At 39.9% G+C, this 72,089-nt stretch overlaps 3 protein-coding genes across 22 annotated transcripts in view; all 3 read right to left on the minus strand.

Annotated features, from left to right (window-relative positions):
- Positions 1–10,639: 10,639 nt before the first annotated feature.
- On the minus strand, positions 10,640–35,649 carry LOC116539637 (zinc finger protein 227). Of its 13 annotated transcripts, none has more exons than XM_032262735.1 (7): positions 35,393–35,649; positions 33,926–34,107; positions 29,167–29,523; positions 22,988–23,049; positions 19,184–19,310; positions 18,258–18,380; positions 10,640–13,181 (listed from the first exon to the last, which is right to left on the minus strand). In XM_032262735.1, the coding sequence occupies exons 3-7, from the start codon at positions 29,255–29,257 to the stop codon at positions 11,053–11,055; spliced, it is 2,532 nt and encodes an 843-aa protein (XP_032118626.1). In that variant the 5' UTR covers positions 29,258–29,523; positions 33,926–34,107; positions 35,393–35,649; the 3' UTR covers positions 10,640–11,052. The 13 variants fall into 13 exon arrangements, with proteins under 13 accessions (XP_032118626.1, XP_032118632.1, XP_032118627.1 ...); XM_032262741.1 differs by lacking the exon at positions 35,393–35,649 and adding an exon at positions 28,659–28,701 and having other exon boundaries at positions 29,335–29,523; positions 33,926–34,596; XM_032262736.1 differs by lacking the exon at positions 33,926–34,107.
- A 15,125-nt stretch (positions 35,650–50,774) lies between these two features.
- On the minus strand, positions 50,775–65,628 carry ZNF226 (zinc finger protein 226). Of its 6 annotated transcripts, none has more exons than XM_032262760.1 (6): positions 64,915–65,624; positions 64,267–64,317; positions 58,642–58,697; positions 56,811–56,937; positions 55,825–55,917; positions 50,775–53,572 (listed from the first exon to the last, which is right to left on the minus strand). In XM_032262760.1, exons 3-6 carry the CDS (start codon positions 58,654–58,656, stop codon positions 51,402–51,404), a joined length of 2,406 nt encoding a protein of 801 aa, XP_032118651.1. In that variant the 5' UTR covers positions 58,657–58,697; positions 64,267–64,317; positions 64,915–65,624; the 3' UTR covers positions 50,775–51,401. The 6 variants fall into 6 exon arrangements, with proteins under 6 accessions (XP_032118651.1, XP_032118649.1, XP_032118652.1 ...); XM_032262758.1 differs by having other exon boundaries at positions 64,811–65,624; XM_032262759.1 differs by having other exon boundaries at positions 50,823–53,572; positions 58,642–58,702; positions 64,915–65,623.
- ZNF234 (zinc finger protein 234) overlaps positions 63,388–72,089 on the minus strand; it is a 21,772-nt gene continuing 13,070 nt past the window's right edge. The window contains exons 5-6 of one of the 3 annotated variants that reach the window (XM_032262778.1): positions 68,003–69,809; positions 63,388–63,426 (exon numbers count right to left, since the gene is read on the minus strand). In XM_032262778.1, coding sequence (XP_032118669.1) covers positions 63,399–63,426; positions 68,003–69,809 — 1,835 coding nt within the window. In that variant the 3' untranslated portion in view covers positions 63,388–63,398. Of the gene's footprint in view, positions 63,427–67,075; positions 69,813–72,089 lie in introns of those variants that run through there. The other 2 variants (XM_032262777.1, XM_032262776.1) reach the window with 2 other exon arrangements.

Raw genomic sequence — 72,089 nt, forward strand, 5'->3', positions numbered from 1 at the left:
TAGTAAGGTGAGTTTTGATTGGATGCAGTGGCTCACACCTGTAATCTCAGCACTTTGGGGGGCCAAGGCAGGTGGATCATGAGGTCAGGGTTTCAAGACCAGCCAGGCCAAGATGGTGACCCCGTCTCTACTAAAAATACAAAAATTAGCTGGACATGGTGGTGTGCATCTGTAATCCCAGCTACTCAGGAGGCTGAGGCAGAGAATTGCTTAAACCCGAGAGGCAGAGGTTGCAGTGAGCCAAGATCATGCCACTGCACTCCAGCCTGGGCAACAGAGTGAGACTCTGTCTCAAAAAAAATATTAAAAAGAAACAAGGGTTTCTAGGTGAATGAGTCTGTGGTATTTCCATGGTATTATCTGTATTTTTAAAATAAAAATAAAAACAATCACACCTAGACATGTCATATTCAAACTGCAGTAAATTCAAAATAAAGAGAAAATTCTGCAGCCAAAATTTTGGATGGGGAGACACAATGCATACAAAGAAAGACGTATGAGAATTACATGACACTTCTCATTGGAAACTATGCAAACCAGAATACAAAGTGTATAGAAAGAAAAAAAAGTCAACACATAATTCCATACCCAGCAAATATATCCCTCAAAAATGAAGACAGACATAATGAAAATTTTTTAAGACAAAAACTGAGAAGATTCAGTACTAGCCAACCAGCAGTAAAAGAAACATTAAAGGAAGTTCTTCAAACAGAAAGGATGCTATATAAAATTTGGTAATCATGCAAAGAAATGAAGATTTCCAGAAGCAGTTAATAACTTTAGTTTTAATTTCACTGAAAGACACTTGACTCCCTAAAGAAAAAAATAACAGCAATGTACTTGGCTTTATAGCATATGCAAAAGACAAGTGCTTGACAATGATTCAACAAAAGTTTGAAAAAAGAAATTGGAAGTGTACAGTTGTACAAATAAAGTAGTAAATATTCAAAATCTCAGGAATCGCCACTAAAAAACTTACTGATATAAATAAACACCACCTGTTTCCCAAAAACCTATTGAAATAAGTAAAATAGTACATATTATTTAAAGACAGGCTGTCATTTACTACAGATATATATTGTAAATTCTATGGTAAACACTAAAACAATTATGAAAAGATGTACAGGTTGAATACACCAATGTGAATATCCAAATGCTGCAAAATCTGAATATTTTTGAGTGCTGACATGACAACTCAAAGGAAATGTCCATGGGAGTGTTTTGGATTTCAGATGTTCAGATTGGGAATACTCAACTGATAACTACAATACAAATACTGCAAAACCTGAAACAATCTGAACACTTCTAATCCTAAACATTTTGGGTAAGGGATATTCAACCTGCATAAATAAGCTAAGTGTGGACACAATATGAAACCGTTTTTAAAAATTAGCAAAAATGTGTAACGAGAAAAAGGAACAAAGAAGATAACCAAAATTAGATTTATCTCTGACCATATCAATAACTAAATGATATATAAATGACATACCAATTATAACAAATTGTCAGATTGGAGACTAAGGCAACAATAATCAAAATAAAGCTGGAGTGGTTGTACTATTAGGCAAACACTAGTAAAAGGCTGGAGTGGTGATATTAAAAGCAAACGAAGTAGACATCAAAACAAGGATTATTACCAAAAATAAGAGGAACATTAAATAATAGTTTCACCAAAAATAGTTTTCTGTATACATATTTACTAAAATTAAATATGTATACAGAAAACAACAGAGCTTTAAAATATACTAAGCCAAAACTGATAAAGACTAAACAACCCACAATTACAGTTGGAGACTTCACTGTCATTAACCAGTAAAACAAATGGGAAGAAAACCAGTAAGTCATGATGAAATCTTGCCACGATGGGCGGGGAGGGGGGAGTAAGGATACAGATACAGAAAACCTCAACCACACTATTAACACCACTTCACTGACATTTATAGAATACATGTTCTTTTCAAGGGCTCATAAAACATATACCAAGGTGGATCATACTCTGGGCCATGTAATTCACCACATCAATTTAAAAGAATTGAAAAAAATAAAAAGAAACCACATAAGGTATATTCTCACATCACAACAAAATTAAATGAGAATCAATAACAAAACAATCTCAGGAAAATCCCCCAATACCCATGGAAATTAAATAACCCATTGGTCAAAAAAAAAAAAAAAAAAAGTGAGTTACAAGGGAAAAGGGAAAATAATTTAAATCAAATAAAAAGTTACATATCAGAACTTATAGAATGCCGCTACGGCAGCATTTAGGGAAAAATTTAGAGCATTAAATGCTTATATTGGAAGACAAGGAGCTTACATCAATTATCTAAGCTTTTTTAAGCTTAATAAACTTTAAAAGAAAAGCTGAGTGCAGTGGCTCACACCTGTAATCCCAGCCTTTGAAGAAGGCCAAGGCAGGAGAATTGCTTGAGCCCAGGAGTTTGAGACCAGCCTGGGTGACAGAGCAAGCCCCTGTCTCTGAAAAAAAAAGAGAAAGAAAAACCCCTAAGCAAGAAGGAAGAAAACAACAAAAATGAAAGCAGAAATCAATGAAACTAAAAGGAGAACACTAGTGAAAAAAAAATCAGTAAAATGTGAACAAGAAAACAAGACAAAGCAGAAATTCCCAATTGTAGGACTGAAAGGATATAATTACAAATCCTAATGACAGGCCAGGCACGTTGATTCATGCCTGTAAACCCAGCACTTAGGGAGGCTGAGGCAGGTAGATCACTTGAGGTCAGGAGTTCAAGAACGGCCTGGCCAACATGGCAAAACCCCATCTCTACCAAAAATACAAAAATTAGCTGGGTGTTGTGGTAGGTGCCGGTAATCTCGCCTAGCCAGGAGGCTGAGGCAGGAGAATCACTTGAACCTGGGAGACAGAGGTTACAGTGAGTACAAGATCTTGCCACTCCACTCCAGCCTGGTAGACAAAAAGAAAAAAAAAAAACATATCCTAATGAAATTAAAATAACAAGGGAATATTATGAACAACTTTATGCCATACATGACAACTTAGATGAAATAGACAACTTCTTTAAAGGAGAAAAACTACCAAAACTCATTCAAGAAGAAATAGACATCCTGAATACTCCTCTACCTATTGATGACACTGAATTCAAGTTAAAACACCTCCAGAACGCCACCACCAGGCCTAGGCCTCTTATTATGTACCAAACATTTAAAGGGAAAAAAACTACCAATTCTACACAAACATTTTATGGAAAAGAAGAAAAAGAGAGCAACACTTCCCAACTCATTTTATAAGGCTAGTGTTATCTTGTTACCAAAATTAGAAAAATACATTACATGAAGACAACAGATTAATATTCCTCATAAACATAGACACAAACTTTCTCAACAAATACCAGCAAGTAGAATATATGAAAAGAATACTACATCATGATTAAGTAGGTTTATCCCAGGAATGCAATGTTGTTCAAACATTTTAAAATGGATGTAATTCATTATATTAATAGATTAAAGACGGAAAATTATTCAGTCACCTTAGTAGATGCCCAAAAAGCTCTTAGAAAAACAAGCAAAGAAACAAAAATCATATTGGAAAAGAAGAAATAACTGTCTTCATTTGCATACAACATGATTATGTATAAGGAATCTATGAAAAAGCTACCAGAACTTATAAGTCAGTTTCAAAAGGTCCTGGGATGCAATGTTAATATACAATGTTAATATAAATAAGTTGCATTTCTATATACTAGTATGAATAGAAACTTACAATAAAACAAAATTTTCAGGAAATTTTAAGTACAGGTCTAACAAAACATAGGCAATATCTGTGTACTGAAAAATAAAAATCACTGATAAAAGACCTAAATAAGCAAAGAGATATGCAGTGTTCATTGGAAGACTCAAGAAGTCAAATTGTCCAACACACTTCCCATCAAAAGCCCTGCAGATATTCTTTAAAAGAATCAACAAGATGATTCAACTTACATGATAAAGCAAAAGAACTAGAATAGCTAAAGCAATTTTGAAAAAGCAAAGCTAGCAGACTCATGCTACCTGATTTAGAGACTTACTATAAAGCTATGTTAGTAATCAAGAACAACTGGCTATGTATGGTGAAAAGACATAACGATCAACAAGCTAGAATAAAGAATTCAGAAATAAGCCCACTCATATATAGTCAATTGACTTTTGACAGAAAGTCAATTCAATGGAGAAAAGATCATCTTTTTAAACAAATGGTGTTGGCATAAGTGGACGTCCATCGTTTTAAGATGAATAAACACATTTTGTATCACATACAAGTATTAATTAAAAATGGATCATCTATATGTAAAACCTAAACTTACAAAATTAAAAGAAAACATAGGAGAAAGTCTTTGAGACTATGGATTAGGCAAAGGTTTCTTAGATATGATATCAAAAGCATGAAACATCAAATTATGATAAACTAGACTTAATAGAAATTTTAAACTTCTGCTTAAGCACAGACTCAGTGAAAAAATCTTTGCAAATCACATACCTGATAAAGGACTCATATCAATAATATGCAAAGAACCCACAAAACTCAAAACAAGTAACCCAATAAAATAAAACGGGCAAAGTATTTAGCCTTTACCAAAGATATTATAATGGAAAATAAGCACATCAAAAACATGTTTAGAAAAATGCAAATAAAAAACAAAATGAGATATTACTACACCAGAATAGCTAAAATTAAAAGAGACCAACCATTACACATTTTGATGAAAATGTGAAGAAAATGTATAAACTGCTGGTGAAAACGTAAAACAGCACAACCACTTTGGAAAAGAGTAGAAGTTCCTTAAAAAGTTAAACACATTGTTTGGGGTGGTGGACATCCCAGCTACACCAATTTGATCATTACACGTTATACATGTATATTGAAATACATGTACCTCTCCAAATTTGTATAACTGTGATAAATAAAAATACTAAATTACAATAAAAGATATATATATACTTACCATATGATCCAATTATTCAATTCCTAGCTATTTATCCAAGATAAAATAATTATATGTGGAATACATATATATTTCTAGACTATACATATGTATCTCCAAATACTTGTATACAAACAAGTGTTCATAGCATGTCGTAACATTTATAATAGCTAAAAGCTTGAAAACTCAAATCCCCATCAGTAGATGGATTTTTTTAAAATTGTGGTATGTCTACACAATTGCAGTAATGCTTAGTAATGAAGAATTAATTTTATACAGGCAACAAGGATGAATCTCTTCTGCAAGAAAAAAAATATATATACTGTATAGTTTTCAATTGTTAGAACTGTAGAAAATGCAAGCTACTGTACAATGAGTAACAGCAGATCAGTGGTTGCTTGGGGACTGGGAAGGAGCAGGATGGAGATTAAAAGGGAGATATGAGGTGACTTTGAAGAATGATGGATATGTTTGCTATCATGATTGTGGTGACAGTTTCAAAGATACATATTAAAACTTTAAAAATCAAACACTTTATGTATAGCTTATTGTATGTTAATTATACCTCAAAACTTAAAAGGGGGAGGGGACAAAAAGAAGAGAAACATGGGTTTAAATTGCTGAAAGGCTCACCAACTTAAGAGTTTTCAAGTGAATGGCTATCCTAAAACCTGCATTTTAAAAAAGTTATTATTTCTGAGTCAGGGCCCCAGGATAGAGTGCAGTGCAACATTACAACTCACTGCAGCCTCAGCCTTCTGGGCTCTAGCAATCCTCCCACTTCAGCCACTCAGCCTGTAGCTGGGACTACAGGTCCACAACACCATGCCCAGCTAATTTTTTAAAAAATTTTTTTGTAGAGATGGGGTCTCACTATGTTGCCCAGGCTGGTTTTGAACTCCGAGACCCAAGCCATTCTCCCACCTCACCCTCCAAAAGTGCTAGAATTACAGGCATAAGCCACCATGCCTAGAAAAAGCTGCATATTTTTAAAGAAGCATGATTTTTGTGGGGGAACTACCAAGTAAATAGTTTCAGATAAGACCTAAAAGGGATTCCTTCCTCAAGTGGACTGCAAAATTACAGTTGGAAGAGGTACATTAGTTAGGTTACAACTGCTAGGTTAAAGCTTCAAACATGGCTGTTCTTTTTCAACATTTAAATTTTCAGAATAGGCTTTTCAATCATCAAACAAAAAGAAACATTTAAAAATTAGTGGCATCGAGGTCAGAAATGTAATCAAGGAAATAGGAAATACAAAACATACCTCTTAGATCGGAGTGTCCAATCTTTTGGCTTCCCTGGGCCACACTCGAAGAAGAATTGTCTTGGGCCACACGTAAAATAGCTGATGAGCTTTAAAATTTTGCAAAAAGTCCCATAATGTTTTTAAAATTTTATGAATTTGTGTTGGGCCACTTCAAAGCTGTCCCGGGCTGCAGGTCAGACAAGCTTGCCTTAGATTACTGACTTATTACAAGAAAAGCCTGAATAGAAATGTAGCAAAAGACTTCCTAGGCAAATTTGGTACTTTTTGAAGGATTTTCCATTCTTACATTTGTACTTCACGTGAAATGGGATGCATGCTCTACAGAATGTGAACTTAGGAATTCTGACATTGCAATGCAATTCACACAGATACCATTTAAGAGTAGCTTTAAAGTCAGCAAGATAAACCTGAGTTCAAACTGTAGTTGTGGCATTTACTACTGACTGACTTTGGGAAGTTACTTAAGCCTGTAAAACCCAAGTTTGCTTACATCAAAAAAAAAAAAAAAAGAGAGATTAACATTCCCAGAATTGCAGATTAACTACACATTGGACATATACCGCATTGCTTCATATGTGGTCCTAATTTTCTATAAAAAATGTTCTTGTGTCATCTTATGTCAATTCAAACATTTGTTTTTAAATCTAAAAGATGTGAGAGGTGCTGAATTGAGATAATTCGTATCTGTAGTAAGTATGCATCTCAGAAGCAAGGTTTCCGAGAAACTAAAATTTGCTTAGACCAGGGAATGGCAAACTTCCTAAAAAGGGCCAGACAGTAATGTTTTCGGTCTTATGGGCCACAGATGTTCTCTGTAGCATATTCTTTTTCTTATAACTTTTTAAAATTTAAAATCTCAGCTCTCGTGTTGTACAAAAATAGGGCACAGTCTAGATTTGGCCAGGAGGCTATAGTTACTGATCTCTTTCTTAGAAATTTCTAATAAAAATTAGCAGAAATCTAGTAATAGTGACATCTATGTTGAAAATAAGTTAACACCATACAGCTCTTCTATATGCCAGGCATATAGTTTTAACCCTTACAACAGAAATAAAAGATATCATCAAACATGGAAGACACAAGGCAAACTGAGGAATAAAGAGGTCAAGCATTTTGTCTGCAGTGATGCAACTAGCAAATGGCCGCACTGAACAAGAAAGTAATTCTACAGTTGGCTTTTTTTTTTTTTTTTTTTTTTTTGAGATGGAATTTCACTCGTTGCCCAGGCTGGACTAGATAAGACTGCAATGGTGCAATTTCAGCTCACCACAACCTCCACCTCCTGGGTTCAAGCAATTCTACTGCCTCATCCAAGTAGCTGGGATTACAGGCACCCACCACCACACCTAACTTTATGTATTTTTAGTAGAGACAGGGTTTCACCATGTTGGCCAGACTGGTCTCGAACTCCTAACCACAGGTAATCCACCCACCTTGGCCTCCCAAAGTGCTGGGATTACAGGTGTGAGCAACTATACCCAGCCGGCTTTTTCAAGATGGGGTCTCACTGTCACCCAGGCTGGAATGCAGTGGTGCAGGTATAACTTCAAACTTCTGGGTTCAAGTAATTCTCTCACCTCAGCCTCCTGAGTAGTTGAGACTATAGATGTGAGTCCCTGTGCCTGGCTGAGAGTCTGCTTTCTATTATACTCTACTGCTTTGTTACCAATATCCTGATTTGGTCTCTAACACAAGTTTGTCCTCAAATGCCTTGGTCTTCTCAAGAAGCAGTAGAGGAATATGGTTTGAGAACTCTGTCAAACTACCTCTGAGAATGTTAAGAAGAGAATGAGAGGTAAATAAAGTAAAGCAATACTAATCAATGGCCTCAGTGACACAGGCTAGGAGAGCTCCACAATACTTCACAAGAAACCATTCCTTCACATTAACTGTACTAGTATCTGCAAGAAACACTGACTGGAAGGGTCTCATCTGAATGTATCTATCTCTGGATATTTCTATCAGATATTTTTCATGGTCCTACTGGAACATTTTATTTAAAGGGTCAATACCCTGAGAATGGGAAAAATTATAATGTTTGGGATACTATGCCATTCAAAAACAATCTCTGGCATCAGTCATCCAATACTCCCATTCACTCCTTCCTAGAAAGACAGAACCCCCAAGTTCTAGATGGTGTGCATCCACCTTCCCCAGTAAATATATGAATGATACTGGGAGACAAATTTCTGATTCTTGGAGAAGATGCAACACAGAATGCGGGTAAGGCTAGAAAGAAAAACACTATGATGTTAAGAACTGGAAATAAAAGTAGGAACTCATTAATTCTACACTTCTACTTCTCTTCCTATCTATATACTTCTATACATCTTTTCACTCCTTCATCCCCCAGTGTTTAAAAAAAAAAAAAAAAGCACAGGTATTACAGCTATTACCCACATCTTGATGTCTAACTACCATCCCTCAAGCCGAGGAATCCGAGTTCCCAAAGAAATGGCAAATTCCATGGATGGGGCAGGACGAGTACAAGATGAGCCTGGAACATTATATTGTGTTAGAGTAAAGATGTGCTTAAATTTATTTAAAAATACATGATGGGCAAACGGGACAGAAGAGAAACTTCCTTAGAGCAGAAGCACAATCTAACAAGTGTTGACAGAATGATGGTTAAATATACGACCCTTTTGGCCGGGCGCGGTGGCTCACGCCTGTAATCCCAGCACTTTGGGAGGCCGAGGCGGGTGGATCACGAGGTCAAGAGATCGAGACCATCCTGGTCAACACGGTGAAACCCCGTCTCTACTAAAACTACAAAAAATTAGACGGGCATGGTGGCGCGTGCCTGTAATCCCAGCTACTCAGGTGGGTGAGGCAGGAGAATTGCCTGAACCCAGGAGGCGGAGGTTGCGGTGAGCCGAGATCACGCCATTGCACTCCAGCCTGGGTAACAAGAGCGAAACTCGGTCTCAAAAAAAAAAAAAAAAAAAAAATAAAATATATATATATATATATATATATATATGACCCTTTTGCACCATCAGAGTGATCACTGATACAGGCCAGACTTTTAGAGAATGCTTAAACTAGTGGAGGAAAATTGACTGAAAAACATGCTATTTGCAGAGTCAGGAAGTATCTCCCCACAAATTGCCTTTGTTATTATCAATCACAAAGAAAAAATAGTAATTTTACAATGGAAAAACCCAACATCACCGTCCCCAATAGTGTTCCAATTTGTTACCTTTATAGGTACAAATATTACATGTTGCACATCACTTACCAAATCCTCATGGAAAAATGTGTAGTTAAATCCAATTATAAGGGAACCTCAGTCAAATCCAAATTAAGAGACATTCTACAAAATAATCTCAAAAATATCAAGGTCATTAAAAACAATGAAAGAGGTAGCAATTTTGATTAAAGGAGTCTAAATGCAATGTGTAGTCTTTGGACTCAAGCAGAAAAAAATCAACATATTATTGGGATAACTGTAAGATTTAAATAAAGTCTGTAGGTTACATACTGTTATGTATCAATAATAAATTTTCCTTCTGGGTGCCGTGGCTCACACCTGTAATCCTAGCATTTTGGAAGGCTGAGGTGGGAGGCTCACTTAAGCCCGGGAATTCGACACTAGCTTATGCAACATAGCAAGAACTCATCTCTATAAAAGTTTTAAAAATTAGGTGGGCATGGTGCTCTGTGCCTGCAGGCCCAGCTACTTGGGAGGCTGAGGCAGGAGGATCGCCTGCCCCCAGGAGTTAGAGGCTGCAGTGAGCTATAATCACCCCTCTGTACTCAGCCTAGGCAACAGAATGAGGCCCAGTCTCTAAATAAATAAATAAATAACTGGAATGTTATATTGTAGCTAAGACATCCTTGTTCTTAGGAAAGCACACTTAAGTATTTAGTGTAAGGAGAAAGATGTCTGTAGCATATTCATATGGCAAAACTCTATGTATAAATACATATTGAGAATAATTCAAAGATGTTAATGGTTAATCTGGGTAAAGAGTATATGGGAGATTTTATATAACTTCTACAATTTTTCTGAAAGTTTTAAGTTATTTCAAAATAAGTTTAAAGAAACATTAAAATATACATAAAATCCCATTATTTAGAGAGAACTATAGTAAAGACCTATTCATCTACACGTTTTAACAAAATAGGATCACATAAAATATCTTATTTTTTCAAGTTAATATATTCTGAACATCTTCCAACATCCACAGCTAAAAATTTACCTTTCTCCATTTGATGTTTGCATAGTGTGCCACTGGATTGATAAACCACAAAATACTTTGGTAATCTATTTCTGTTTGCTATTAAAACGATGATGCACTGACCATCCTTTAATATACCTCCATGGCAGACAAATTTACTTCTGAAGACGAAAGATTCATCTCTGGGGATATATTCCTTAATTTTAAACCTACATACCATAAAAAATAATCTATGAGTCCTTAGCTACAGTAAATTTTTAATAATTTTATTCATTTTTCAAAGCTTTACAGCTTTTAGTGAAAATAATGATCACTGTAAGTATAAAATGGCAATTACAGGAATAATAACCCAAAACTCTCCCTGGCCAAAAAACCAGTTAGCATATGGCAAATATCCTTCCACACATTATCTTCAGGCATATATTCACACTGAAAGATGATCATTTATAATAACTAGATCTTACCAAGAGAGCCACAGCTCTATTTCTCCCCTAAATACGAATTCTATTCCTGTTCATGATTCTATGTCATCTTGATGGATTTGTTAGAAAGATCCCCTTCCACTCCCAGTACTTTTATAGGGTTTACCACTAGCATGGACTCTCCAAAAACTTGAATATGTGCATTCAGACGGAAGTTGGTAACACACTTCTCATTTCTAAAGCTTTTTGCCAATATGGACTTTCTGATGATATGTAAGACGTGACCGGTGACGGAAGTCCTTATCACATATGTCACATTTGTATGGTTTTTCTCCAGTGTGGACTCTCTGATGGGCTTGAAGACGTGCACTCTGACTGAAGCCTTTACCACACTCTTCACATTTAAAGAGCTTTTCCCTGGTGTGAACACCCAGATGGACTCGAAGATTTGAGGGGAGACTGAAGGCCTTACCACACTCCTCACATATGTGGGGTTTCTCTCCTGTGTGGACCCTCTGATGATGGCGAAGATTCAAGCTCCTACCAAAACCTTTTCCACACTCTCCACATTTGTAAGGTTTTTCTCCAGTATGGCCTCTCTGATGGTATATAAACTGGGAACTGTATCTAAAGCCCTTTCCACACACATCACATTTGTATGGCTTTTCCCCCGTGTGGACTCTCTGATGGGACTGAAGACCAGAGGACTGACTGAAGCCCTTACCACAGACACCACATTTGTATGGCTTCTCTCCAGTATGGACTCTCTGATGTACCCGAAAATCTATGGCCTGACTGAAGCTTTTATCGCATTGCTCACATTTATAGGGTTTCTCTCCTGAGTGAACTCTTTGATGCGCATGAAGATTTGATCTCCAACTAAATCCCTTTCCGCATTCCTCACATTTATATGGTTTTTCTCCCGTGTGAATTACTTGGTGTAGTTTAAGATTTGAACTGTAACTGAAGTCCTTACCACACACATCACATCTGTATGGTTTCTCTCCAGTGTGGACTCTCTGATGGGTTTGAAGCTTTGAGGACTGACTGAAGCCCTTCCCACATGTTTCACATTTGAATCGTTTTTCCCCAGTGTGGACATTCTGATGGACTTGAAGATTTGAAGCCTGACTGAAGCCCTTACCACACTCCTTACATTTATAGGGTTTCTCTCCCGTGTGAACTCTGAAATGAATATGCAGATCTGTATTACGTGTAAAGCCTTTCCCACACGCCTCACATTTGTATGGCTTCTCTCCAGTGTGGACTCTCCGATGGCATATTAATGGTGAATTGTGGCTGAAGCCCTTACCACACACATCACATTTGTAGGGTTTCTCCCCAGTGTGGACTCTCTGATGGATGTGAAAATGTGCAGCCTGAGTGAAGCCCTTACCACACTCCTCACATTTATAGGGTTTCTCACCCCTGTGGACCCTCTGGTGAACACGGAGATTAACACTCCAGCCGAAGCCCTTACCACACTCTTCACATTTGTATGGTTTTTCTTCAGTATGGACTCTCTGATGGCACTGAAAATTTGAACTTTGACTAAAGCATTTACCACATTCCTCGCATTTATAGGGTTTCTCTCCAGTATGAGTTCTGTAATGAATGATAAGACCCGTGCTGCTACTGAATCCTTTGCCACAGCTGTCGCATCTATAGGACTTCTCTCCTGTATGATTAGATTGATAAAAATGGAAAGAGCTCTTACTGAAGCAATCACCAGATCCATAATATCTATTGAGTTTCTCTCCCGGGTGAATTCTCTGATGAGTTTGCAGATGTGAGATTTGACTGAGGTATTTTTCTCCTGTGTGAACATTCTGATGAAGGGGAAGCCCTGGGCTATAACTGAAGCCCATTCCACACTCACCACATGGATGGGGTTTCTCTCCTAAGGGTAATTTCTGATTGGAGCCATCACTAATGATTTTGCCACATTCATTACCTTTGCAGGGTTTCGGTTCTGTGTCAGTTTTAATATGCTCATGACATGATGATTTCTTCATTAAGTCTTCATGTATATGCAGGTTATTTTTCACATCAATTTGTTTACTTCTACTCTGAATCTGTGACTCACTCAGATACGGATTCCTACAAGAATGCTGGGTTCTCCAAAATAGAAACTCCTGATTTTCAATATAAATAGAGCTATCTCCTTTAGGGTTCATTATATTGTTCTCATTTTCAGAAACCTGAATAGAGTCACCTTGTACTAACTGGGAACTCTTTCCCTGTAGACACCTGGTTAATTCATTTGCAACCTGTTTCCAGATTTGCCAGCAGGACAGTTCTTGATTTGAAAGGTATTTTAATGCAAATTTTTGGAGAGTCTCCATCTTATTTTGATGCTTGCTGCCTATTTAAAAAAAAAAGTAATATTTAGATATGAAGGCAAGTAAACACTTTCTTCAGAAATAGAATTTCACACATAGGCCACAGTAGAAAGCCTTAATAAACCAGGGGAAAGGTGACCTTGTCCTTACAGTATCATGTATTCTGTCATGTTTTTCATACAGGTATAAGCAAAGAGTGGGGTCAACAGGTTCCGATTCACTAAGTATAAATATGATCCATTTAGAATAGTAAGTCTAACAGTTTAATATGAGAGCTAAAAGCTGAAATCAGGTGGCTGCACGGCAACAAAAAGACAATCCACATTCTAACCTACATAACATCAATTAACAACCTACGTAACTCTTGCTCAGTAGGCTTATGACAAGTGGGATTCTAATAACTAGTTATGTTAGGAAAGTTCAGACTGTGGGCATAAAATAGTATTTTAGATCCTGATAGAAATTATTTTCCAACAGGAAATTTGGGAAAGCAGTTGAACTAATAAAATGATTATTCTAAAGCCTGGTAAATAGTATTTTAGATCCTGATAGAAATTATTTTCCAACAGGAAATTTGGGAAAGCAGTTGAACTAATAAAATGATTACTCTAAAGCCTGGTAGAAATCCAAGTCTCTGGACAAGAAGTGGAAAAGGGAAAGCTAATCTTGTATAACTAGGAGAGAAGTTCAGAGAGGAAAGAAGTAGAGCATAGTGCAAACTCTCAAAGTCAACACAGAAGACTAAGAGAGGGAGAGGTATGTTCAGCTTGGAAAGCTTCCTCCCAGGAAGCAGGGAGCCTTGCTTGTTCTCTTACTCCCTTCAGGTCTCTGCTTAAATGTTACTTTATCTGTGATGCCTTCTATAACATATGATGGAAAAGTAAATCCACGGTACCACCCTATACCTTTTTTTTTCTGAAATGGAGTCTCGCTCTGTCACCCAGGCTGGAGTGCAGTGGTGCAGTCTCAGCTCACTGCAACCTCCACCTCCCCGGTTCAAGAGATTTTCCTCCTAGCTTCCCGAGTAGTGGGGATTACTGGCTCATGCCACTACACCCAGCTAATTTTTGTATTTTTAGCAGAGATGGGGTTTTATCATGTTGGCCAGGCTGGTCTTGAACTCCTGACCTCAAGTGATCCACCCACCTCGGCCTCCCAAAGTGCTGGGATTACAGGCATGAGCCACCACACCCAGCCCACCATATACCTTTGACTCTTCCCAGTTCCCTTACTCTGCTTGACTTTTCCCCACATTACTTATTATTTGATTTACTATATACTTTCCTTTTTTTTCTCTCTGTCTCTTAGACCCACTAGAATGTAATGGTCAAGAAGAAAATATGCGCTTTGTTTTCTTCATTGCTTTATCCCCACTGTAACAAGGGTTTTCAAATTGTTTCGATGCATTAGTGCACCATGAAACCCAGTATGTAACTTGTGACAACAACAACAACAAAAAAAACAGAATAAGAGAACATGCTTAGAATATTACAAGCAATAAGCGCACCATTATAGGAAATACTTGTTTGAGTTTGTAAACATACACATAAATATGAGCATACTTATGCTCAGTCAAGATGTAAAATTATACTTAAGTTGAGGGTGGTGGTTAGAAGTGTATGAAAGACCTTGGCTTAAAATGTTTAGGGGGTGATTTACCAAGTCCTTAATCAAATAATTTGCTTAAATACAATGTTACATTCTAATAATACAAACTGAAAAAAATATACATCAATAGGTATCTACATATTTCTGGATATGGCAGGCTGAGTAATAATCCCCACCCTGAAGAGATGTCTACATCCTGAACTCACAAACCTGTGAGTATGTTAACGTATATGGCAAAAAGGAATTTACAGGCCAGGCCCGGTGGCTCACGCCTATAATCCCAGCACTTTGGGAGGCCGAGGATCACTTGACATCAGGAGTTTGAGACCAGTCTGGCCAACATGGTGAAACCGTCTCCACTAACAAAAAATATTAAAAATTAGCCTGGCATGATGGTGGGCACCTGTAATCCTAGCTACTAGGGAAGCTGAGACATGAGAATCATTTGAACCCAGGAGGTGGAAGTTGCAATGAGCCAAGATCACGCCACTGCACTTCAGCCTAGATGACAGAGGAAGACACTGTCTAAAAAAAAAGGAATTTACAGATATGATTAAATGAAAGCTCTCAAGATAAAAAGATTATCCTGGATTAACCAGTGAGCCCAAAGTAATCACAAGTCCTTTTAAAAAGGGAAGCAAGAAGGAACTCTCCCAGATTTTGCCCCACGTATCTCTTCCTTTTGCTCATTCCAATGTGTATCTTTTTTGCTCTAATAAAACTCTAAGTCTAGTACCTTCCTGAGTTCTGACGTTCATTCTAACAAATTATCATGGGAACCCCCAAATTTTGTAGCTACTTGGTCAGAAGTGACCAAAATTATCTGGGAAACCCTAAACTTAGAGCTGATATAGACAGTAGTCTTGTGGAAGACTATGCCCTTAATCTGAAAGTCTGGCCTAACTTCAGGTGTTTGCTGTCGTAAGTCACTGCAACCAAAAAGTGCTTCTCACATTGCCTGTGCTAGCAGCTAAGATTAATACATGTGGATGCAAATTACACTGGAAAACTGAATTCAAAATGCTGGGATTTTCTTTTCCTAATAGGACTCACTTCAACTCCACAGGTATGTCAGTGCCTTTGGACTTCTGGAAATGTCCAATTCAAAACTCTAAAGAACTACTCTATGAAGGCTATATAACTGTTTCGGTATTGGAGGGAAGGGAACATGAGAAAGTGGGAAGTCACCTGTATGGATGAGGCAGTTTTCACCAATGAGTATAGCCAACTTGAAACTGATACAAGGAAAATGATGAACTGTACTACCTGCCATATAGGCATTGATAATTTTTGATAGTTATATATTCCAACAACTGTGAATAGCTTTTGTTTTCTATGATTAGGTTTGAATCTTTACATATCCAAAAATGTCTTAGAAATTAAGAGTTATTTTAAAGATTCACTGGAAGACAATTCCCAAGTAATTAATTAATCACACTAGTGTGCTCTCAACCAATGAGCTAACTCCAAGTAAAAGGAATATAAGGTCTACTTGTCTCCATTCTCTGTAAGCTTTTTGTTAAGAACTCTTAGAAAAACAAACAGTTTGGCGTGGCACAGTGGCTCATGCCAGTAATCCCAGCACTTTGGGAGACCAAGACGGGTGAATCACAAGGTCAGGAGTTTGAGACCAGCCTGGCCAACATGGTGAAACCCCATCTCTACTAAAAATACAAAAATTAGCCAGGCATGGTGGCAGGTGCCTGTAAACCCAGCTACCCAGGAGGCTGAAGCAGGAAAATTGCTTGAACCCAGGAGGCAAAGGTTGCAGTGAACCAAAATCATGCACTCCAGCCTTGGCGACACAGTGAGACTTCCAGCCTGGGCAACACAGTGAGACTCTATCTCGGGGAGGAGCTCTTTAATATGTGTTCCTCTGATTTATGAAGAAAATTTTAGAATATTACTTATACATGAAGCATGGTTGCAAAATCCTGAAACATGTTGAAGGCATTAAAGAAAAACCTTTGAGATAGGGTGGCAGAAAATGCTACAAGATTTGCTAAAAGGACTTTGTCTATTATGCAAAAATGAAAAGTGACAATACTTAGGATAATTCCCGAGGTAAAGTAAAGCAAGTATCTAACATTTCTGAACACATCAAAGGAATTTACGGATATGATTAAATGTAGACCTAAAAAGAGAGATGAACCAAAAAAGATGAATTATATCCATCAACTACTCACAGAATTCAGGGCGTTGTCTATCATGTTAATAGATAAGCTTTCCTGTTTTGTTTTTGGGGTAGGGAGAGCATATAAATTTACATCATCTCGGAATACCTGATTTTTAATTTTGTGTGTGTGAGAGACAAGGTCTCACTGTTGTTCAGGTTGGTCTCAAATTCCTGGGCTCACTTGATCCTCCTGCCTCAGCCTCCCAAGTAGCTGGAACTACAAGTACATGCTAATATACCTAGCTAATTTTTAAAAATTTTTTAATAGAGATGGAGTCTCACTATGTTGTCCAGGTTGGTCTGGAACTCTTCAGCTCAAGTGATCCTCCCACTTCAGTCTCCCATGTAGCCAGGATTACAGGTGTGCACCATTATGCCCAGCTTACTTTTAATTTTTAAGTCAGTAGACCTGAAAAATATGCAAATTAAAGAGAAAGCAGAGAAGGAGAGAAAGGAAGGATAAGGGGATGGAAAATGGAAGGAAGATGGTATTTCAAATTAAAATGGTATTTAAACACAGGAGGCCTCTCTAATGATATAACATTTAAACAATGACTTGAGTGCAGTAAGTAAGGTGCTGGGGACTCTCCACCAAAGCAAGGAGGAGAGCTAGTCAGAGGCCATGGAACAGAAGGGAACTCAGTATGTTTAACAAATACTCCAAGGGCTGCCAACATGGCTGGGATGATCTAAGCAAAGGGAAAGGAATGGGAGATCAAAGAGAAACTTGGTGAGATCAGACCAGTTAGGGTCTTACAGTTCAGTACAAGGCCTCTGAGTGAAATGGGAAGGTTGTGAAGGCTTCTGAGTAGAGGAATGACATAATCTAATGTGTTCCTTAAAGAACCAGTCTGGGCTGGGTACAGCAGCTCACATCTGTAGTCCCAGGGCTTTGGGAGACTTAGGTGGGAAGACTGCTTGAGCCTAGGAGTTTCAGACCAGCCTGGGCAACATAGCAAGACCTCATCTCTTCAAAAAATAAAAAATTAGCCAGTTGTTGTGATATACACCTGTAGTCCTAGCTACTTGGAAGGCTGAGGCAGGAGGATCACTTGAAATCAGGAGGATGAGGCTGCAGTAAGCTACAATCACACTGCTGCACTCTAGCTTGGAGAAAAGGTGAGACCCTATCTCAAAAAATAAAAAGATATTTTAAAAAGAACCACTCTGGCTACCATTTAGAAAGTAAACTATAGGAGCACAAGGGAGGAGGTAGGGAGACCAGCATGGAAGCTGCTGTTATAATCCAGGTGAAAGATGACAGCATTCGGACCAGGGAGGTCATGGACATGGTAAGACGCAGACTAATCAGTACCTGAAAGAATAGCCGCAGGGTTCTCGCCAGAATACCTACTTCTTTGGGTTTCTGCTTCCATCATCCAAAGCTTTTCTTCTGCTTCCAGTTGGGATACCATATCTGGTTGGAAGGGAAGATGCCCTATGAAAATGCAGATTTATATGTATTTAAGATGAACACACAACTAAAATACATTTTTGTCAGAACCTATAAGCCTCACAACCTCTAGAGTGATATGTTATTACTTATTTTATTTATTTATTTAGTTTTTGAGACAGAGTTTCACTCTGTTGCCCAGGCTAAAGTGCAATAGCACAATCTCGGCTCACTGCAACCTCTGCCTCACCTCCGGGGTTCAAGTGATCCTCCTCCCTCCCTAGTAATTGGGATTACAGGTACCTGCCACCATACCCGGCTAATTTCTGCATTTTTAGTAGAGATGGGATTTCACCGTGTTGGCCAGGCTGGTCTCGAACTCCTGACCTCAAGTGATCCACCCACCCTGGCCTCCCAAAGTGCTGCGATTACAAGCATAAGCCACCACGTCTGGCCTCTAGAGTGATTTATTTTAAGATGTTTTTAGATCATGAACTATAATAAGAAATTTAGGTTGTGACCTAGTTCATATATATATAGGAGATTTAGCAGAATTCCTGGCTACTACCCACAAGATGCCAACAGCACCCCCCCATCAGGTGTGACAACCATTTCCAGACAATGCCAAATATCTTCTAGGGGCAAAACCACCAGCAATTTAAAAGGACAGAATTTTGCCTGAGCAGAAAGACTAGAAAAACCTATGCTATTGTCCCAGGGATTAGAAAACCTTTTGTCTTCAAGAACAAGGAACCATTTTTAAAAGGTCCAAACCCTTGAACACCTCTTCAAGCACAAAGATTCTCAAAGGGAGCTCAGGTTCAGGGTCAGAGAGCGCCTGTCCTCACCCACGGCAACCAAGTTCTTGAAGTTCTCCACCATGACATCTCGGTACAACGTCCTCTGTGTAAGATCCAACAGTCGTAGTTCCTCACTGGAGAAGACCACAGCCACATCCTTGAATGTCACAGCCTTCTACAACATCAAACACAGGTAACCTCAATCTTATAACCAACCTCCACTGGAAGAAGGGTGGCATCAAGAAGGAAAAAGAGCACCACAAAAAAATTGTTAGAGATTCCAAGAGATCCCAGTCAATTTTCAGTTCTGACAGTTTCTCTCACTATCTCCTACCCCTCCCCCTACAAAGCCTGGACTTTATCACTGTTTTTTTGTTTTTTTCTTTTTTGAGATGGAGTCTTACTCTGTCACCCATGCTGGAGTGCAGTGGCACAATGTCTGCTGACTGCAGCCTCCATCTCCTGGGTTCAGAGATTCTCCTGCATTAGCCTCCCAAGTAGCTAGGATTACAGGTGCCCATGACTAAACCCAGGTAACTTTTGTATTTTTTTAGTAGAGACGGGATTTTACCATGTTGGCCAGGCTGGTCTCAAACACCTGACCTCCGGTGATCCACTGGCCACGGAGTCCCAAAGTGCTGGGAACAAGCCTGAGCCACCACACCTGGCCCTATCAACGTTTTTAATGTTTGCAAAGGTCACAGGCCTTCAGCAACCCTCAAAGATAGGTATGTAGCTCTTCCTGTGCTTTCAAGGCACATGTCCTTTTATCCACCTACTACAGGATGCACAGCTGCTTAAAGAGCACTGGCTCTGGAGTCTGGCCAGGTTCAAATTTCAACGTTTTGCCTTTTACTAATTATAGGACCTTGGGCAAATTCCTTAATCTCTCACTATCTCAATTTCTTCTTTATCATGGTATCTAAATCATAAGTTGTATGAGCCTGACACAGAAGAACTGCTTCAGCCCAGGAGTTTGAGGCTACAGTGAGCCATGATTGTGCCACTGCATTTCAGCCTGGGCAACAGAGTGAGACCCTGTCTCAATTTTTAAAAATAAATAAATTTTCAGGCTAGGTACAGTGGCTCACACCTGTAATGCCAGGACTTTTGGAGGCCTCACTTGAGGCTAGGAGTTTGAGACCAACCTGGCCAACATGCTGAAACCCCATCTCCACTAAAAATACAAAAAAATTAGCCAGGCATGGTGATGTGTGTCTGTAATCCCTGCTACTCAGGAGGCTGAGGCAGGAGAATCACTTAAACCCGGGAAGTGGAGGTTGCAGTGAGCCGAGATGGCACCACCACACTCCAGACAGGGTGAGACACTGTTTTAAATAAATTTTTAAAATTAAAATAAATAAATCATAAAGTGTTTGAAAGGATTAGATGAGTGAAGATATGTAAAGCACTCAAATGCGTGGCACACCATATGTGCTCAATAAATGGGAAAAACTAATACCTTTGTGACCTGTTTCATCCCATTTTGTGATTACCTACGATAGTATTCCTTGGAACTGATGATTTATCTTTAACCAATCCAAATAATGTACAATTAATTACAGATTTTTACTTATAACCAACACTGCAAAGATTCTTTTACAGAGATCATGGCCAAGAAGCAGCAACTGCAAAGTCACAGAATATTTACTTTTAAAATTTTTGAGCCGGGCGCAGTGGCTCATGCCTGTAATCCCAGCACTTTGGGAGGCCAAGGCAGGCAGATCACCTAAGGTCAGGAGTTCAAAACCAGCCTGGCCAACATGGCGAAACCCCGTCTCTACTAAAAATACAAAAATTAGCTAGGTGCAGTGATGGGCACCTATAATCCCAGCTACTCGGGAGGCTGAGGCAGGAGAATCGCTTGAACCCAGGAAGTGGCGGTTGCAGTGAGCTGAGATCGTGCCATCGCACTACAGCCTGGGCAACAGAGTGAGACACCATCTCAAAAGAAAAAAAAAAAAAATTTGAAAGTGTAATTGCAGATTTTTCTCTCCAAAGGTTTTCCCAGTTCACTTTTTATGCAACAGTACAAGCATCCCTGAACCTCTAGACCCTGGCTAAACAGGACTCAGTTCCTTTTTCTAAAAAAGTCATTGACAACATAAGTAAAACCAAATACATAAATAGAAAGCTCTTTTATTAACATTTTCACACATTAAAATTATTAGTGAAGATCATTCTTTTCATAAATTTGTTTCTTCTCTTAATGACACTGCTATTCATTTCTTTTGCTCATATTCCAGTTGGGATTTTCTCTATATTACTAATCTTAACAGGAATTTAACCTATTAGACCTTTACCTAATGTTTAAGTATATCCCACCAGTTTGCTACTGTCTTTTACCATCATGCCTGATAGCTTTTGCTGTAGAGAAATTTAAAACACTTATATAAAAACTGTGCTTGAGCATCTACCTTCATGGAATGACTAAGAGACAAAACTAGAGAAGAGATAGGCACTGAGATGGAAACTGAATGAGAGGCATTGTTGAGGTCTATCCTCCAAAAGGTAACATCAGGGCCAGGTGCAGTGGCTCACGCCTGTAATCCCAGCACTTTGAGAGGCTGAGGTGGGTGAATCACCTGAGGTCAGGAGTTCAAGACCAGCCTGGCCAACGTGGTGGAACCCCATCTCTAACAAAAATACAAAATTAGCCAGGCATGGTGGTGCATGCCTGTAATCACAGCTACTCGAGAAGCTGAGGCAGGACAATCGCTTGAACCTGGGAGGCAGAGGTTGCAGTAAGCTGAGATTGTGCCATTGCCCTCTGGCTCTGGCCTGGGAGATAAGAATGAAACTCTGTCTCAAAAAAAAAAAAAAAAAGTAACAGCAGGTACTTGTATGATATGCGCTCATGTCTCTGAATGGAAAACTCTTTTGTTCTGTCTACCTTTACATGAATACAGAATGTCAGATATTCCTAATGGTTGGAAGCTTCAGTGTCCAATGAATCAGCTACCTGGGAAATTTGGGGCAGTTATTCCCATAACCTGTTTCCTCATATTTAAAATACAGACAAATCATCTCCATCCTCACATCTGAAAAATTGCAATGACAGATGGAAAGGGCTGACAAGACATCTAAGTACTACTAGACCTTAAACTATGTACATGTTACTTTGATGAAATAAATTCATCCAAGAAATAAAATAGATGAGTGATAAAAACATAAACAGAAAAAATATATAGCTCTTCTTCTGTGAAAACATCTAATAATATTACACCATGTCATTCTTTAGATGCTCTGTTTACAAAACATCTGAGGGAACCAACATGAAACTGAGACATGAACCTCTTCAATGCAGAGCTCCTAAAACTTTTGGGACAAATAATATTGAATTCCTTCAAAATTGCTTTTAAAGAAATTGTTTTTATATGTAGGAAAAAAGTCACTGCATTTAAAGTAGTAAAATTCTTAAAATTTCTGAAAGGCTGAATAATGAATACTTTTTGTTGTTTTTTAAGGGCACTGCAATTCAATGGCATATGATGTAATCACTTACAATGCAGGTGATGCAATTAAGTGGAAAATGCACAACTGAAAATTTCATCTACTTAAGTACTGCAAAATGGATATGAAAAAGAGTATGGGAAAGTGAAAAAAGCTAGTTTATGAGCAGGAAAGTAGCATAGATTATTTTTTATTAAAGCTTCTCTTATTTTTTTCAAAGACTGTTTTGTAAAATACTAAAGGTGATAAACTAAAACAAACAAAACACACACATCTCAGCATACAGCATGCTCTGAAGATCTGTTTTTCACTAACCTTTCCAAGGAAGAGAAAAAATAAATCTCTAATCTGCGAGAAATAAATCACATCTTAAAAGACAGTAAGGAATACTTTACTTACCTGAAACTTGGTCATTTCCTCCTGCTCCTTCTGGGGAATGTCATAGTCCTGAGATAGCATAACTGGGGAAGACCAAAGAAGCCATGAGACACAAGCCTGCTGTTAGCCCACGTGGACGTATGAGGAAATTACAGAAATAGACAGAAATAGCCCTACATTCAGACAGGTATAGCCATACAAGCTTGGTAAGCAGAACATGGACTGTATTCTAGCTTCTAAAAAGCCTGACAACTCAGTGCCATTGGGCAGTGAACAATTTGCACAAATGCAGCATCCCTGCTACAAGAATTTCTGATGGCAGAGATGATAAGAAACAAGAGGCAGTGTAATAACAGATGAGGCCTCTAAAGTCAAATATCTGGGTTTAATTCCTAGAAACGATATTTACCATCTGTGTAACCTTGGGGGTACTAAAAACCCTCTCTATGCCTCACTTGTCATGTGTAAAATGAGGACATGGTAAGAATCATAAATTGTACCTCCCTCATAGGGTTTTTCCAAGGATTAAATAAGTAGATGGAGAGTTCTAAGAACCAGGAGTCCCTTTCTCTTATAGTTACTAAAAAGCATAAGAGGCCGGGCACAGCGGCTCAGACTTGTAATCCCAGCAGTTTGGGAGGCCAAGGAGGGCAGATCACATGAGGTCAGAAGTTTGAGACCAGCCTGGCCAACACGACAAAACCTCATCTTTACTAAAAATAATAAAAATTAGCCAGTCGTGGTGTTGCGTGTCTGTAATCCAGCTACTTGGGAGGCTGAGGCATGAGAACTGCATGAACCTGGGGAGGTGGGGGTTGCAGTGAACCGAGATTGTGCCAATACACTCCAACGTGGACAACAGAGTGACTGTTTCCAAAAAAAAAAAAAAAAAAAAAAAAAGGCAGATGATATTTTGCATCGTACACTTCCCTTGCAAATACTGCTCTCCTATGAAAGTAACCTTTAATTTCTGAAAAGCCAAATTCTGTCTTAAAGTTTCTTCTTAGTAATTTGTTGCCTAGCTAGTAATATTTTACTGACAATGGTATCAGGTTTCTAAAACATATCATTTCAGGTCAATTTACTTCATAAAGCCTAGAAAGAATCATTTTAGCCCTTTTATGTGCACAAAGATAAAGAAAAACATATGGCAAGAAGAAAGATAAAGACACAAATGAAAAATCAAGAAACATGAAAGATAATTGAGAGGCTTCTATATTTGTCTAACAGGAATGTGAGAAGAGAATGCAGGATGGAGGGAATGACTGAGAGGTCTTAATTTCAAGATACAATTGCTGAGAATTTCACACAATTAATAAAAGATACAAGTTCACATAGAGAAATTCTTAACAGTATAAATAAACGTATTCCAAAATAAATCACAGTGAAACTCAGGAATGCAAAAGACTAAGCAAACATAAAAAACTCAAAACAACAACAACCTTAAAGCTCCTAGAAAGAAAACATATTTGACCTAAAAGAAATAACAATTATATTGAGAGAAATAGAGTAACAGAATGAAAATTTAAAACAAATGACTATTACCTCCAAAATAAAGAAACTGTCAACCATGAAGTGTATGTTCAACTAAATGATTTACATGAGAAAGAAACAGTATTTTAGCTGAATGAAAATGAAGAAGATTTATAATCATGTGAACCCTAAAAGATGGACTGACAGAAGCAATGGTAAGAAAACATTTGTAACTATATTGGTAAGATAATAATCTTTAAGAAAAGCCAAAGAACTATAATGACAAATTTTGAGGGTGGTTATAATAAAAAGCAGACCTATAACAACCTAGTCTACATTAAAAAAAAAAAAAAAAAAAAAAAGATAGTTCTTTTTTTCTTTTTTGAGAGAGTTTCATTCCTGTCGACTAGGCTGGAGTGCAATGGTGCAATCTAGCTCAATGCAACCTCCACCTCCCACATTCAAGCGATTCTCCTGCCTCAGCCTCCCGAGTAGTCCAGACTACCGGATTACAGCTGTGCGTGGCCATGCCCAGCTAATTTTTGTATTTTTAGTAGATACAGGGTTTCACCATTCTGGCCAGTCTGGTCTCAAAGTCTTGACCTCAGGTGATCCACCCGTCTCAGCCTCCCAAAGTGCTGGGATTACAGGTGTGAGCTATTACACTTGGCCCCATCTTCTTTTAAATCTTTTTTAGTCTCATTATTCTTCAGAATAAGAACACATGCTGATTAGATTTAGTACTTGCCAAGGGATATTTTGTAAAGTTTAAAAAATGAGAAAATTTTTTTGCAAGCTACCCATCTAACAAAGGGCTAATATCCAGAATCTACTAATAACTTAAATTTACAAGAAAAAAACAACTCCATCAAAAAGTGGGCAAAGGATATAAACAGACACTTTTCAAAAGACATTCATGCAGCCAACAAACATGAAAAAATGCTCATCATCACTGTTCATTAGAGAAATGCAAATTAAAACCACATGAGATACCACATCATGCCAGCTAGAATGGCAATCATTAAAAAAATCTGGAGACAACAGATGCTGGAGAGGATGTGAAGAAATAGGAATGTTTTTACACTGTTAGTGGGAGTGTAAATTAGTTCAACCATTGTAGAAGACAGTATGGCAATTCCTCAAGGATGTAGAAATAGAAATACCATTTGACCCAGCAATCCCATTACTAGGTCAAATGGTATATACCCAAAGGATTATAAATCATTCTATTATAAAGACACATGCACACGTATGTTCACTGCAGCACTGTATATAATAGCAAAGACTTGGAACCAATCCAAATGCCCATCAATGACAGACTGGATAACGAAAATATGGCAAATATACAGCATGGAATACTATGCAGCCATAAAAAAGGGTAAGTTTATGTCCTTTACAAGAACATGGATCCATCTGGAAACCATCATTCTCAGCAAACTGACACAAGAATAGAAAATCAAACACCTCAGTTCTCACTCATAAGTGGGTGTTGTACAATGAGAAAACATGGACACAGGGAGGGGAACATCACATACTGGGGCTTGTTGGCGGGGGGCACTAGGGGAGGGATAGCAGGAGTAGGGGTATTGGAGAGTGATAACAGGAGAAATACCTAATGTAGGTAATGGGGGGATGGAGGCAGCAAACCACCATGGCATGTGAATACCTATGTAACAGTCCTGCATGATCTGCACATGTACCTCAGAACTTATAGTAATAAAAAATACACAAAACCATATAAACTCCAGATCAGTTGAGCACAAATAAAAGGAAATAAACTGAACAAAACTTAAAAACAAGAAAGGAGAGCAAAATATACACACAGATAGAACAAGCAAATTATCCCAGACTGCACTAAAAATGTATGTATGTATGTATGTTTGTGGGTGTGTGTGTGTGTGTATTCTAAAAGACACTACGAAAACATAATGACAAAAAGGTTTGAAAGAAAAGAAACAAAAAAAGATATACTGTACTGAGCAAATGGCAAAATAAAGCTTCAGTTTCAGAGGTCATGGTAGAATATTTTTAAAAACTGACCTGATGTCTGGTATATGCTTTAAGACAACAGTCAGCAGCCTTTTTGGCACCAACAACCAGTTTCATGGAAGACAATTTTTCCATGGATCGGGGCAAGGGAGATGGTTTGGGAATGAAACAGTTCCACCTCAGATTACAAGCCATTAGTTACATTTTCATAAGGAGCACACAACCTAGATCCCTTGCATGTGCAGTCCCTCCTATGAGAATCTAATGCCCTTGCTGATCTGACAGGAGGAGAGCTCAGGCGGTACCACTCCAATCACCTCCTTCTGTGCTGCCAGGTTACTAAAGGGCCACAGATTCGTACCATATCTGCTGCCCAGGGGTTGGAGACCCCTGCTTTAAAGACACTCTAGTTTAAAAAACAAAAGGCCATGCAAAGTGGCTCACGCCTGTAATCCAAGCACTTTGGGAGGCCAAGGTGGGCAGATCACAAGGTCAGGAATTCGAGACCTGCCTGGCCAACATGGTGAAACCCCATCTCTACCAAAATACAAAAAATTAGCTGAGCATGGTGGTGCATGCCTGTAATCCCAGCTACTCCGGAGGCTGAGAGAGGAGAATTGCTTGAACCCAGGAGGTGGAGGTTGCAGTGAGCCAAGATCACACCACTGCACTCCAGCCTGGGCAACAGAGCTAGACTCTGTCTCAAATAGTAATAATAATAATAAAATTTTTTAAAAAGGTAGGGGTGGGAGGAAGAGATCATCTGGAGCAAATGTTGAATCTAAGTGTTGGTTACATGGGATTCACCGCACCACCCTTTTGATAGTTGAACATACTTGAAATTTTTCATAATATATTAAGAAAAAAACTACACAGAATACCAAGCCTATTTTGAGAAACATCCATAGCAAATACTAAAGAGAAACACATTAAAGTGTTAGCACTTTTATTATATGTAATTTTTTTCTTTTTTATCTGAACATCACTGTCCAACATATGTAATTTTAAATTTTCCAGTGCCATATAAAAAAGGGAAAAACCAAAAATAAGTGAAATTAATTTTTTTTTTTTTTTTTTCCGACACGGAGTTTCACTCTTGTTACCCAGGCTGGAGTGCAATGGCGCGATCTCGGCTCACCGCAACCTCCGCCTCCTGGGTTCAGGCAATTCTCCTGCCTCAGCCTCCTGAGTAGCTGGGATTACAGGCACGCACCACCGTGCCCAGCTAATTTTTTTTTGTATTTTTAGTAGAGACGGGGTTTCACCATGTTGACCAGGATGGTCTCGATCTCTTGACCTCGTGATCCACCCGCCTCGGCCTCCCAAAGTGCTGGGATTACAGGCTTGAGCCACCGCGCCTGGCCGTGAAATTAATTTTAACAATTTAAGCCGGTGTATCCAAAATATTAACATTTTGACATACAATGCAAAAAATTATCGAGCCATCTTACATTTTTTGTACAAAGTCTTTGAAACTCAGGGTGTATTTAACACTTATAGCATATCTTAATTTAGACTAACCACATTTCAAGTGCTCCTAGGGCACACGTGGCTTACAGCTACTGGTTTGGATAGTGCGCCTCTATAATAAGCATTCATTACTTCTATAACCAGAATATGACATATTTTGACATGGAATGAAATTGAGATGTTGTAGGATTTTTCTAAAAAATTCAAAATTCATCACTGCAGTTTTTGAGATCTTCCACAATAAAATCCACACCTACATTCCCAAGGCTGATTTCCAATGACTCACCTGTAGCTAAATGGATTACTATTTAAGATAACTGAAGGTAACTATATCATTGAGATTAAGATCACAGACTTTGAACAAAGAACAGAAAACAACAGAACTAAACAAAAACAAACAAAACAAACCAACAAAAAAGATCACACACTCTGAAAAGAACTGCTTAGGTTCAATCCCAACCCACTTCTTACAATCAGCTGAATAACTTTGGGAAAGTATTTCATAAAATAAGCTCTGCTTAATTTACTCATAATAACATGACCTACTTCATCAATATCTATGGTCCACAGATAAATGCCTTAAAATCAAAGTGGTAAGATGTTATTTATAATACTCATTTCCAAGTATCTTTCCTACCCACTTTCACATTTATTCAACAAATATTTTATCATTTTTCAGTAGTAACTTACTGAGTGAAGTAAACTTGATTAGTTCAAAGGACAGACAATGGAACAACAAAGTGTGTTCAAGAGCAGGTACCTGGGCTATGCTGGAAGAAGGAACGAAGTCCCTCCCTCCTCCTCTTTGCGAATTCGGAGGCGGTGAAAAAAAAAAAAAAGGATGCCGTGAGTTAGCACGATGGAGTCTCTATCCCTTATAAACGACACAGTAAACATTCCCATGCACTGGAGCCTGATGACTCAATCCTTCGTAAAAAAAAATCGGTAAAAGTTCCGGAAGACCTCGGTCTCCTGAAGGATGAGAAAGAAGGGCCATGGCATAAAGCCCTGACCTTTCCTGTCTCTTCACTGGAGCTTCCAGTAAAAAGGGTGCTTGTTAGGGAATCAGTTGATTATCAACAGCAGAAGTCAACCAGGTATCAGGTGCCACTACCGTTCTAAGGTTTGACCCGTATTATCTCCTTTAAGTCTAATTACAACCCTACCCAGTAACAGTAGGGTTTACCCAGTAACTACCTTTATTGTTATTTTACAGATGATGAAACACAAGACCGGATAATAGGTAACCCGCTGTTTATTATACCTACAGAAGTAGCGGCGCAGCTCGCCAAGTGCGGGATGAGAGCAAACTTCCGCCCTTGGCCTCTCGGCCTCCGCCCGCGGCCGCAACCTCTCCATCCTGACTGACGGCTGGGGAGCGCCACGCGCAGGCTGGAAAGCTTCAGAAGGGCCCTGGGGGTGTAACGTTAACTCACCTCCCGGACCCAAAAGATGGTGGCGGCCTCGCTTTCCGGGGCGGAAGTGGCTCTGCCTGTCCGGAGCTACTTAACTACCCTTCCCAGAAGCCTCGCGCGCCTGCGGCCCAACTGTTTCCGGACAGAGTTCTGGAATACGTTTCCCAGAACTCCCAGGAGGAAGAACTTCCAGGTGGCGCCCTCTTCGCGCTAAAAAATAAAAATAAATAAAAAAAAGAGAGCGAGCGAGCGAGCGAGCAAGGGTTACCGAGAGTATAACAAAAGAATCTCCAAATTCTTGGAGCTCCCGGACTACAACATCCAGAATCCCCTTCATGGCTTCTTGCCGTTTTGCCTGGCTGAAGCAGTTCTCTGATGTCAGTGGAATTTAGGTTTTTCTCATTAACAACAACAACAACAACAAACCAGCAAATTTGTGAAGAATTGGAGCCCTAAAGGAAAAAAAGATTATCAGAAACATCTACCACTTCCAAAAAAAAAAAAAAGGCAGGGGAAAGCCTTTTACATTTAACAAGATCAATAGGAAAAATACCCTTTAGATACAAAAAGAACGAAAGACCAACCAAAAAATGCAATGAAGGCAGAATATATTGTGGACTTCCACTTTTGTTAATAGCACAGTTATGTAATTCAGAACAACTTGCTTGCTGAGGATAGCTAGACATAGAAAACTCAAGCTTTGAAGCATATTGTATGATCAACTCCTCAAAGTAACTAGGGCCACTGTAATCATTCCTCAAGGAGTTTCTGAATTTGAAAGATGAACAAGTTTACTACTTGTGTTTAAACCATGATTTTTATTTGCTTAAATGTATGATGATGGAATTGATGTTTCAGAGAACTGAGGGTTGAAAGAAGACAGCAATACCTAAAAATGTCCACATATCCACGACAGTACATGTTTGCAGTTCTCAGTTACTAAATATGTATTCTTTATTCTGTTACATACAACTACCACATACAAAGCACCAAGTATGTGCCAGGAACTAGTCCCAACTCTTCAGACTCTGGGACCCTCACTACATTTTCACAACTTTTGTTAAGAGTTGTAAGATGGAGTTTGGCTCTTCTGCCCAGGCTGGAGTGAAGTACCGCCATCTCGGCTCACTGCAACCTTTGTCCCCTGCCCTGGGTTCAAGTGATTCTCCTGCCTCAGCCTCCTGAGTAGTTGGGATTATAAGCACCCCCCCACCACACCCAGCTAGTTTTCTGTATTTTTAGTAGAGACAGGGTTTCACCATGTTGGCCAGCCTAGTCTTGAATTCCTGATCTCAGGTGAACCACTCTTCCTCACCTCCCAAAGAGCTAGGATTACAGGCGTGAGCCACCGTGCCCAGCTCGTTTTCACAACTTTTTTAAGACAAATAATGTAATGTCCTCTAGTTTACTGTTTGGGATCCAGAGCCAGAGAGAGGTTAAGTATATCTCCTAAGATGGAAATTTGATTATTTTCACCTGCATGTCTATCCAATGCCCTTAAGAGAAGGTTCAAATGCTTTAACAAGTCACACAAACAGGAATCTTCCAGATGGTGTTTCTCTCTTCAAATCCACTTTCCACTCTACATGTCCAGTCATAATGGATTCCTTGTACTCCTACACAAAGCCTCTAATTCTTTGTATCTGCTGTCCCTTCTGTCATAACCTGCTACTCTTTTCACTCCTAGGTGATAGTCTTCATCCATAGCTTAAATATTCTCTGCTCTAGTAAGACTTACAATGGGTTCTTGCCTTGCAGACTAATAAAAGTAGTGTGTAGTAGCCAAGATTACAGAGGTAGTATAAAGCTGCCTAGATTAAAATACTAGTGCTTCCATTTATTCTGTCCCTTTTTTCTTCATTTGTTAAGTGGAGACTATAATAGGGCTGATATGAGGTATAAATGAATACACGTAAAGCACTGGAAATTCTGACTGATTCATGACCACCCTATAAAAAGTTATCAAATGTTAACCTCATATTATAAACACAGGACACAATTTACGGATGAAAGGTTTCTTTTTTTTTTTTTTTTTTTTGAGACGGGGTCTTCCTCTGTCACCAGGCTGGAGTGCAGTGGCGCAATCTCGGCTCACTGCAACCTCCGCCTCAGCCTCCCGAATAGCTGGGACCACAGGTGTGTGCCACCACACCTGGCTAATTTTTTTGTATTTTTAGTAGAGATGGGGTTTCACCGTGTAGGCCAGGATGGTCTCGATCTCTTGACCTCGTGATCCGCGCCCCACCCCCCCGGCCTCCCAAAGTGCTGGGATTACAGATGTGAGCCACCACGCCCAGCTGGATGGAAGGTTTCTACAAAAATTTGCTTTGGACAATAACCACACATCAACTTTTGATTACTGTGAAAAAAAACTAGAAGAATATGCAAATGCATCCCACCAAAAGCAAGATAAAGGATCACTAATATTGACATTATTTCCTTTTATTTTTTCCTAAATCTACTTCGGGAATTCTGAATACAATCTAACTGAGCTGCAGGTTTCTGTTTCAGGATACTGGGCAGTTCCACAAACCACAAGCACTGAACCCCTCCTTGTCAGTCTTGTGCTGGATACTAAGCACATTGTAAAGAATGGGACATAGTGCCTGCAACAACATAAGATGCAGCCTAAGGGAGAAACAGATCAGATCTAAAAGACCCTAAGTAAAAAATTCCAAATAAAGAAGCCACATTCATAACTATTCCTTTTCAAATCTCAGTGTTTCCCTCTCCCTTTGATTTCTCACATAACTACCTTCTTCCTAGTTGCCAAGAAAAAAAACTCTGGTAACTTGCTTTCCTTTGCTCTTCATTCACAATTATTTTATGTTAACTACTTTTAATTTCTACTGACTGTCTGCTAGGATTTGGTTTTGATTTTTGTCAGATTCTTCCTCTTCCCACGAAAAACATATGTGGGAGAAGAGTAATAGATGCAATAAGACAGGCAAATGTTTACAAGAGTTAGAGACAAACATAAACATAAAGAAAATAGTGTAACGACCCTCTACACTATTTCATTACACTATTTTCTCTACGTCTATGTTTGGGAATTTCTATGAGAAAAATTAGAGAAATACCATGTGTGGCATGCCACCAATGCATGAATGCATTAAAAACGTTAGCAGTGTTTATCTCTAAATCCTGAGATTATGGGTTATTTTAAGGAACGAAGTCTCATTGTCATCCAGGCTGTAGTGCAGTGCCATGGTTACAGCTCACCGCCAACTTCAAACTCCTAAGCTCAACCAATCCTCCCACTTCAGCCTCCCAAGTAGCTGGGACTACTGGTATGCACCACCACATGCAGCTAATTGTTTAAATATTCAGCAGTGAATACTGGTAACTTTCATTTCCTTTTATATACTTCTGTCTTTTCCAATCTCTCTATAATGGTCATGCATTACTTCTAATAAGGAGAACGTAGACTCTAAAGCCCCAAATCACCTTCCAAACCAAATAGAAAAAGGCTTCCACAAACCATATACATGATTATTTCCTACGATTGTAAGAAAAATTTACAGGATGGAGATTATGTACACAGACTTGAGGCTCTAATTCCTTGGGTTCTAATGGCAGTTCTGCCTCTTACTAATTTTAAGTCTTAGGGTTCGTCTTCCCTCTTCTTTTTCTGACAGCATTTCCATAAGAAAATGCTTCTGAATCCTTTTCTAAACTTTTGATATGCATATAAACCTCATTAGATGCTATGTAAGCCTCTAGCCAGGCTTACAAGCTAGAAGTATGTTTGAAATTTCTGAGATTTGTCCCTTTTGAATGTAAACATCTGAGAAGATAATCGCACTGTCCCTCTATCACTGTAAGAGGCGCGGTGGCTCAAGCCTGTAATCCCAGCACTTTGGGAGGCCGAGGCGGGTGGATCACGAGGTCAAGAGATCAAGACCATCCTGGTCAACATGGTGAAACCCCGTCTCTACCACAAATACAAAAATTCAGCTGGGCATGGTGGCGTGTGCCTGTAATCCCAGCTACTCAGGGGCTGAGGCAGGAGAATTGCCTGAACCCAGGAGGCGGAGGTTGCGGTGAGCCGAGATCGCGCCATTGCACTCCAGCCTGGGTAACAAAAGTAAAACCCCGTCTCAAAAAAAAAAAAAAAAAAAAAAGAGTTTAACCAAGGTGCCTTTCTTTGAGCTGTAAATCGGCTGGCAGATGAGGTAAGAGAAGTTTTATTATTACTTTGGATAAAGTTAGTTAACTTAGACTGGATTCTTGAGTAAATTTAGAATAAATTTATGAAAGAATTTGCAGTAAATGATGAGGCGAAGTCTTCTTATTGAAAGATGATTAATCTTGAGAACTGATGTACATAGTGGTCAAAAGTAGAACTGAAGAGGAGGTGAGGAAGGAGACCACTTCCCCTCAGCCTTCTACATTGCATTTCAAAAGGAGAAGTAAATGTTGCAGAAGGCACAAGGCCAGTGGAGGAGACAAAACCGGTGCCACTAGCTGAACCTGAAGGTTAAAGATCAAACCCTCACCCTAGTTCCTATCTATAGATCACAGGCATGGTATGGAGGAATCTTCCCCAAAAGGCATTGTTCTTGCTTAATCACGATTAGACCCCCACCTAAGTCACATATCCCTTGCTTACCTCATTGATCACGACCCTCTCACATGTAGCCTCTAAGATTGTGAGCCTTTCAAAGAGGCCAGGATTTTCTAGCCAGGGAGCCCAGTTCTTGAGATGCAAGTCTGCTGAGACTCCCAGCTGAATAAAAAGCCACTTCCTTCACAAACCTGGTGTCCAAGAGGTTTTGTCTGTGGCGTGTCCTGCTACAGAAAAACAAATAAAAATGCAGGAATGAAAGGCAGAAATTAAAGTTTTCTTTTATAAGCAAACTTCCCTGACTCCTTCCCCCTCTTGTGGGATTGTATCCTGCTTTGTAAGAAGTTTATAAATTATTGTATTCTTCTTCTCTATAGCTAATAACTGTAAGTTTCTGTAACACAATGAAGGTCGTGAGAAATTCCCAATCAGGCAGGATTCCAGCCTTCTGCGCACTGTAGCAGAAGGCAATAGATAAGGCCTGTGCTAAAATCCTTGAGCTCTGCAGACAGCAAACATCTGGGTCGAACAGCAACAGTCATATGTTAACCTAAGTTAGTTGCCTATCATTATGTAATGAATTGCCTTTGTTCTACACCTGCAAACTTGTTTTAGTGCCACTGCGTACTTCACGTATAAGAAATCAAACTGGCCAGGCGCGGTGGCTCACGCCTGTAATCCCAGCACTTTGGGAGGCTGAGGCAGGTGGATCACGAGGTCAGTAGTTCAAGACCAGCCTGGCCAAGATGGTGAAACCCTGTCTCTACTAAAAATACAAAAAACTTAGCTGGGCTTGGTGGCGGGAGCCTGTAATCTCAGCTACTCGGTAGGCTGAGGCAGAGAACTGCTTGAACCTGGGAGGCAGAGGTTGCAGTGAGCCGAGATTGCACCACTGCACTCCAGCCTTGGGGACAGAGTGAGACTATGTCTCAAAAAAAAAAAAAAAAAAAAAAAAGTCAAGCCCTGCCTTTGTTAAGGGCTCAGCCATTTTGTTCCCGTCAGGGAACCAGCTGGGCCAGTGTATACCTAAAATAAACTCCTTCCATATCCTCAACGGTCTCTCCAGTCTCTGAAATCCCACAAGAGAATGGTATAAAAAGTTTAAAATTGCTTGACTATACATGGGGTGGAACTTCTCAATATTTTTCTTCAGATTATCTATAATACTATAAAGTAGTTGTCCTCATTCAGCAATAAGACAGCTTTCTTTTCTACGTTGTATAGAGAGGACTATTACCTTCGTTTCTTTCTCTGTTAAAATAGAATATAGGGGTGCCTACCGCATATGGCTATTCTGGTCATTTAATGAATAATTCGTATAAAAGTATAAGAGACTCCTACTGACTCTCTACTTCAGAAATGAGAACGGGACAAAGATTAATTCTCAAAACATTGTAACACTAGTGAGTGGCAGAGCTGGCAAGCAGGTGGGAGAGGCTGGCTGCGGAACGCCAGATCCTCTAGCCAGGCGACAAACGGCCCAGGACACTCCCAACCCCGGGACGCACGAACCGCTTCAAACCGGAGGTTCAGCCGGGAGGAAAGAACACAAACTGCTCCCAACTCCATCCTCTCAACTGGCAACAGCTTCTCGGGCCCTCCTCGAGACGAGGACCAGGGTCCCGCTTGCTCCCCGACGAGGCTGAGAAAACCTGGAGGGTCTCCGTGGATCCAAACACTATCTCCTTGAGCCCTCCAGCGAAAGAACCTTCCAGCGACTAAAGAGAAATCACGGACCACTTCCCACAATTCCCTAGCACCGCGTTCCAAAAGCGGAAGTGCCCCAGGCTATGCGGATCCCTGACTACACTTCCCAGAATGCCGGAGAACGGGGGCGGGGGAACGACCATCGTTCCGCCCCTTGCAGCGGGTATACTTCCGAGCAACCTGAGCTTCCGGGTATCCTAGAAAGCTAGAGGGAATCTTAGACAAGTTTTGCAATTTTAGAGTGTTAGTGATTTTCTTAGTGGTACCTACCGATTCTGTTATTCAAGGGCCTCGGGGAAGAAATTGGAGTTCGGGAGGAGAAGGGTACCTAGTAAAACCCGAATAGCTGCACTACAGGAGTAAAGATAAAAGGCAAATAGATCGTCTTCAGTAGGGGTCCGAAGCCAAACTTGAAATCACATTCTTACCTGAAAATAGTAAACCTTTTTTCTTAGTGTTTGCAGGTACCTGACAAAAACAAATAAAAATATTCTACTCGAGAAAGAGACTGTCATCCTAGGCCTCATATTCTTTCTCTAATTTTAAAATAATATTGGACAATGTACAATAATCCTTGAAGAAAATAACACTTTAAGATATACAAAGAAAGGCTGGGGCAGTGGCTCAAGCCTGTAATCCCAGACCTTTGGAAGCCAAAGCGGGCGGGTCACGAAGTCAGGAGTTCGAGACCAGCCTGGCCAGCATTTTTAGTAGAAACCCCCGTTTCTACTAAAAATACAAAAATTAGCTGGGCATGGTGGTAGGCACCTGTAATCCCAGCTACTTGGGAGGCTGAGGCAGGATAATCGCTTGAACCTGGGAGGCAGAGTTTGCAGGGAGCCGAGACCAGGCCATTGCACTCCAGCCTGGGAGACAGAGCAAGACTCCGTCTCAAAAAAATAAATAAATAAATGAGTAAAATAAAAAGATATACAAAGAAACACTTCATAATAATGAAAATTTTCTATCAACAATAATAGCCTTACATAATATAAAGCAAATTTATAAAGAAAAATTGGTTGCCGGGCACGGTGGCTCAAGCCTGTAATCCCAGCACTTTGGGAGGCCGAGGCGGGTGGATCACGAGGTCAAGAGATCGAGACCATCCTGGTCAACATGGTGAAACCCCGTCTCTACTAAAACTACAAAAAATTAGCTGGGCATGGTGGCGCGTGCCTGTAATCCCAGCTACTCAGGAGGCTGAGGCAGGAGAATTGCCTGAACCCAGGAGGCGGAGGTTGCGGTGAGCCAAGATTGCGCCATTGCACTCCAGCCTGGGTAACATGAGTGAAACTCCGTCTCAAAAAAAAAAAAGAAAAAAAAAAAAAAAAAAAAATTGGTTGACGGACTCATAAGAAAAAAAACACTGATAAAGAGGGGAGCTTTTAATACATAATTAGAAGGAAACAGAAAGCCTTGGAGTCATATACAGAAGGTCCTAGGATTAACAATGTTTCACTTAAGATTTTTTGACTTCAGGATGGTGCCAAAGCAATACACACTGAGTACAATACCCATACGACCCTTGTTTTTCCTTTTCAACATTTATTCAATAAATTGTATGAGATATTCAACACTTTATTATGAAATAGGCTTCTTTTTGTCAGATAACTTTGCCCTTGGATCACCTGAGGTCAGGAGTTTGAGATCAGCCTGGCCAACATAACGAAACTCTGTCTCTACTAAAAATACAAAAATTAGCTGGGCATGATGGCAGGCACCTGCAGTCCCGGCTACTCTGGGGGCTGAGGCAGGAGAATCGCCTGAACCTGCAAGGCAGCAGGTGCAGTGAGCCAAGATCGCACCATTGGACTCGAGCCTCAGCAACAGAGTGAGACTCCCTTTCAAAAAACAAAAAAACCTCGCCCAGCTGGGGGCTAATGTAAATATGGTGAGCACCTTTAAGGTAGGCTAGCCTAAGCTGTGATGTTTGGTAGATTAGGTGTATTAAATGCATTTTTGACTTGGGGCACTTTCAACTTACAGTGAGTAAGCTCCTCAGAATGTAAACCCATTGTAAGCTGAAGAGCATCTGTTCTAAAACACAAGGTAAGCTGAACAAAAAAATAAAAATAAAAACATTCATCTCAGGAATTTAATAAACAAATACCAAACCAGACAGAAAGAAAAGATAAAGAGGAAATTCGTGAAACAGAAAACGAAATTGAATGGATCTTAAAAAGCAAAAAAAATCATTCTATAAATACAATAAAATTGACAAAGTTCAGAGACAGTAAACAAAAAAGACAGAAATTACATATTACCAATTTCAGAAGTAAAAGGGAACATCACTAAAAATATTTAGAAAACATTATGAGGAACATTATAATGAAACATTTAAAAAATATAAATTCCTACTTTAAAATAAACATAGACAACAATTAACAAAATGTTAACTTTCATGTCCTCCACCAGCCCCATATTTTGTTTGTTGTGTTCCACTTTGTGTGTGTTTTGTGCAAAATGCATGTGATGTGGTTGTGTATGCACATTTTTGGTTTATGTAAACCATGTTAGGTCATAAAACTAAATTTTATTTTTTTTGAGATGGAGTCTTGCTCTGTCACCAGGCTGGAGTGCAGTGGTGCAATGTCGGCTCACTGCAATCTCCGTCTCCTGGGTTCAAGCAATTCTCCTGCCTCAGTCTCCCGAGTTGCTGGGACCACAGGCGCGTGCCACCACGCCCGGCTAATTTTTTTGTATTTTTAGTAGAGATGGGTTTCACCGTGTTGGCCAGGATGGTCTCGATCTCTTGACCCCATGATCAGCCTGCCTCGGCCCCCAAAGGGCTGGGATTACAGGTGTGAGCCACCATGCCCTGCCAGAACTAAATTTTTAAGACTTTTAAAACTCAGCAGTATGTTCATCCATGTTTCCAGCATATGCTAACCTATTTTATAGAACTAATCGTCTACACCCAAAATATTTTATCTGTTTATTATTCCATGACAGACACCTAGATTGCCATTGGCAATAACAATGCTAGGAACATCACTATACATCTTCATAGAAATTTATGAAAATTTATTTAGGACACATATTGGTAAGTGTAGTTGCTGGTTCATAGCAGAGTCATATACTTACACATTTACAAATAATATTGATAGCTATATTGCTCTCCTGAATGGTTGAACCATTCCATATTCTCAAAAGCACGGAATAAAGTTTGTTGTGTAACCACTCATTTCCATACCATCATTTGCCATGATCAATCATTCTAAGTCTTGCCATTCCATTAAACACATACCGATATTTCACTGTCATAATTAAATTTCTCTGATTTCTAATAGGTTTGAGCATTTCTTCAAAATGCTTGATAGCCTCTTCTGTAAACTATGCCATTTTCTTCTCTTACAGGTGCTATATTTTCCTTGTTCACTTGGATTATATACAACGAATATTAATGCCTTATGAATTTGAGACATAGAAATACCTTCTACTTGATACTTTTGTATATGGTGTAAAGTAGGGGGTCAACTTCACTCTTTTTCATGTGCACATCCAGTTTTCTTAGCACCATTCATCATTTGTTAAACAGACAGTTCTTTTTTCATTGAATTGTCTTGGCATCTGTACTTGATTTTAATATTCATATCTGTGTCTCACATTGAATAAACATCCTTAAATTGAATTTGGCATAAGCAAAGTTTTTAGGGTGATGTGCTAATGCAGGTCCTCTTAGAAAAAAATGCAAATTCAGAATTACTTGTTTATTAGGAGAAATGACTGTGAGAGAAAACAGGAGAGGAGCTGGAAGAACTAATTGCCAGACCACAATGTAAATCTAACACTGGGTAAAGAACAAAAGGAAGACTTGGCAACAAAGTGAGACTCTATCTCTAAAAAAAAATTACAAAACTAACGGGTGTGGTGGCATGTGCCTATAGGCCCTGCTGCTTGGGAGGCAGAGGCCGAAGGATCACTTGAGCAGGGAAGGCAGAGGTTGCAGTGAGCCAAGATTGCACCAGTGGGTGACAGAGTAAGACCTTGCCTCAAAAAAAAAAAAAAAAAGGAAGGAAGATTGGATAAAATCATCTGGACTTCCATGCAGCCTAAGAAAAGTAGTTACATTTGGCCAGGTACAGTGACTTAACACCTGTAACCCCAGCACTTAGGGAGACTGAGGCAGGTGGATCAAATGAGGACAGGGGTTCGAGACAAACCCGGCCAACATAGTGAAACCCCGTCTCTACTAAAAATACAAAGATTAGCTGGGTGTGGTGACACACACCTGTAATCCCAGCTACTCAGGAGGCTGAGGCAGGAGAATCCTTTGAACTCAGGAGGCGGAGGTTGCAGTAAGCCGAGATCATGCCACTGCACTCCAGCCTGTGTGACAGAGTGAGACTTCATCTCAAAAGAAAAAATAAAGACAAGTTACATTAAAGACAAATCCATTAAAGTCAGGTATTCACAATCTTATCTACCCCACAGAGAAGATCCATGTCTCCCCTGAATGGGCCTACGTTAGAATCCTTACTGCTCTCAGGCATTGACTGGGAGCAGCATCCCTCAGAAAATCTGGCCTTGATGCAAACACAGGATTGGCCTTAAAACACAACAATAGGGGTCTTTGGTTACCTGCATCAAAATATTTGTGAAGTACATTTCCATGGCTAACACATGCTGGTTATGTGCTGTTTCTTGATACAGATGCTGGTATTTTGAGCATGTTGAAAATTAAATAATCATGACACATATGGCATATACATTTTCTACATATATTTATACTTCAATGAAAATTAAAATGTGTGGTGCTATTCTATACTGGAAAACTCAGTGTTGTAAAGCTATCAGTGATCCTTTGAATAATTATACATTTAATAAAACTCTCAGTAGTTTTTTGGTGAAAACTAGCAAGCTGAGTCTAAAATTTGTAAAGAAAAGCAACAGTCAAGAATAACAAAAACATCAAAAGAAAATAGAAACAGGTGGGTTTATACTATAAGACATCAAGACTTTTTATGTATTTGTAGTAATTAAAGCAGTGTGGCATATATGCAAATACAAACAGAATAATGGAAGATAATAGAAAGTCCAGAAAAAGATTTACATATATCTAGTCATTTGATATTTGACAAAGATAATAACTAAAATGGAGAAATCTCTTAAGAAGTTAGGATAGGTCCTTTGTATATTCTTCACCTGAAAAAATAATCTTGACCTTTAGCACATCCCATATGTAAATATCAATATGAGATGGAATGTGAATCTTTAAAGATTTTTTTTAAAAGCAACTAAAATATCTTTGAGACCTTCTCTAATGTTGGCAAAGATTTTTTAAAGCACCAACTGAATAATAACATTGAAAAACTTAAAATGAGAATGGTTGTTCAACAAATGTACCATAAGAAAAGTGAAAATCCTGGCCACAGTTGAAAAGATAATCACAATATACACATATGTCAAAAGGCTTGTAAGCAGAATATAAAGAAATCCTATAAATACAAAGTAAAACTGACAACCAAATAGACAACTCAACAAATCACTTGAATAAGCACTATGCAAAGAAAAATGTACAAATGTACAACAAGGCTTCACATACATGCTCTGCTCAACTTCCTTAGTCATCAAAGCAGTATAAATTAAACCCTCAATGAGACAACACTATCTACACACCAGAATGACTAATTTTTTTAAAATTACTCCTAACTGAAATGTTATATCTTTGGACGAATATGTCCCAATCCCTCTACCCCAGCGCCTGGCAACCAGCATTCTGCTCTGCTTTTTTAAAAAAATTAAAATGACAAATTAAAAAAAAAAAAATTTAAGTCTGACACCACCAAGCATTGGCAAGGACATGGAACAGACGGAACTCTACAACAGTCCTTGTAAGAGTGTAAATTGGTATAATCACTTTGGAAAATGTTTCACAGTATCTGCTGAGTTAAAATTATGCATTTGCCATGACGCAGAAATTCTACTTCCAGCAAGCAGAAATACACACACACACACACACACACACACACCCCAAAATATATACAAAATTTTATCCATGGGATCTAGTGTGCCTACACTTGCTCTACAGTAACAAAATAAGTAAACTGCTATAAAACAGCAGCAGAGTTCAATCTCACAAACATAATGTTGAGCAAAACCATGGAGACACAAAAGGATATATAAAATATGATTTTATGTATATAAAGATATACAAAAGGAAAAGTAGCCAATGGTGATAGAAGTTAGGAAAGTGATATAGTTGAGAGAGAGGGATAGTGTCTGAAAAGGAGCAGAAAAGATTCAATCAGGAAAGCTGAAACACTAGGATTTTAGGGATAAGGACATTTTAAAGTAGGAATTAGGTATACAAACATGAGAAGACAAATCAGAGATGGTAGGAATTCTGAGAACTGAGGTATGTCCCGCGACCAGCACTGTTAACAGGAATCATGGTAAGTTTAGTGAATTCTATGAATATGAGCCCAATGAACACAATTCATTTTTTGTAAAATGACTACCCTGGTCACAAGCAATGCTGGGTGGAATTACATGGCAGAGAATTAAACATTCTGTTAAGTCCACAGGTGATGCTTTTATCAGAAGCATTGAAGCAAGAAAGGCAAATTCATATCTAGAATAACTGTCTTTTCCATTAAAAATAAAGTGCTGTCTCCTCCATGATGAAAGTGGTCTGGTGTAATCGAATTCCGGCAGGAGGTTAGTAGTCCCCTTTGAAGAACAGTGCCTATCTGGGGTCCGGTGTTAGTCCATACTTTTGACAGATTGGCCATACAAATGTGGTTGTAGCCAGATTGGATTTAGTGAGTGGAATTTTGCAATATGGAACTAATAAGCTCCATTTCTTCCACTGTGACTACACTGTCCCTGAACCCACTGGGAAAGGACAAGATTGGCTAAAGAAAAAGCTTGAAAGAACATTCACAGAATGTACAATCTTGATCACCTGATTATTAAGCTCCTCCTCTGGTAAGGTTGCTCATTACTGACAATTAAATAGGTCACAAGTAATTTATATTCTGCTCATTAAAAGTAGTCCACTCACATACCTCATTGTCAATTTGCTTTGTCACCAATTATCAATCATGCTTCTCTGAAGTCCATGACCAACCAGTAAAACTGTTAGTACCCTTGGCATCCTTCCTTCTAGGAAAAAAACTATGAGGTACACTGCTCAAAATTCTAACAAATGGGAATATTTTCCTTTACCACTCTCCTTTGGGGCCACCATAGTATCAGGCTGTAGTGTGCCAACTGTTCAGTTTTAGTTGATGCTAGCATATTATGCAGAATTACCTATAAACCAGGTCCACGTTTCTTATTCATTCAACTGATTATAGCAAACTCGTCATGAAGTCAAATGTATGAACTAAAAGACTGGTGTCACTGCAGCAGGACAAATGGAGCCAGGGAAGGTCATGAAAAGAAGGTTCTCCCGGGAGGCGGAGGTTGTGGTGAGTGGAGAGTGTGCCATTGCACTCTAGCCTGGGGCGACAGAGTGAGACTCTGTCTCAAAAAAAAAGAAAGAAAGAAAGAAAGAAAGAAAAGACAAGAAGGCTCTCATGCACATATACCTGATAAGAGGAACTATCACAAAAGATTGAAAAAAATCACAACCTTGGACAAAGGCCACCAAAACCCTACACACACAAAAATACTTTGGTTAGGACAGCTGCCCAGCAACTGGCTGTCCAACCTTGAACCAATACCACCTTTGTTATTGATCATTGTGGCCAAAGATAATTGTTTCAAAACAATTGCCGGGCACGGTGGCTCAAGCCTGTAATCCCAGCACTTTGGGAGGCCGAGGCGGGTGGATCACGAGGTCAAGAGATCGAGACCATCCTGGTCAACATAGTGAAACCCCGTCTCTACTAAAAATACAAAAAATTAGCTGGGCATGGTGGTGCGTGCCTGTAATCCCAGCTACTCAGGAGGCTGAGGCAGGAGAATTGCCTGAACCCAGGAGGCGGAGGTTGCGGTGAGCAGAGATCGCGCCATTGCACTCCAGCCTGGGTAGCATGAGTGAAACTCCGTCTCAAAAAAAAAAAAAAAAAAAAAAACAATTTATGTAATCCTCCTAATTCCTCCTTTAAAAGCCCTTGTCTTTCTTTACCTCCCTGAATACATCCACTATATCCCCATTGCAATACTTATTCCTGAATAAATACAATTTTATTTTAGAGATCTTCTGTGTCTGTTATTTATGTTGACATAAGTTTGTGTCAAGAAGTGAGACTGAAGTCGGCTGACCTCAAACGGCTCAGCATCCCCCAGAACCTAGGGAGGTACAAACATTACCCCTTTTGAGCCCTCTGCTTCTGTGGCTTGCCTTTTCTGCTCTGGTGGATCTTCACTTAGATTCTCAGACTTCTTTCTTTTGGTAAGTTCTTTTGACTCTATTCAGGATCTGTTTTGGCAATAAGTCCACCTTAAATGAAGGCACTTGCAACCCTCTTGGAACTACAAAGAAACTTTTTGTCTTTTATGGAAAGCCTCTTTTTTTTTTTTTTGAGACAGTTTCGCTCTTGTTACCCAGGCTGGAGTGCAATGGCGCGATCTCGGCTCACCGCAACCTCTGCCTCCTGGGTTCAGGCAATTCTCCTGCCTCAGCCTCCTGAGTAGCTGGGATTACAGGCACGTGCCACCATGCCCAGCTAATGTTTTGTATTTTTAGTAGAGACGAGGTTTCACCATGTTGGCCAGGATGGTCTTGATCTCTTGACCTCATGATCCACCCACCTCGTCCTCCCAAAGTTCTGGGATTACAGGCGTGAGCCACTGTGCTAGGCCGGAAAGCCTCTTCTTATACCAAGCCCAACTGTTCTTTTAGACAGTACTGTGGTTCCTACAGAACTTATGTTCTGTGTGGCATATATTTTCTGGTGAATTTGCTTTGGTTTTTCTGTAAACCTGGTTTTATATTTTGTTTGCTCTGCAAGCCTGGCTTAACATTTTTGTGAGCACTCTTCATTTGGTTTCATGTCAGTCTGGTTACTTGCAACTGTAAATGATTTGGCTCTTTTGTTTTTCCTGCTTGTTTCGGAACAGGTTCCAAAAGCAAAAATAAACTTTCTAAATGATAGGCACATTATATTATTGTTTTAATGTATCATGACTAAAATTTTAAAGGGAAAATATATTTTGCATTGTCTGCATGTTCCTGTGTCTATATATGTATGTAATATTTTCTACCAAAATATATGAAAGAGCTCTACTTAATTGACTTAAAGAAAAATTAGGCACTTAAGTAATTTATCAGAAAAATAGTAGTTAACCCAAATTTTTTTAAGTTTACATGACTTGAGTAAATCTTTGGTAAATAAACTGATTTTTAGTGGCCAATAACGCCACTGGGACTAGGCATGGTGACTTGTGCCTGTAATGCCAGCCACTTGGCAGGCTGAGATGGGAGAAACACATGAAACCAAGACTTCCATAACTCTTGCAACTTTCAAGATACTGCTAGTGGACTAACCCCTGCAATTCCTCTATGAATGTGGTTTTGCTTTTAGGTTACCATTTTTGGGTGCATTTATAGTGTTTGTCCTTATCAAAATAGTCCTCTTTCCATGGATCAGGTAACATTCAGTATGAGGATTCTGCCAGCTATTGAATGCAGCTATTGCAACTTTGCATTCTAGAACGTGGGAAATAATCAGAGGATGAGTTCAGGGATCCATTCAGACAGCACAAATGGGCCTGAGCAAAAACATCCATTAATTATTAGTCCTCTATAAGCCCTTCTGCTACCTGGCGGGCTACAGTGACATTTTAGGATTCTCAGAGTTAATGTCAATTCAGCTCTAGTGACCAGTAACCCCTCCATATTCAGGTTGTTTCCAATTACCTAAATCACAGCTACCATTAAATATGGCTGCAAGTCACTTTGGGAAAGTGCAGGATGATTTATGGTAGTATAAATCAGTTTACGCAGCATATCAGCGTACTTTCTCAAGGAGACTTGACCTATGCTTCAAGGTGATATGGGAATAAGAACTCACTCACATTATGGAATTGCCTGAGAGCCCACAATTCTCCCTCATGTTGATTTACCAGACCCAGAGTTTTTCCACTTATTCAAATCAAGCTGGAATTCAGTAGGTTTCTGATCTGTTTCACCCAAATTTACCCCACAATCTATGAGCAAATACAAAGATCTGAAAATCCCTTTGGCTTTGCTGATCATTATTATAAACACGCTCATTTTGTCCCTACCAATGAAGTGCCTCCACTTGACCTCTGATGCTCCAGGATCCCACCACCCTCACTGAATTTTTTTTAAAGCCCATTTTAATGTCACAATTTTCCTCTCTCATCCCTGATCTGCAGAGAAGAGTTAATACAGAGGTCTCCAAATCTGCCAATGCTCCTTTCACCAATGAATTCTCAAGTCTTTGGCAAAGAGTATCTTCAGAATCTTCCCAGAGCACAATAGGGGTTGAATAAGGTTTTACATAAATCCACTCCAGCATTCTGTATTTCTATGTCTCTGTATATGTTCTATAACACTGGTTCTCAGTTGGGGACAATTTCCAACCCCCACCCCCACCCCCGACCACTGATGTCTGGCAGTGTCTGGAAACATTTTTGCTTGACTGAGGGGTGCGTGTGTGTGTGCACGTACGCACCTAGTAGCTAGAGGCCAAGGATACTGCTAAACATCCTATAATGCATAGAACATCCCCTAAGAAATGTCAGCTGTGCCAAGATCAAGAAATTCTATAGCATACTTACAAAGTTCTGGCGTTTTTACTTTAGGGTAGGCTAACGTTTTTGCATCCGGGTTTCAAATAACTGAGAAAACCGTTGAAAGCATTCCCAGGTGCTCAAGCTAACAGTGGGTCTGGAATCACTGTTCACTGCACCCATATCAGCAAATCCAGCCTAATCCATCATATTATTTCCACCTGATTCAATACCTGTAAGATCTACAACCATATATATTTCTCAGGTTTCTATTGCTATAAATTACAAAAATCCTTATTTTAACTATATACCGCCTCATGGTCATATTTTCTACTTGATGACTCCCCCCATTGTCTGTAAGGACCTGAGTTTCATTACTGGTCTAGAAAAATGAGAGGTAGTGGAGGCAAGTCTTGAGAATCTAGTCTTTTGCAAGGAAATCATCTCAGGGAAGGTCATCACAGGCTCTTCAGGCAAGGGAGACTGACCTCAGAGAGAAGAGGAAGGGCTCCTTCTAACAGGAAGAGAGGCTCAGGTAGATTGAGCAAAGTCCTCAACTTTGTTGGAATCTGCTCCTTTGTTCCCATTCAAAATTTTCAGGATCCCATTCCTTCCCATTGGTGCCTTGCAACATGAGAGACTCTAAAAGTTGTGAATTCAATGTGTTGTTATTCAGCCACTGATTTTGGCTTTGCATCACTCTTTCTCAAAAACAAAGGAATGCTGATAATATATAACACATTCTCCAAAATGTTAATATGCAGCCAAACTAAAAGCTAAGAAAAATCTTCCGGAGGCTCAAAATAGGGAAATTGAGTCCATGGTGGCAAAGGAGAGGTGAAACTTATTTTTTTCTTGAGACAGGGTGTCGCTTTGTCACCCAGGCTGCAGTGGTGTTGAGATCATGGCTCACTGCAGCCTTGACCTCCCGGGCTCAAGTGCTCCTTCCACCTCAGCTTCCTGAGCAGCTGGGACCACACATGTGTACCTCCATGGCTAACTTAAAAAAAAATTTTTTTATAGATACAGGGTCTCACTATGTTGCCCAGGCTAGTCTTGAACTCTTGGGCTCAAGAGATCCTCCCAGTTAGGCCTCCCAAAGGGCTGGGATTGCAGGTGTGAGCCACTGCACCTGGCTGAGTTGAAACTTAATACCTCACAAAGGGGAAAAGAACAGGATATACAACTAGCAGTCTAATCTTGACTGCAGATGAGAATCAAGGCCAGAGGAGCCATAAACACTGTGAGTAGTAAACTACCAAACACTACAAATGAAACAGCACTGCTCCCTGGTTGCTAGCCCCATCTCGAACCTAACGACCCACGGTTAACCAGAAGGGCAGATATGAGAATCAAAAGAAAATCATTTTGGAATCCTGACTGAAGCAGGTCTAAGTCCTGCTCTACCTGTGGTCTTCTACATTATGCGAGACAAATCATTCTGGTTTAACATAAGGGTTGGTAAATTTTTTTCTGTAAAGGGCCATAAAGTACATATTTTAGATTTTGTGGGCCATAGTTTTGGTCACAACTATTAAATTCTGACACTGCAGCAAGAAAGCATAGATAATACATTAAAATATAGGCATTGCTGTATTCTAATAAACCTTTAAGGCAGTGAGCTAGATTCAGCCCACAGGAGGTAGTTTTTCCAGCCCTGGCTTAATCCACTAAACTGCAAATTACTTTGAGAGTTGGTGAGCTATCCTGATATCTAAGAGCAAGCTAAACATCGAAGACCCAGGATTTCTGACATTTAACACGGTTTGAGGTACCATGGACTTTACCTACTTAGCATGTGAAGGTGTAGACAGAAACAACAGGAATTGTAACCCAAATAGAGAAAATTGTGGAAATCTCACAGAAATCTCTGACCTCAGAGGTCCTATCATTTGCTGAGTAAAGCCTTTAACCAAATAAGCTTTAAATGTCACAGAAATGCCTAAGAAACAACTATTATTCAATCCTGCTTAACTGCCTGTTCCCACGGTTTTTCACTGGCATCATGCTGTTCTCTCCCTATGTATATCTTTTCCTCAGGGAATCTTTATTAAATTTTACCTCAAAAAGTATGTATTTCCACTCTGTATCTTCAGAATTTGCCCTCATCTTGTCACCCAGTCTGGAATGGAGTGGCACGAGCTCAGCTCAATGCAACCTCCACTTTCTGGGTTCATGATTCTTCTACCTCAGCCTCCCAAGTAGATGGAATCACAGGCACCCATCACCTTGCTGGGCTAGTTTTTGTAATTTTTAAAAATAGAGATGGGGTTTCACCATTTTGGCCAGACTGGTCTCGAACTCCTGACCTCAGGTGGTAACGTCTGCCTCGGCCTCCCAAAGTGCTGGGATTACAGGCACAAGCAACCGCACCTGGCCTCTTTGTAAATTTTTGTATTAATCATTTTTTCCACAGCTGCTGTACAATGTCTAGAAAGGCCCAGCCACTTCCCCCAATCAGATCAAGCACTTGAAAAGACAAGCCAGTGCCCTAGGTTATCCATCCATACAGCCAGTGAGTAAATCTGTCAAGATCTAAGAAGCATTCCTACAACTGGAATTACATTAAAACCATATTAACTGCATGGATTTGTACCTAAAAAGCTTTACATGCATTCACTGCAAATATATATTCACACTCACCAAATGCATCTGTAACTTTGAACAAGTTTTTATAACTGATTTCCAGATTTCATTTTAGCCTCATATTCTATATGATGACACAAGATTTCTTAACCGTAAGGGATTATTATGTTCTAGTAATTTTTCAAATTATTTTTCACTATGTTATTGTAAAATAACAGTATTTTACTATAAAATTGATGCTCATGGCCGGGCGCGGTGGCTCAAGCCTGTAATCCCAGCACTTTGGGAGGCCGAGGTGGGTGGATCACAAGGTCAAGAGATTGAGACCATCCTGGTCAACATGGTGAAACCCCGTCTCTACTAAAACTACAAAAAATTAGCTGGGCATGGTGGCGTGCGCCTGTAGTCCCAGCTACTCGGGAGACTGAGGCAGGAGAATTGCCTGAACCCAGGAGGCGGAGGTTGCGCTGAGCCGAGATCGCGCCATTGCACTCCAGCCTGGGTAACAAGAGCAAAACTCCGTCTCAAAAAAAAAAAAAAAATTGATGCTCAGTGAAAAAATTAAAATATAAAACTTAAATGTGAAAAAAAATCCCTGCGTTCTCCTTGCTGCTGTGGTGGCATAGGATAAACTACCAAACATGATTGGTTCACACTCACATGGACACACACGAGTTTAAGGTATGTGATGTTCTAAGACTGAATCTCACTCTGTCGCCCAGGCTAGAGTGCAGTGGCGCCATCTCGGCTCACTGCAACCTCTGCTTTTCCAGTTCAAGCGATTCTCTTGCCTCAGAAGCCGGAGTAGCTGAGATTACAGGTGTGCACCACCACACCTGGCTATTTTTTGTATTTTTAGTAGAGACAGGATTTCACCATGTTGGCCAGGCTGGTCTCAAACTCCCGACCTTAAGTGATTCACCCACTTCAGCCTTTCAAAGTGCTGGCATCACAGGTGTGAGCCACTGCACCCAGCCTGTGATGTTTTCTTTTTTTAACAATGGAGCTTGGCCGGGCGCATTGGCTCACGCTTGTAATCCCAGCACTTTGGGAGGCCAAGGCGGGTGGATCACAAGGTCAAGAGATCGAGACCATCCTGGTCAACATGGTGAAACCCCGTCTCTACCTAAAAATACAAAAATTAGCCGGGCATGGTGGCGTGCGCCTGTAGTCCCAGCTACTCAGGAGGCTGAGGAAGAATTGCTTGAACCCGGGAGCTGGAGGTTGCGGTGAGCAGAGATCACGCCACTGCACTCCAGCCTGGGTAACAAGAGTGAAACTCCGTCTCAAAAAAAAAAAAAAAGAAAGAAAAAAAAAAAAACAGGCGCTCCCAGCACAGTGATATTCTTAAACTGTTATACTCTTGTCATAAAATTTGCCCATCATTTTCAAGGATCCTTTTTACTGTAGCATATAAAAATTATTTCTATTTTTACAAAATTCAGCAACACTGATGTGCCACTCACCTTTTCTATTTGAATCTCCTAATCAAAAATTCCCATTCTATGAATTCCAGAAAAAAAAAAAAAAAAAAGAGATGCACATTCTATATTCTGATACATATTAACTTCTCTTCCAAAAGCATTTTTTCACTGTCACCATTAGGGAAAAGTGTGAAAGCCAGCCATGATCCAAAAATCGATTTTTGATGAACTTTATCAATTTTAGCAACTTTTTTGTCCTTTATCTCAGAATACGGGGGAGAGAAGTTGACAAAAGAAATCTGCAATAGCCTCAAACTAAGTTCTGACGAAAGTAATGCTACAGCCTTTAGAAGGCAATCATGTTGAAGCCTGAATGAAAATGTGAATATAAAAACCAATGACCAATTCAACATCTACTAAAAAATGTTTGTCATTAGCAACCGACACTTAAACCCTTACTTTAAGTGTTGAAAAAATAAGTGTAGTATGTAGTGTCCACTTATTACAAAATGAACAAAATTGTTACAAAAGATAATTGAATCTATATTGTATAAACCAGTAGAAAACTAGACAAGGTCTGGGAAGATAGGACCCAACTTTAGAGGCTAGGTGAGGACAGGATCTAATCACAAGATAATGCCAAATTAACAGAATTCAGTATTGAGTGGTTTTCTACATTTCAATTCTGTCTCCCTGAATTAATCTTATTAAGGCTACCTTCAGGTTTCCTGTTTACAAATTTATGATATTCTGGAGGTGATCTCAACATAACTTTCAAAAATGTTTCTTATTAACAAATATTGAGAACCCGTGAAGTACACAGCAACGCTAAGATTATGTAGACTCTGTAGTGAACAAGTCTCTGCCTTTATGGAGTTAACATTGTAGTAGACACTTAATTTTGGCATGTCCACTGTGGTATTTTTGTAAAAGGCCTGAGAAATATCTTAGTCTATCACCCCCTCTTCTAAGTACCATTTTATAAAGGTCGAGGTTTTGACCAAAGAAGTCCTTGCTATGCTAATTATAAAGACTGTTTTATTGGACCACTGGGACATGAGGAGCTATGGCTGAAACACTGACTTCAAATATAATTTTTTGAGACTTCACAGTTGGAAGAATTCAAATGACACAAGTCTTCAAAAATAATCATTTTATAGAATTTTTTCCTGTGTGGATTCTCTGATATTCTTACCACCTCTGTTATTTTTATAGGATTTATCACCAACATGGATTCTGTGATGAATTGTAAGATTTGATCTCCAACTGAAGCTCTTACCACATATGTCACATTTATAAGGTTTCTCCCCAGTGTGAACTCTCTGATGAGATTGTAATTGTGAAGACCGACTGAAGACTTTACCACACACATCACATTTGTATGGTTTCTCTCCTGTGTGGACACTCTGATGAAGCTGAAGACTTGAGGCCTGACTGAAGTACTTACCACACTCCCCACATTTATATGGTTTTTCTCCTGTGTGCACCCTCTGATGCATGTCAAGATTCAAGCTCCACTTGAAGCCCTTCCCACACTCATCACATTTGTATGGTTTTTCTCCATTGTGGACTTTTTGATGGGCTTGAAGATGTGCACTCCGACCAAAACTCTTCCCACATTCTTCACATTTGAATGGTTTTTCTCCACTATGAACTCTCTGATGGGCCAAAAGATTTGAAGCCTGTCTGAAGACCTTCCCACACTCCTCACAGTTATATGGTTTCTCTCCTGTGTGTATCCTACAATGAATTTTAAGATCTGCTCTACGACTGAATCCCTTGCCACATTCTTCACATTTGTATGGTTTCTCACCCGTATGGATCAGCTGGTGAATTTGAAGTCGTGAGCTCTGATTGAAACCCTGCCCACACTCCTCACACTTAAAAGGTTTCTCTACACTGTGGGCCTTCTGATGGATTTGAAGATATGAACTTTGACTGAAGCCCTTCCCACATATCTCACATTTATAGGGTTTCTCTCCTGTGTGAACCACTAGATGAACTTGATAATGGGAGTTTCTCCTGAAGCTCTTTCCACACTCCTCACATTTGTATGGCTTCTCTCCAGTGTGGACTCTCTGATGGGCTTGAAGGTTTGAACTCAGAGTAAAGCCTTTCCCACATACAGTACATATGTAAGACTTCTCTCCAGTGTGGACTCCCTGATGGGCCTGAAGACTTGAAGGCCGACTAAAGCCTTTACCACATTCCTCACATTTATAGGGTTTTTCTCCTGTGTGGACTCTCTGATGAATGTAAAGATTTGAGCTACAAATGAACCCCTTCCCACACTCCTCACATTTGTATGGTTTCTCTCCTGTATGAACTCTTTGATGGGACTGAAGATGTGAATTCCGACTGAAGCTCTTACCACATGCATCACATTTGAATGGTTTCTCCCCAGTGTGGAGTCTCTGATGGTCCTGAAGATGAGAAGCCTGACTGAAGGCCCTCCCACACTCCTCACAACTGTAAGGTTTCTCTCCTGTGTGGATCTTACAATGAACATTAAGCGCTGATCTACGACTGAAGCCTTTCCCACATTGCTTACATTTGTATGGTTTCTCTATCAGGTGGACTTTCTGATGGGTCTGTAGATTTGAGCCTTGACTGAATTCCTTACCACACTCATCACACTTAAGTTTTTCTCCCACATGTACTTTCTGATGAACAGGAAGAACTGAGCTGTAACAGAAGCCTTTTCCATGCTCAACACATGTAAGAGACTTCTCTCCTGATTGTAACTGCTGATGAAGATCAAAGCTGGAGAGATCACTGAAGGGTTTTTTACACTCATTACACTGGTAAGGTTTCTGTCCTGTGTGAATCATGCTATTCTGATCAAATGTCAAAATCTTCATGTTGTCTTTTTTGTGATCACTGGGTCTATAAGATTTTTCACTTTCGTGTACTCTATGACCATCATGATGTGAAATCCAATTGATGGGGTCAACACCCTCTTTAGGTTGACATAGTTTATTTTTTAAGGAAATCTGCCGATCTCTGTTCGATCTCTGTGACTCAGTCAGGAACATTTTCCTCCAAGAATCCTGGGTTCTCAAAGTAGGAAACTCCGGATTCACAGTATCACTGGGGTCATCTGCTTTATTTACTATACAGTTCTCATCTTCAGAAATTTGAATAGACAGTCCTGCCCCTACCTGGCAAGGGAAATCACCTTGTTTGTGAGACTGAGAATTGTTGATCATGAAGTCTTGACACCTGGTTAAGTCACTTGCAATTTGTTGCCAGATTTGCCAGCAAGAAAGCTCTTCTTCTGACTCTCTGTCTTGAACAGTCATTAACATACTTTGATTATTCTCTCCTGTAAGGTCAAAGAGTTCAGAGATAAACTGAATTTTTCATTCAAAGATTTAAGATTTCACACTGAGGACACAGTAAAAGATTTTAATGAGCCTCAGGATAGTTCTGCTTATCTTTTTCAACACATTTGAAGTTTCTGGTTTACATCCTGACAGAAACCAAGAGATGGTCCACCAAGTTCCCTACTGCTAAGCACTAATGAAACCCATTTAAAAACACAACTACTGACATGCTGTCTAAATATATATTTTTTAATTCCATGTCTTTCCTACTATAATGTGGTATCAGTAAGAAAAAACATTTTGTAGTGCTCAGAGTTTACAACCCCAACCCAGAAGTTACTGACTGGCAGTTATTAACAGTCACTTAAGGAATGCATGCATATATGAATCCCTGTTTGATTTCTGACATTTCTTCTAACTCCAAATCCAAGTTTAAGTTTGAGCCAGGTCATAGAACAAAACAACTTTTACAAGTAAAGTATCTGAAATATAAAAAGCACTGGAAAGTACAGTTTTGCTGCAAAGTCGAAAAGCTGTACCTGAGGTAGGCGTACACCAAGTAAGTTATTGCTGAAGAGAAAAATCAGAAGTGATAATCACTTGGGGCAAAAGAAAAGCATGAAGACCTATGCACTGGATCCTCCTAAGGATTTTGCACTATTTAAGAGTCAAAATTGGAAGGCTAGCAAAGAATGCTGTCTCTTTGAAAGCAAGGTATGGAAAGTTTCTGTAGATACATTTGCCTTTAACAAGAATGTTTTCCAAATTGACAAAAAGGTCTATTAGTCAACTGTGAAATAAATTTGATAGCTTGCGCTATTTAGAAAAACAGATGAAGTATCAGAATAATCACAAGCAGTAATGGTATCACTACATAAAATGCCTTCTAACGTCATACATACACCTGAACAACATAATGTTTGAGAGAGAACACTGTAAGATCTATTTATTTTTATAAATGAGGACTTTGGAAGAAGCAAATGGGATGCCACTGGGCAAACTTTTTAAGGGAAAGGCTAATGCTCATGAGTTAGCTTTTATTTTTACTTTTTCTTTTCTGATATAATGGATAAGGAAATAGAAGTTTATTCCCTTCTATGAGTAAATACCTAAGAAAACAGAAATATAACTCCTTATTTTAAAATACTCCATCCCGAAATGAATATGCTCTGCTACAAATGCTCAAAGAAAGTCATAAGGAAAGCATGTTACTCAGTTTGGTTACAACTATGATACTATAGGCTTCCTAAGATATGGGCCAACTTTTATAGACAGGCAAACACATGCCAACACACACACACACACACACACACACACACACACACACACACACACAAATTAGAATGAGGTTAGGAATTCATTGGAAGACAGAAAATATTTTGCAATATCCCTTATTTATTCTGATTTGTTAACCTCCTATTATTTCCACGGAAGACAGATTTCCATATCCATTAACTCATTTATTTATTCAACTAATATTTATAGTGTCTGCCATGCACCAGGACTATTCTAAGCACTGCGGAGACAACAACAAAGAGATAAAATTCCTTCACTCCTTGAGATTACACTCCAGCAAGAAGACATAGGTGATAAGTCACTGAACAAAAACATATATGAAGGGATGATCAGTGCAAAAAAAAAAAAAAACATATATGAGGGGATGATCGGCACACAATATACGGCAGTGCACAGAGAGTAACGGGGAAGACTGTTTTTAATAGGGTGGTGGTCAGAGGAGGGCTTTCTTATGATAAACTGAGCAAAGAACTGAAGAAGGGAACAGGAGGATTACAGATGAAAGACTATTACAGGCAGAGAAAAGAACACATACAGGGTTGTGAGGCAGAAACATCTTTGATAGGTCTGAAAAGCAAGAGGGAGGAAAATGTGGCTGGAATTCACAGAAAGAGAGTACAGGAGATATATTCAGAGAGGTAGTAGAAAATGAAGAGCAGACCATGTAGGACTCTGTCAGCTATATTAAGTGGATTTTACCCTAAGTAAAGTAAGTCACAGAGAATTTTGAGCAGAACAACATAGTCTGATATAAAGTAACAAAAACTCACTTTGGCTGCCACTTAGAGAAGACTGTAAGAGGAGAGGGGTGGGAGCAGAGAAAGCAGTACAAAGGATGTTGCAATAATCCAGGAAAGAGATTTGGCAATTTGGGCCAGGTGATGGCAACAAGGCTGGGGAGAAGCAAAGCAGATGGACAGTTAACTATAATAACTCACAACTGTTTGGTTTGTACCTGAATTTCTCTGTCTTTGAGTTGCTGTCTTCATTATGCAAAGCTGCTCTTTTCTTTCTATAGGTGATACATCTCGTTTGAAGGGTTGATGCCCTGTGAAAATGCCAAATCACAAGTTGAAAATGAACACATTAGAGTTAAAATACATTGAAAATCTGAGTTGCAATTGCATATTCAAGACACGGAAAACAGTGTTTTTCAAACTTTTATTTAAATAATGACCCAGTAAAGAAACACTATTTATTTCATGACCCAGACACACATGTGTAGATACATATTATAAAAACCAAGTTTGAATAATCTATTTTTTTTTAATTTGTGAGACATAGTCTCACTCGGTCATCCAGGCTAGAGTGCAATGGCACAATCTCTGCTCACTGCAATCTCCGCCTCTCAGGTTCAAGTGATTCTCCCCCTTCAGCCTCTCCAGTAGCTGGGATTACAGGTGCCTGCCACCACACCCAGCTAATTTTTGGTATTTTTAGTAGAGATGGGTTTTCATCATGTTTTTCAGGCTGGTCTCAAACTCCTGAACTCATGATCCGCCTGCCTCGGCCTCTCAAAGTGCTGGGATTACAGGTGTGAGCCACCGAGCCTGGCCTGAATAACCTACTTTTAACTAATGTCTGTTTTCATTAAATCTCCTCCCCTCCCACTGCTTCACTTGACTAGCCTAAAAAAATAAATAAAAAATAAATCTCCTCCCATTGGTTCTCACATCACTCAAGCAATTGGCCAGAATTTTTGCTGCAGTGTGTGTCATTCTTGCTATGGAGTTCTAGTATTTTCTATCCTATATTCTTTTATAAAACTCAAATGAAAAAGACCCAAAATATTCTGTTCAGAAAAACCAGTAACATCCAGCGTCTCTGCATCCCATAAAAATTAGGAAAGTCAGATTCCCACACTCAGGGAACCATTTAAAGAGCTACAAAGCCTTAAAACTCTAAGGTCACAAAGATACTCCAGAGGGAGGCTGTCCTCACCCACTGACAGCAGGTTCCTAAAGTTCTCCACCATCACATCTCGGTATAGCTTCCTCTGGGCAGGGCCCAGTAGCCCCAACTCCTCCTCCGTGAAGGCCACAGCCACATCCTTGAAGGTCACTGCTTCCTATGACAAAAACACATGACCTCAATCTTACAACCAATGTCCACTGGAAGACAGGTAACACTAAGAAGGTGAAGAGAACAGTTGGAAAGTTGTCCTGGATTCCCAGCTGTTTGTAGACTTTCCAGCCCTTCTCCTGTCTTGCCAATGCCATACACTGACTTACCAGAAGTGCTGCTATGAAAAAGAAAACTTTGTCTATTTACTGGGTGCTCTCAATGATTACCTCCTGAACCTAAAACATTGCCAATTTCCTCAGAAATGTTTACCAGTTTAGTCCCAACCGTGTTTGATAGCACCTGCCTTCCTACTGAGGTAGGAGCCAAGTAAGCAGTGTTTTATGTGGAAATAAACCTAAAGGGCATGTCAGGTTTCTGAATGAAAGACTTTCTCTCTGTTCTCCTGTCTTGGTCTTTCACTTGAATATAATACACTGATCCCAGATCTTTAGTTTTTCATGTGAACTTGAGCAGGTTCCTCATTTTTCACAGTCCCTTTTCTATTTATGTTCAAAATGAAGACAAAACAAAGAACCTCCTCGTATAGTTGCTGTGAGGTATCAATACAGGGACAGAGTGCAAGTGCTTGGCAAATCCTTTACCACCACCAGGCATTTTAAATTAAGGTCACATACTACTTTGACTAAAAAAAAATATTCAAAGGAAAAAAAGACCAGTAAATAAAATATACACAGGGTATGACTGAGGCATGAGGAAGACAGAATCTAGCTCTTGTAGTGAAAAAGTCTAATAGTGTTTTTTCTGTGTGAAGTAGCTGTGAAATCCTGATGCACTGTGCCCTATTTGAATATTCTATCAAAAAACATCTGAAGTACCACACACAAAACATACCTTTTCAATTCTAATACCTAATGTTAAGGATTTTAAAAGGCAGTATTTTTCAAAATTGATTTTTTCAAAAAAGTTAAATGTAAGAAAACTAACACTGTAGTTCCTAAAACAGTAAAAATCCTGTATTAACTGCCTATATAGAGAGAATAGTTTAAAAACTGGATACATAAATTTGATAGAAGTATAACAAAAATAAATATATATAATTTAAGAAATGTAAAATTATGTCTACGTTATGAATGCAAATATATAATTACAAGTACATAAAATGAAGAGATTACAGAAATATAAAGGCAGCCAAGTTATAAGCAGGGAAGTAGTAATGTAAAAGATATTTTTCATTTCTATTAATTTTTCTGAGATGGAGTCTCACTCTGTTGCCCAGGGTGGAGTGCAGTGGCACAATCTTGGCTCCCTGCAACCTCCACCTTCCAAATTCAAGTGATTTTCCTGCCTCAACCAACTGAGTAGCTGGGATTACAAGCAAATGCCACCACGCCCAGCTAACTTTTGTATTATTAGCAAAGATGGGGTTTCGCCATGTTGGCCAGGCTGGTCTCAAACTCCTGACCTCAAGTGATCCTCCCTACCTCAGCCTCCCAAAGTGCTGGGATTACAGATGTGAGCCACCACGCCCAGTCATCATTTTTATTAATTTTTCTACTTTTATTTATAAAACAAAAATGATAAAACTAAAAGCAAAACCAGCTCAACTTAAATAAGACAAAATAAGCACCTAATACACTCAACAGTTCCTCAAATTCCTTGACTCTTCCTTGAAAAAGAAAAACCTGGTCCCATCTCTAAGTACTAAAATGGGATTTTTTAACAGGTGGAAAAGGCAAGCTGTACTCACCTTGAACATATTCATTTTTAATTCTTCCTTCTGGGGAAGTACAGAGTCCTAAGAAACTGAACTAGGAAAGAAGAGAGAAGTAAATGAAAACTGGGAAAGTATGTTGCTAATCCACATGGTCCTTCTTTAGGAATTAGAAAAGGTGTGTACTCCTTGGGGTGGCTGTAACTGTATGTGATTTTTAAGCAGATTATGGCATGGATCCTAGATATCCATCTACTCCTTTCAGTGGCAGTTCAGAACCTGCCCAACCACACACAGTGGCCTCACTGCCCATGTGCCTGTAATTCCACGCTAGTAATTCTTCTTCTGAGTACAGTATAAATTGAGACGATATAAGTACAGGAGGCTCTGGAATTGATATGCATGGGTTAAAATCCTGACACAGGACTCACTAGCAGTGTCACCTTGGGGAAATTATTAACATCTCTTTGTCTTATTTCTATCTTCTCCAAGTGGTAAAGAATAACAGTACCAGGCCGGTGGATCACGAGGTCAGGAGTTCAAGACCAGCTTGGCCAACATAGTGAAACCTCGTCTCTACAAAAAATACAAAAAATTAGCCGGGTGTGGTGGCAGGCGCCTATAATCCCAGCTACTCTGGGAAGCTGAGGCAAGAGAATCACTTGAACCTGGGAGGCGGAAGCTGCAGTGAGCCGAGATTGCGCCATTGCACTCCAGCCCGAGTGACAGTGAGAGCCTCCATCTAAAAAAAAAAAAGAATAACAGTACCAACTTCATCTGACTGTTGAAGGTAAAAACCTCTTACAACACAGTCAGGTATCTTATTTCTTTCCAATTGCAGTAAGTAAAAGACAGTCTATAGTTTGAAATTATCCTTAAAAATATAATTTCCACCAATAGAATATTGTAAGGTAGTTAGAATTCACAGGTTGTTGCTATGTCATATCAAAGTGTCTTATAACTTCTGAAAAACTTGTTGTCTTTCCAATAATTTCCTAACTCAACACTGAACTAATAAAACTAAGATACTGCAATTAAAAAGACAGTTTGACAGCCCATATGTAACTTAAATTGAAAAGGCAATAACCTGGCCAGGTGCAGTGGCTCACACCTGTAATCCTAGCACTTTCGGAGGCTGAGACAAGCAGATCACTTACAGTTAGGAGTTGAAGACCAACCTGGCCAACATGTTGAAACCCTGTCTCTACTAAAAAGACAAAAATTAGCTGGACATAGTGGCAGGCACCTGTAATTCCAGCTACTTGGGAAGCTGAGGCACAGGAATTACTTGAACCCAGGAGGTGGAGGTTGCAGTGAGCCGAGATCGCCCCAGCCTGGGTGACTGAGTGAGACTCTGTCTCAAAAAAAAAAAAGAAAAAAGAAAAGGCAGGAAACCAAGTCAATATTGTTTGTTTTAAATAAAGGAATGTGTAATAAATAAATGGCAAAAGAATAAGTGACAAAAGAAAGCTCCTATAGAACATATAAACTAATAAAGGTAGAATAAAAGGTAACTAGAAAATCATTAATAGATGCTAGAAACTGGGGCAAGTTTGGTGAGGAATAAGATGGCTACATAGTCTCAAAGTATTAAGTTCAAAAGGAAAAAAGTAACCTGGCAGACATTTTATCCAAAAAAACAAAGTTGAGCCGGGCGCGGTGGCTCAAGCCTGTAATCCCAGCACTTTGGGAGGCCGAGGCGGGCGGATCACGAGGTCAAGAGATCGAGACCATCCTGGTCAACACGGTGAAACCCCGTCTCTACTAAAAATACAAAAAATTAGCTGGGCATGGTGGTGCGTGCCTGTAATCCCAGCTACTCAGGAAGCTGAGGCAGGAGAATTGCCTGAACCCAGGAGGCGGAAGTTGCGGTGAGCCGAGATCGCGCCATTGCACTCCAGCCTGGGTAACAAGAGCGAAACTCCGTCCCAAAAAAAAAAAAAAAAAAAAACAAAGTTGAGACCACTAGGGGGACAAACCCACAAACCAACATTTGACTCCTCCTATGATGCACTGAGAGGGATGCCTCACCACTTTTATGGCATCTCTGCTGATAATGCATAGCCTGAATTTAATCCTGAATAAATATTAAGGAAAAAAAAGAGCATTTTACAAAATATTTTGTCAACACTCTACAAAAGATATCAAGAGCAAGAAGGAAAGTCTGAGTAATATTTACAAAATATTTTGTCAATACTCTACAAAAGATATCAAGAGCAGGAAGGAAAGTCTGAGTAATCATTCTAAAGGTGACTAATGAAATTAAAAAAAACCTAACTGTAATGCATACAATTAGACTGGAACCTCGCCTGGGGGAATAAATTACTTTCAAAGTCTTTACTCGTAAAATGGAATAAATTTAAATACAAACTGTAGATTAGGTAACAGTAAGTTATCAATGTAATTAATTTCATTTTTATCACTATTTCTAGCTTACTCTCAAATGCTTCAGCAAAAAGACAAAAACAAAATATAAGTATGATGATAAAGTTGTGAAAGCGAAAAGACCAAAAAGAAAAAACTGCTCTGACAACTAACAGCAGCAACAGCCAGAACCTGGTGTTTTCGATTTATCAACAAAAACGAGACAGGTTTACTCACTGATCAAGGTGAAAAAGAAAAAAACAAGACAGCTTCTAACACAGAGAGAAATACATTCTACAGTGACAAAAATAGCCAAATAACTGCCTCTTCCATCTAAGATGACCACTTTGTTATTGGCAACAACTCCAGTCTCATGTTATTTCCCCACCTCCCACATAAAAATTACTACAATAGTCATCAAATTGCTGCTGCTTCTTGACAGCATCCAAACCAGAACAAACCCTCTTGCCTAAAACTCTCCCCAACTCAGCTAACATAAACCAAAACCCTATAACCAGGACCCTCCTAATTGCCTCTCACCAAGACACCCCATGCCATGTGTGGGCTCCTTGGATACAGCAAGCTAAAACAAACTTAATTGTCTTTGGTTACAGGTATGTTCCTGGTGATATTTGGCTGATGGTCATTAACAGAGCAAACAGGCAAAACATAAACAACTGGTGAATATGGGTTAAGAGCCTATGAGATTTCCTTACACTACTTTTTTTTTTGCAACTTTTCTATAAGTTTGAAATTATATTACAAAAAAAAGTTGGCTGGGCCCAGTGGCTCACGCCCGTAATCCCAACAATGAGGGAGGCCGAGGCAGGTGGATCACCTGAGGTCAGGAGTTCGAGACCAGCATGGCCAACATGGTGAAACCCCATCTCTACTAAAAAATACAAAAAAAGGCCGGGCGCGGTGGCTCACACCTGTAATCCCAGCACTTTGGGAGGCCCAGGCGGGTGGATCATGAGGTCAAGAGATCGAGACCATCCTGGTCAACATGGTGAAACCCCGTCTCTACTAAAAATACAAAAAATTAGCTGGGCATGGTGGCACGTGCCTGTAATCCCAGCTACTCAGGAGGCTGAGGCAGGAGAATTGCCTGAACCCAGGAGGCGGAGGTTGCGGTAAGCCGAGATCGCGCCATTGCACTCCATCCAGCCTGGGTAACAAGAGTGAAACTCTGTCTCAAAAAAAAAAAAAAAAAAAATACAAAAAAAATTAGCCAGGCATGGTGGCAGGTGCCTGTAATCCCAGCTATTCTGGAGGGAGGCAGGAGAATCGCCTGAACCTGGGAGGCAGAGGTTGCACTCCAGCCTGGACAATAAGGGCAAAACTCCATCTCAAAAAAAAAAAAGTTAAAGAAGTCAGAAAATAATCATTAATAACCATAGTAACTGAGAATGATGATAATAACTATGGCAATAATATCTAACGTTAATTAACAGTAACTAGGTAGCTTATCTTCCCACCTCAGGAAGGAGGCCTCCAATAAAAAAAGACAGCAAGGCATCTACTCCCCAAAGCCTGGGAGAATCAGATCTTCAGGCCTCTAAGTTCCTCCATTTTGGCTCTAGACTTGCCAGTGGCCTTCTACTGATGTCATGGTTTTTGCAAAGAAACTTGACAGTTAACAATATTTAGCGAGAAAGAAAAATCATTGGACTGAGTAGGGTTCTAGTATGGCCAACTTAGTTTTATCTGTGACATCTGGCAAGGTCAGTTTTCTAGTCCTGAGTTTCCAGGTAAGACCTTTTCCTGAGCTTCTCAAACTTTAACAAGCCTCTGAATAGCCTTGGGATCTTGTTGAAATGCAGATTTCTGGGTCCTATCTGCAAAAAAATCTAAATGAGAAGGTCTTGGGTAGGGCTCAAGAATGAGCATTTCTACCTGAGTGATGCCAATGTTGCTGCTTTGTGGACCACAGTTTGACTAGTGTTGTACCCAGTCCCCCCAAAAACAGCTCCTACTAAACAGAAATATACACAAGAAAAACTTGACAAAAAGGTACTAAAACAATAGCTGTTATTTTTATATCCTAAGGTATAAAGGTAAATGGGGAATTTACATTTTTTAAATATATTTCTATACTTTCCATGATTATGTGTTACCTCTATACTATTTGAAACAAAACTAATAACTGAGAAAACTGTTTTTTTTTTTTTTTTTGAGACGGAGTTTCGCTCTTGTTACCCAGGCTGGAGTGCAATGGCGCGATCTCGGCTCACCGCAACCTCCACCTCCTGGGTTCAGGCAATTCTCCTGCCTCAGCCTCCTGAGTAGCTGGGATTACAGGCACGTGCCACCATGCCCAGCTAATTTTTTGTATTTTTAGTAGAGACGGGGTTTCACCATGTTGACCAGGATGGTCTCGATCTCTTGACCTCGTGATCCACCCGCCTCGGCCTCCCAAAGTGCTGGGATTACAGGCTTGAGCCACCGCGCCCGGCCCTGGAGAAAACTGTTTTTTAAAACTCTTTTGTTCTTTTGAGACAGTCTTGCTCAGTTGCCCAGGCTGGAGTGCAATGGTGTGATCTCAGCTAACTGCAACCTCACCTCCCGGGTTCAAGCGATTCTCCTGCCTCAGCCTCCCAAGTATCTGGAATTGCAGCTGTTCACCACCACGCCTGGGTAATTTTTGTATGTTTAGTAGAGATGGAATTTCGTCATGTTGGCCAGGCAGGTCTCAAACTCCTGGCCTCAAGGATCTGCCCGTCTCAGCCTCCCAAAGTGCTGGCATTATAGGCGTGAGCCACCACGCCCGGTCACTATTTTCTAAAAACTAATAAAATAGCCCACACCTTGAGCAAAGTTCCCACAGTGAAGTCTCAACCTACCTTCAAATGATACTAGTCAGTTTCCTATGGCTCATGGAGAACATGCCAAAGAAAACTCAGGTCTACACTAAGACTGCCTAGGTTTCAACGCTAGCTCTGCCTCCTACTAGCTGGGTGGCTATGAGAAAACAAGTTATGTTCTTCCTTTTTTTTTTTTTTTTTTAAGACGGGGTTTCACCATGTTGGTCAGGCTGGTCTTGAACTCCCGACCTCAGGTGATCCGCCCGCCTTGGCCTCCAAAGTGCTTGGATTACAGGCGTGAGCCACCATGCCCGGCCACAAGTTATGTATGTCTCAGTCTCCTCGGAAAAAAGAGTATCACTTCAGAGTCACTGTTCGGTGGAAAAGTGTTCATTTGTATAATCATAATTACTTCCCATGCCCAAATACACGACCCACACATTCTTTGATTTATGTGAATAAAACAAGAAGAATATTAACAAGTCGTACTCACATGAGGTTCTGCTGCCTCCTCCTCTGTGCAGTGCTTTTTGAGAAGTCAGGGCTGGGGAAGAAAAAGAGGCTGTGAAATTACCAGGATTGTGTCTCCATCCCCGATATATCACCGGCATCCCCTAGTACCAGTGAGAAACAACCATCTCCTTCCTAAAAAGAGGTCAAGGACAATCTAGCTTCATGGGCTCACAGAAGTTCGCTACAAAATGGGAGTTTCTAGGGAAAATGTAGTATTGGCAATCCACGTACTGGGCAGTTTTAAACTTTTTGTACTACCTTGCTTTTTCTCACAACATTTTATTACTTTTATTTTCCTTCAGAACAGCAAACAAAGGCACGGGGATTAACTCGCTCAGTGTGATACTGCATAAAGTGGTAGGGCTGGCTCACTAGGTGGAAGGGGAGTCACAATGCGGGAGCAAACAGCCCCAGAGACCTTCAAATCCGAAGACGCACCACCCCAGCAGCCCCATGCCAATACGGCCCCAATGCAAACAAGCTCCGCCGACGGAAACGCAAAAGAGCATCCTAGCCCCTCAAACCTCTGCTCTTAGCCGCTACTCCTTTTTTTCTCCAAACAAAACACAGCTACCTGTTGACCATAAGCGCATTTCGGGGAAGTCTGAAACGTTCCTGAGGAGCTGACTTAAAGAACCAAAACCAGGGAAAAAAGATGGCTGCTACGTCGTCTTCCTGGGTGGAAGTGCCTCCGACTCCCAGGAGCACTAGGACTACACTTCCCAGAATTCCACAGCACTGCCTTCCTCGAGCAGGAAGTGCCTGCAACTACCTGGAGCGACTGGACCTACATTTCTCAGGATCCCGCAGAGGAAACATTTACAGCATAACTGTAGCTGACCTATGTGCGACTACACGGAGCTCCGGACAACATATCACAGAATGCTGGAGTTGAGGGAAAAGCAGAACAGCATCCCCCTCCTGGACTACACTTCCAGAATGTCCAAGCCTTCTGATGTGGAAGTGTCAAACTATTTTGAGCTTCTGGTTTTCATTTCCCAGAATCCCTCACGTCTCTTTAGGTATTATTATGGTCTCAGTGTTTATGGCCCCGCCAAATTAATATGTTGAAAACCTAACTCCCAAGATGATGGTATTAGAAAGTGGAACCTGTGGGAAGTGATCAGATCAAGAGGGCAATGCCCTCATGAATAGGATTAATGCTGTCTTCCAAGTGGCCTGAGGGAGCTCCTTTGCCACTTTAGTATGTGAGGACACAGCCAGGACCACCCATGACTCAGAAAGCGGGACCTCACCAGACACTGAATCTTCTGGCACCCGATCTTGGGCTTATGTGCCAGCAATTCCACTCCTAAGTAAATACCCAAGATAACTGAAACATATCCATACAAAAACTTGTACTAAAAAAGTTCATAGCAGCATTAGTCATATATTTATTTATTTATTTATATTTATTTATTTTGAGACTTGAGTCTCACTCTGAGACGGAGTCTCGCTTTGCTGTCCAAGCTGGAGTGCAGTGGCTTGATCTCAGCTGGCTGCAACTTCCGCCTGCCAGGTTTAAACAATTCTCTGCCTCCGCCACCCAAGTAACTGGGATTATAGGCGCCTGCCACCACGCCTGGCTAATTTTTGTATTTTTAATAGAGACAGGGTTTCACCATATTGGCCAGGGTAGTCTGGAACTCCTGACTCATGATTCACCTGCCTTGGCCTCCCAAAGTGCTGGGATTAACAGGTGTGAACCACCGTGCCTGGCTGAGCCATACCGTATTTTTACCCCACACCTATTAAGTGAATACCAAAAACAACCTGTGGAAATTGGATAATTTTATCAAATGTATTATTTGGGCAGGATTGACATTTACCATGCTTTTCCTTATTCTCTTAATACTTCTCTACCTGAGAAGTACTTATTAATACTCAGGTAGAGAAGTAATAATAAGAGAATGCTACAGTTATTAGAAGGCAGTCATTTCAAAGTCTGGATGGAAATGTGGAAAGTCAGAAATCAAATAAATTCAAGGAGGGGTGATAAAATTTTTGTCATTGGCAACTACTTCTGACACTTTAAAAGTGTTAGAGTAGGGCCGGGCATGGTGGCTTACACCTGTAATCCTAGCACTTTGGGAGGCCGAGGTGGGCGGATCACCTGAGGTCAAGAGTTCAAGACCAGCCTGGCCATCATGGTGAAACCCCCCATCTTGGAAAAAAAAAAAGTGTTAGAGTAAATCCCTGCCTTAACACTGATGGATTAAAAATTCATTGGTGTAATATTCAGTAATCTCTTGTCAGCTTAATTTTTTTTTTTCGTCTGCACTGTCAGAAAAATCACAAAAGATACTTCAACTTGGCCGGGTGCAGTGGCTCATGCGTATAATTCCAACACTTTGGGAGGCCAAGGCAGGTGGATTGCTTGAGCTCAAGAGTTCAAGACTAGCCTGAGCAACATGGTGAAACCCTGTCTCTACAAAATATACAAAAATTAGGTGGGTGTGGAGGCACGTGCCTGTGGTCCCAGCTATTCAGAGGGTGAGCGAGGAAGATGGATTGAGCCTGGGAGGACAAGGCAGCAGTGAGCCATGATTGCACCACTGCACTCCAGCCATGGTGACAGAGCAAAATCCTGTCTCAAAAATAAAAATAAAGGTACTTCAACTTATGTTTTATACAACCTTGGGGAAACTAGACAGGCTCTCAAACAATAAGAACCAAATTTGAGAAGAGAGATTAGAGAGAGGACACGTGTCAACTGTAAAAGGGTAATATAATACCGTATTAATATTGTAGAATGCAGTATCTAGTGGTTTTCTACATTTTAACAAATGTTCATTTCCCCCAAATAATTTTATTTTGCAGGTTTCTTCCTCTGGGTACAATGTTCAAATATTGTACATTTACTCCTTTTGATTCAGTTAACAAACAAGTATTGAGCACACCTACAATCACTAGTCAATGTTAAGGTTGTATAGATTCAGCCCCAAAGTTCCTGCCCCCATGGAGCTTACAGTCTAATGGACATCAATTCTGGCACCTTCATCAATATACTTTTTTAAAGCCCAGGTCAAACCTATTTTCTAAGTCCTGTTTCCTAGGTGACATCCTATAAATGTCAAAGTTTTTACAGAATTCTTTATTGTACTACTTAACAACGGTTCTCAGCTGTGTGGTCACTGGACCACTGGGATATGTCGAGCTATTGCTTAAACACTGCCTTAAATAAAACAAATACTTTAAATAAGAGAATGCCACAGTAATTAGAAGGCAATCATTTCAAAATCTAGATGGAGGCCAGGTGTGGTGGCTCATGCCTATAATCCCAGCACTTTGGGAGGCGGAGGCAGGTGGATCACCTGAGGTCAGGAGTTCAAGACCAGCCTGGCCAACATGGTGAAACCTTGTCTCTACTAAAAATACAAAAATTACCCGGGTGTGGTGGCATGTGCCTATAATCCTAGCCACTCAGGAGGCTGAGGCAGGAGAATCGCTGGAAACAGGAGGTGGAAGTTGCAGTGAGCTGAGATTGCACCACTGCATCCAGCATAAGCAAGAGAATGAGACTCAGTTAAAAAAAAAAAAAATGTCTAGATGGAAATGTGGAGCGTTACAAATCAAATCAAATTCAAGGAAGCTGATAAAGAAAATTTTTGTCTCCTATGAAATCTGATTACAAGCATTCAGGTTGTACATGAGTTTTGTTTTGTTTTAATCACCTTGTCAAACTTCCTTTCTCTGACAATTATCTGATATTCTTATTACTCTCATCATTTTCATAGAATATACCAGCAGCATGAATTTTGTGATGACTTACAAGATTTGATCGCCAGCTAAAGCTCTTACCACATATTGCACATTTGTAAGGTTTCTCCCCAGTGTGAACTCGCCTATGATACTGTAGTTGTGAAGACCGACTGAAGACTTTACCACACACATCACATTTGTACGGTTTCTCTCCTGTGTGGACACTCTGATGAAGTTGGAGACTTGAGGCCTGACTGAAGTGCTTCCCACACTCCCCACATGTATATGGCTTTTCTCCAGTGTGCACCCTCTGATGCATGTCAAGGTTCAAGCTCCACTTGAAGCCCTTTCCACACTCCCCACATTTGTATGGCTTTTCTCCAGTGTGGACTTTTTGATGGGCTTGAAGGTGTGCACTCCGACTGAAGCTCTTCCCACACTCTTCACATTTAAATGGTTTTTCCCCACTGTGAACTCTCTGATGGGTCAGAAGATGTGAGGCCTGACTGAAGACCTTCCCACACTCCTCACAATTATATGGCTTCTCTCCTGTGTGTATCCTACAATGAATTTTAAGATCTGCTCTACGACTGAATCCCTTTCCGCACTCTTCACATTTGTACGGTTTCTCACCGGTATGGATCAGCTGGTGAATCTGAAGTCGTGAGCTTTGATTGAAGCCCTGTCCACACTCCTCACACTTAAAAGGTTTCTGTACACTATGTGCTTTCAGATGGATTTTAAGATATGAACTCTGACGGAAGGCTTTTCCACATACCTCACATTTATAGGGTTTCTCCCCTGTGTGGACCACCAGATGTACTTGATAATGAATTTTCATTCTGAAGCTCTTCCCACACTCATTGCATTTATACGGCTTCTCTCCAGTGTGGACTCCCTGATGGGCCTGAAAACTTGAACTGTAAATGAAACCCTTACCACACACTTTACATACATATGGTTTCTCTCCAGTGTGGATTCTCCGATGGGCCTGAAATTGTGAAGGCTGAATAAAGCACTTACCACATTCTTCACACTTGTAAGGTTTCTCTCCTGTGTGGACCCTTTGATGGATACGAAGGTTTGAGCTACAAGTGAAACACTTACCACAGTCCTCACATTTGTATGGTTTCTCTCCTGTGTGGACCATGCAATGATTATTAAGTGCTGATCTACGACGGAAGTTCTTACCACATGTATCACATTTGAATGGTTTCTCCCCAGTATGGATTCTCTGATGTTCCTGAAGATGGGAAGCATGTATGAAGGCCCTCCCACATTCCTCACAATTGTAAGGTTTCTCTCCTGTGTGTAATTTGCAATGCACAGTAAGTGTTGATCTACGACTGAAGCCTTTTCCACATTCCACACATTTGAATGGTTTCTCTACAGTATGGACTCTCTGATGAGTTTGCAGATGTGAGCTTTGACTGAATTCCTTACCACACAAGTCACACTTATAGCGTTTCTCTCCCATGTGGACTCTCTGATGAATATGAAGGGCTGAGATGTAACAGAAGCTTTTTCCACACTCATCACATGTATGAGACTTCTCTCCTGGGTGTAACTGTTGATGAAGGTCAAAGTTGCAGGCATCAGTGAAGGACTTTTTGTCCTCCTTATATTGGTAAAGCTTCTGTTCCATGTGAGTTGTATATAGTCCTGCCCTAACCTGGCAGGACAAATCACCTTGTTTGGGGAACTGAGAAATATTTATCATAGAGTCTTCATACTTGACTAAATCACTTGCAATCTGTTTCCAGATTTGCCCCCAGGAAAGTTCTTCATGTGGTCCTGCCTCCATCTCACTGTGGATCTTGTCTGCTGTAAGGACAGAGAATTCAGAGATGTGAAAACTGAAGTCTCTGTTTAAAGTTTTCAAGATGTCATACTTAGGAGAGAGCATGGGATTTTAACAAATCCAGAGACGATCCAGTTTGTGTAATTGTCTTTTCCACTGTGTATCATGATCTCTGATTTGCATGCCTAGAGAAATCAAGAGGTAGTCTAATTGGATGCTATCTACTAGGCATTAGACCATACCAAGTCTCCTAAGTGAGATACAAGTTAGAAGTCAGAGTTAATTTTAAAAATTAATAATATGAAGCTGGGCATGGTGGCGCATGCCTGTAATCCCAGCTACTCAGGAGGCTGAGGCAGGAGAATTGCCTGAACCCAGGAGGCGGAGGTTGCGGTGAGCCAAGATCGCGCCATTGCACTCCAGCCTGGGTAACAAGAGCGAAACTCCGTCTCAAAAAAAAAAAAAAAAAAATTAATAATATGATACAAATTGTACTGCCATTTCCACTGAATTTTAAAGTCAATGTAGAATAACAAATAGTAAATTATATAAATATGAAAAGCATAGGCTATGGTTATGCCTGTATAGCTCAGCATTTTGGGAGGCTGGGGCAGAAGGATATAGTTTGAAGCCAGGGTTTGAGACCAGTCTGGGCAACAAAGCAAGAATGTTTCTCTATTAAAAATATTAAAAGGCCAAGTGTAGTGGCTCATGCCTGTAATCCCAGCCCTTTGGGAGGCTGAGGCAGGTGGATCACCTGAGGTCAGGAGTTCCAGACCAGCCTGGAAAACATGGTGAAACCCTGTCCCTACTAAAAATGCAAAAATTAGCTGGGTGTGGTGGCAGATGCCCATGATCCCAGCCTCTCCACAGGCTGAGGGAGGAGAATGGCTTGAACCCAGGAGGCAGAGGTTGCAGTGAGCTAAGATCACGCCATTGCACTCCAGCCTGGGGGACAAGAGCAAGACTTCATCTCAAATAAATAAATAAATAAAATTAAAAGTTTAAAAAAACATACATAATATGAATCAACAAGAACTTCAAGGGAAAGCAAGAAAATAATAAAATACTTTGCAGTTTAGGTTCATGTACATATTCAAATTATTAAATAACCTGAAATATTTATATCTACATGTTCAAACAGCTGACCCTTGAACAACACAGGTTTGAATTGCATGTGTCCACTTAAATACATGGATTTTCTTCCATCTCTGTCATCCCTTAGCCAGCAAGACCAATCCCTCATCTTCCTCCTTAAAATTTTCTTAATAACATTTTCTCTTCTCTCTATTGCAAGAATAAATAATTATTTCTTTATTATAAAAATATAGTATATAATACATTATAACATATAAAATATGTGTTAATTGACCGTTTATGTTTTTTTTTTTTTTTTTTTTTTTTTTGAGACGGAGTTTCGCTCTCGTTACCCAGGCTGGAGTGCAATGGTGCGATCTTGGCTCACCGCAACCTCCGCCTCCTGGGTTCAGGCAATTCTCCTGCCTCAGCCTCCTCAGTAGCTGGGACTACAGGCACGCGCCACCATGCCCAGCTGATTTTTTGTATTTTTAGTAGAGACAGGGTTTCACCATGTTGACCAGGATGGTCTCGATCTCTTGACCTCGTGATCCACCCGCCTTGGCCTCTCAAAGTGCTAGGATTACAGGCTTGAGCCACCGCGCCCGGCCTCGTTTATGTTATTAGTAGGTCTTTTTAGTTAAATTTTAGGGAGCAGTCATAAGTTATACATGGATTTTTACTGTACATGGATTTTTACTGTGAGGGGAATTAGTGTCCCCAACCCCCATGTTGTTCAAGGGTCAACCATATTCTTGAAAATTCTGCAAAACATATATACTTATTTTTCTGTGTTGATAGACATTAAATGAGTTGGCAACTATTATAAACTCTTGACCACTTCTAATATAACTTACATTTAAAATGTGTCTTCTGAAAGGTTTATCCTTAATAATATTCCAAAATGTTTAACCTTGTACAAAGAGATCTAAATATTTGGAAATAATTTTTTAAATGAACTCTTCCACAAAAGTTTAGTGGAAAGAAGTACCTCTAAAGAAATTTTTACAGGGGAAAAACTTACTTCCCTCTCTTCAGGAATAGTGATTTAAAAGCTGCCTCTTGGCAGGGTGCAGTGGCTCACACCTGTAATTCCAGCACTTTGGGAGGCTGAAGCCAGAGGATCATATGAGCCCAGGAGTTCAAGACCAGCCTGGACAATTTAGCAAGACTCTGTCCCCACTGAAAACCTTTTTCAAAAATTGGACAGATGTGGTGGTGGC

Source organism: Sapajus apella, unplaced genomic scaffold, assembly GCF_009761245.1.
Source record: "Sapajus apella isolate SASKATOON/1434 unplaced genomic scaffold, GSC_monkey_1.0 scaffold130, whole genome shotgun sequence".
Classification (NCBI taxonomy): Eukaryota; Metazoa; Chordata; class Mammalia; order Primates; family Cebidae; genus Sapajus; species Sapajus apella.

Excerpts from the sequence above, each read along its gene's own strand:
- LOC116539637 (XM_032262736.1), bottom strand. The coding sequence starts at position 29,257 with ATGGAGAGGTTGCGGCCGCGGGCGGAGGCCGAGAGGCCAAGGGCGGAA. Across the intron at positions 18,381-19,183 it reads CAAGAACTTGGTTGCCGTGG|GGCATCTTCCCTTCCAACCA; the intron begins GTGAGGACAGGC and ends GCATTTTCATAG. Across the intron at positions 13,182-18,257 it reads CCCTGCGGCTATTCTTTCAG|GCAGCAAGCATCAAAATAAG; the intron begins GTACTGATTAGT and ends TTTTTTAAATAG.
- ZNF226 (XM_032262760.1), bottom strand. Across the intron at positions 55,918-56,810 it reads TAGGAACCTGCTGTCAGTGG|GGCATCAACCCTTCAAACGA; the intron begins GTGAGGACAGCC and ends GCATTTTCACAG. Across the intron at positions 53,573-55,824 it reads TCAAAGACAGAGAAATTCAG|GAGAGAATAATCAAAGTATG; the intron begins GTACAAACCAAA and ends TTGACCTTACAG.